This window comes from Pituophis catenifer, unplaced genomic scaffold (genome assembly GCF_029215685.1).
Source record: "Pituophis catenifer annectens isolate HBS135680 unplaced genomic scaffold, rPitCat1.0.hap2 SCAF_7, whole genome shotgun sequence".
Classification (NCBI taxonomy): Eukaryota; Metazoa; Chordata; class Lepidosauria; order Squamata; family Colubridae; genus Pituophis; species Pituophis catenifer.
The window spans coordinates 84,427,882-84,499,804 of NW_027256887.1; the positions used below are offsets into that span (position 1 = coordinate 84,427,882).

Consider the following 71,923-nt stretch of genomic DNA (forward strand, 5'->3'; position numbering starts at 1 on the left):
AATCCCACCCATAGCACTGGGAAATCCAGGGTCTTCTGCGCAGACATGGATCTTGTGACCAGGAAATAGAATTTGGATACAGGTGTCAATAAAAGAGATGCATAGGGGGAATTTTTTTTACATTTTTTACCCCTCAGGATCTTCTGGCCTATCTAGCCTAATTTGGAACTTTTTTCTAATGGTTCATCCTTCATGCCAAAAGTTAGATAGAAATGTGGTCCATCTAATCAGAAATCATTAACATTTTTTTCCAGTTTCATGCAAAAAGTGTCTAAAGGGTTTGCAAGTCATTAATAAACCTATATTGTTTTCTCCCTGATCAAAGTTTAGCCATCTCATCAACTTTGGAGATTTTGCTTCTTGAGGACAAAAATGGAGACTGATGCACAAACTCTCTTCCTTTTTATTAAGTACAATGACAGCAATATTGTTGTTGATGTGTAGTTTTCATAGCATTTCACAGCACGTGCATCTAGTAAATCTTTTTCAAAGGTTTAAGTGAACGGTGGTTGTCCTTTCAGACGCCGGTGACCAACATCCTGAGGTCAGGTGCCCAAAATAAAACTAAGGCAAAAACCCTTAACATTGTTCAATTGTCCTTCCTCCAAACAACAACAGAAAAAAGCACAACGTACAAAACACCTGTTTTAGTTTATACTATACAAAAATAATATAAACTATACTAAATAGTATAAAATATATTCTAGGTCAGTGATGGCTAACCTTTTTGCCGTCGTGTGCCAAAAGGGGAGAGCGCGGGGATGTCACGTGTGCGTGTGCTCACACCCATAATTCAATGTGCCCCGCCCCCCCGTGCATGCCCACGCGACCCCACTGAGCTCCCCCTGCTTTTGACACGTGATGGCCTGGTAGGCCCATTTTTCGCCCTCCTCGGACTCCAGAGGCTTTATTGGAGCCTAGGGAGGCCGAAAATGGCCTCCCCCCCCCCCGGAGGCCCTCAGGAGGCCGGAAACAGTCTGTTTGCTGACTTCCGGTGGGACCTAGAAAGCCTCTGGAGCCTGGGGAGAGCAAAAAATGGGCCTTCTCTCCCCCGGAGACCCTCCAGAGGCTGGAAACAGCCTGTTTCCCAGCTTCCGGTGGGCACGGAAGGCCCGAAAATCAGCTGGCTGGCCTGCGCATGCATGCCGGAGCTGAACTAGGGCAATGCTCACATGCCCACCAATATGGCTCCACGTGCCACCTGTGGCACGCGTGCCATAGGTTCGCCATCATGATTCTACATAAAAACACTGCCATTTCCAGAAATAGTCCTAGTAAGAAATTTGTTATTTGAGATAAGGAGGGGCAGGTGAGAGACAGATTTAGTTTCCAAAAGGAAATCACAACAATAGAATTAAATGATTAAGGTTAAGCAGGTTTAGGAGAGACTTCGCAAAGACTGAAAGCAATATTGTCTTTTAGAATGAAATCAATATGAAATTTGCTACCACTTTAGATTTGGAAATTTATCTCCAGATATGCATTCCTTCCAGTAAACCTATGTTGCTCCAACAAATCCATATGTGGACTTCAACTCCCAGAATTCCTCAGGCAGCTACACTGGCTGGGGAATTATGGGAGTGGGAAGTCCACACATTTTAATGCGGTTAAAGTTGGGAAACATTGCACTAAACCCTTTCTCCAAATTATTAACAGCATTTTCCTCCCTCCGCCCTCTTAAGTTAGTATTGCTGTCCAGTTAGTCCTCGATTTAGGACCACAATTGAGCTGAACATTTCTGTTGCTAAACGACAGTTAAGTTAATTTTGCATTTTTGGTGACGTTTCTTGCCACAGTTGTTAAGTGAATCACAGCAGTTGTTAAAATGAGTAAGATGGTTGTTAAGTGAATCTGGCTACCCCATCGATTTGCTGGTCAGGTCACAAAACATGATCATATGACACCCGGGTACTCCAATGTCATAAATATGAACCAGTTGCCAGGCATCCAAGTTTTGATCACATGACCATGGGGATGCTGCAATAGTCATACGTATGAAAAATGGTCATGCCACTTTTTTCCAGTGCTTTTATAACTTTGAATGTTCACTAAATGAATGGTTGTAAATCAAGGACTAACTACCTGTGCTACTGATGCAAATGTAAAACACAGAAATGAATCTGCCCAAGTTTGTTGCATAGCTTGCATTTTTTCCCATGCCGGCTTTGGAGATGGTAAACTCACCAGCCAGTGAGTTTTCCTTCATATTTTCACCCACTGAGAAAGAATGCCTTGTAGTCATCGTAACACCATTTCAAAATTGGGTGCCACAATGGAGTTAAAACTAGGCACACGTTAAAGTACAAACTGCATTTGGATATTGGGTCTCTTGCTAATGCAAACCTGACACATAGATTTGGTGCTCCATTGAGAATAAGGGCCAAAATAGAAAATATTCAGAATCTGTTTAATTCAGGGATACTTTTAAGTGGGAGTTCCTGCATTAAACATAAGAGTACTTTTAAGGTACTTTTAAAGACGTGGTGGCTCAGTGGCTAAGACGCTGAGCTTGTCGATCGAAAGGTCGGCAGTTCAGCAGTTCGAATCCCTAGTGCCGCGTAATGGGGTGAGCTCACGTTACTTGTCCCAGCTTCTGCCAACCTAGCAGTTTGGAAGCACGTTAAAAAATGCAAGTAGAAAAATAGGGACCACTTTTGGTGGGAAGGTAACAGCGTTCCGTGCGCCTTTGGTGTTTAGTCATGCCGGCCACATGACCACGGAGATGTCTTCGGACAGCGCTGGCTCTTCGGCTTTGGAGATGAGCACCGCCCCCTAGAGTTGGGAACGACTAGCACATATGTGCGAGGGGAACTTTTACCTTTACTTTTAAGGTGGGGTTAAAATAAAGCATAAGGCATTCATATCGACTACCTGGAAAACAAAGACATTCGTATTTTTTGTTACAGTGACTTTACATGCATTTAACCAATAAGGGTTTTTTTTATTATTATTATTTTATTTTTATATGCCGCCCTCCTCTGGAGACTCAGGGCGCCTTACAATGCGTTAAGCAATAGCCTTCATACTTTTGTATATTTTATACAAAGTCAGCTTATTGCCCCCACAAACCGGGTCCTCAATTTACCCACCTTAGAAAGGATGGAAGGCTGAGTCAACCTTGAGCCTGGTGAGAATTGAACTCGCAGTAATTGCAGGCAGCTGGATGTTACATGCTACCTTAGTAGGAGGCATTAGCCTCCTACGCCACTCAGGCTCCTGCACTTCCAACATTTTAAGAAACAGCAGTTTAAATGGATTGAGGCACCAGAATTCCCAGAATTCATCTCGCTGGTTGCATTAAGGCCAGGAAGATGTTGCATAAACTGGAATAATCTTGTCGCCCGGCGAATAAGAATACAACACCTGAACGCAGTCAGATCTGTGATAATCTTATTTTACCCTTACGTGCAACTTTGCATAGCTGACTAATCAAAACATCTGCCTGCCAGAACCAGTTCATAACCAGGTTATTTCCACCCAGCTCCTGTAGAAGGCCACACCCGCTTTATCTGAACTACCTTTAGGCTGACCTCATTCCCACAGCACAGGTGACGGACCGAGGGATTCCCAAAACGCCTGTCCACAACAATACAAGAAATCATAAGCGATAGGTCTGTGCGATGCTTCAGAGTCAATTCTGAAGTGTTTTGGAGCAGGTAAAGGACATCCATATAAATAAATCACTTTGAGCACATTGATAAATTAGCCAACCATTAATCTTAAATTGGCTTTGAAACTCAGGCACTGGCCAAGTTCTCGGGCCAGAGATCAAAATTATACGAACAGGAATAAAAAACAGATTGAGCAAATGAAAAGGGTTTCACCAGTAAGACCACACCTAGAATACTGCATCCAGTTTTGGTCACCACACTATAAAAAAGATGCTGAGACTCTAAAAAGAGTGCAGAGAAGAGCAACAAAGATGATTAGGGGACTGGAGGCTAAAACATACGAAGAACGGTTGCAGGAACTGGGCATGACTAGTCTGGTGAAGAGAAGGACCAGGGGAGACATGATAGCAATGTTCCAATATTTGAGGGGCTGCCACAGAGAGGAGGGGGTTCAAGCTACTTTCCAAAGCACCTGAAGGCCAGACAAGGAATAATGGATGGAAACTGAACAAGGAGAGATTCAACCTTTAGAAATAAGGAGAATTTTTTCTGACAGTGAGAACAATCAACCCATGGAAGAGAAGTTGCCTTCAGAAGTTGTGGGAGCTTCATCACTGGAAGCTTTCAAGAGACTGGACTGCCATCTGTCAGAAATGGTGTAGGGTCTCCTGCTTGGGCGGGGGGTTGGACTAGATGACCTCCAAGATCCCTCTGTTAATCTGTTAACAGTAGTGATAGTAATATGACACCTTTTTTAAAAAAAGAAAGCTTTGCAACTGAAAGTGACAAGTGTCAGTCACAGTAGTGACTGCAACATAAAAAGATCAACTTTTTTTTTTTTTAAATGGAGAAATAATAGATTGGGCCCAACTTCATTCTGCCCTATTAAATGTTTTAGTACCTTAAAAAGGGAAGAGGCCTCACATTATTCTATGGATGGAGATGAGAAGGTAAATATATCCAATCTGACACCCAAAATATATGAGATGGCTGAAATTCAGGGGTTGCAGAAAAACCCCTGAATATGTACAATGTATGTTGTACATAACACTGGTTATGTACATTGGTTATGTACTTCCAAGTTTGTTATTCTGTAATCCACTAATAGGCTTAGCCAAAATTCCTGCAGGGATGAGCTTTTGAGAAATGTTGAGATCACTAATATATGGCTTTATAACCACCTCCATTCCTCCATGTTTGTTCTGTCGCCTGATTTCACCTTTATTTTTTTTCCTAAAAATATAAAAATGAAGAAATGGGAAGCTGACAAAAGCAAAGCAGCAGCCTCCAGCATTATCTTTATTTAAAATAAAGGCTTCTAAGTGTTTCATCAGCTTCTAAAATATTGAGTAAGATGGGCCGGTGCCACTTAACTGATGCTCAATTTGTTTCTGGTTTCACAACTGTTACCGCGAATGACAAACTAGCTTCAAGGGCTGGATTCAATACAACACCCTCATAAAAAACTCCAATCAAGGCTAATGATAATTAAACTAAGCATATTTTGTAAATGCGGCCACATTTAACTGGTCTGATTAAATGTATTGGATGATGAAAACTACAATGTTAATATAACAGGTTAACAAAGAGTTGGAAGGGACCTTGCAGGTCATCTAGTCCAACCCCGTCCAGGCAGGAGAATCTGCCTCTACCTAGGATCGAACTCACAACCTCCTGATTGTGAGGCAAGAATCAAGAATCTTTGGGGCTGATCAGTTCCTTTTAGGAAGACGTGATTTTTAAAGGACAGACCAAACTGGGAGATAACTGAATAAGCCATTTTCTCTGAAAATTCGGAATCCGTGAAACCTCACAGGGAAACTTGCCTGGCATTATCTTAGCAGCCTCCTCTTTCCCACAATTGAAGAAAAATGAATCTTGTTATAAATATCTAAACCATACTTGGTTCTCTTAACTAAGTCTGGATATCTGCAAGCTGCATTCAGCTGGGGATTCGATTGCTCTGTTCATATTTCCCCCTAAATTTAATTAAAATTTAATTTAATTTAATTTAATTTAATTTAATTTATCATATTTCTATGCCGCCCAACTCCCTAGGGACCAGGTAGTCCTCGGCTTACGACCATAATCGAGCCCAAAATTTTGGTTACTAAGCGAGGCAATTGAGTTTTTCGCCTTTCTTGCCTCAGTTGCTAAGTGAATCGCTGCTGCTGTTTTTTTGTTTTGTTTTGTTTTTTTTAATTTGATTTATATGCCGCCCTTCTCCGGAGACTCAGGGCGGCTTACAGTGCGTTAAGCAATAGCCTTCATCCTTTTTGTATATTTATACAAAGTCAGCTTATTGCCCCCATAACTGGGTCCTCAATTTACCTACCTTAGAAAGGATGGAAGGCTGAGTCAACCTTGAGCCTTGGCGAGATTCGAACCTGCAGCAATTGCAGGCAGCTGGTCTTAATAACCAGCTTAATAACAGGGTGCCTTAGACCACTGTACTACCAAGGCTCTTAAAACAATAATGTGGTTGTTAAGTGAATCTGGCTTCCCCATTGACTTTGCTTCGCAGAAGGTGATGACATGACCCTGAGAGGCGGCAATCGTCATAAATATATGCCAGTTGCCAAACGGCCAAATTTTGATCATGTGACGGGGGGGGACGATGCTGCAACGGTCATGTGAAAAATGGTTATGTCAACTTTTTTCAAGGCTGTTGTAATTTCAAATGGTCACTCAATGAAAGGTGGTTAAATGGAAGATAACCTGTATGCCCAATTGTGGACCATCAACCTTGGCAACCTGCTGGGGAATTCTGGGAGTTGAAGTCCAGGCACCTTCAAGCTTGCCAAGGTTGAGAGAGACTGCTTTTAAGCTAGGGGTGGAGAACCATAGCCCTTTGATGACCTGCGGACTTCAAATCCCAGAATCCCATGCTGGCTCAGGAATCCTGGGATTTGAAGTCCACAGGTCATAAAAGGACCATAGTTCCTCCACCTTTAGCTTAACCCTTATCCTTACACCTCAAAGTTTTTTCTCCGTTTTATTTAGCAAAATAGGCCCAAGGGATTCAGCCACAAACACCGAATTGTTCACGTTGATCAAGCTCCGCCTGTTGTTTCCCAATGTTTGGGAACGTATGTGCAGTGGTGGGATTCAAATAATTTAACAACTGGTTCTCTGCCCTAATGACTGACTGGCTGGGTGGGCGTGGCCAGGGTGGGCATGGCCATGGGGTGTGACAGGCAGCACTCAGCCTCCTGCAGCCCCCTGGGATCCAAAATGGGCTGTCGTGGGGGCATTGCCCCCCGTACCCCATTTTGGGCCTAGTAGGCCTCCCTGCAGCCTCCTGGGAGCCAAAACGGGGCACGTGGAGACTCCTGGAAGGGGTAGGGAGGGGCCAGCCAGCAATTTAACAACCGGTTTTCCCGAACTGGCTGAATCCCATCACTGGTTATGTGCCTTGTGTGAACGTAAATCACATGGCTCTTTCTCCTTGTACCCTATGCCCCTTCCATATGATAGTCTTGGTGGATGCTGGACTACGGAAGGAGATGCACTTTTCCAATTTCTTGTATTTTAGAAGGATGGAAAGAATTGTGGTTGGAATATATATGTGTGTGTGTATATATATATATATATATATATATATATATATATATATATATATATACACATATATAGTATATATGGTCTTAGGGAACAGATACAGTTATTCCTTGAGTTGTGGGGTCTTGGTGCTCTCTGGGCTTGATGGTTGTCTTCCAGACGTTTCATTACCAACTTAGGTAACATCATCAGTGCTATAAAGGAGTGAGGTTTCCTCTCTGTTTATCTATCATCCATCCATCCATCCATCCATCCATCCATCCATCCATCATCTATCATCTATCTATCTATCTATCTATCTATCTATCTCTCTATCTCTCTATCTATCTATCTGGCTTGCCCTGCCAGTGTTGGTGGGAGAAAGAGGAAAGTTGTTCCCCAGAAGAAAACAAGATCCACCAACACCAACAGGAAAAATCACTTGTACATAAACGAAGAGCAAACCCCACTCCCTTCTAGCACTGATGATGTTACCTAATTGGGTAATGAAATGTCTCCATGAAAACCACTAATCTCAGACAGCACCAAGGACCCTCACAATTCAACCCTGAGCTACAAATATTCTTATCATTTAACAAGCATTTGAAGTTCTAACAATTGGCCCCCACCCTGCGGTCACGTGATCCCATTTTGGGCATTTGGGAACCAGCCTGCGTAATCTGGCCACTTGCCAGTCATGTGATCCAGATTTACTTTTTTTTTTTTTAAACTGGAAACCATTTACTTCGTTTCTGGCAAAAAAACACCACCACCCCACTCACTGGGTACAATGAGTACACTTAACCACCACGGTGCGATAACCCACTTAAAGACCAGCGTGGTTTGCACCTGCAATTCCAAGATCAATAACAGTTGTAAATTGAGGACTACCTATAGTTGGGGTTGTAAGATCATGACCCTCAAGATACTTTCACGCAAGGCGCAAATTATGCAATGATGCATAGTGCATGATGTCATTGTGTCTTCTGCCCAATGCCTGTGGAAGTGGTTTAGTTTGGGATTTGAGATGGATTAATTCTTGCCTCTGACTTACACGCCTCTTTTACACTTACCTTTGGTAGGAAACTCTACTTCTGTTTGTGGAAAGACCGTGGAGTCCTTGGTGCTCTGAGCTTGGTTGTTTACTTGCAGACATTTTGTTACCAGACTAGGTAATATTATCAGTGCTAGAAGGGAGTGGGGTTCACTCTCTGTTTATATACAGTATGTTAGAAGTTTATATTTAGTAAATTGTTCTGTCAATGTTGGAGGGAGGAAGTAAGCCTAATCAGAGAACTATTAAGGAGAAAACACCCCTCACCAACAAGGCAAGCTATTGCATTTAAAATTAGAGTAAAGTCCACTCCTTTCTACCGGTAGTACTGATGATGTAACCTAGATTGGTCATTAAACATCTGCAAGTAAACAACCAAGCTCAGAGAGAACCCAGGACTCCACAGTTCGACCCTGAGCTACAAATATTCTCTTCTTTTGGAAAAGAAGTCTTATCACATTTCAGGGATGCAATTTCAGAAGATGTGGGGGAGGGGACACCAAATGGGACTGAGGTGATCTAAATGTCAATTCGCAAAGCATCCCTGGCCTGCTCTCGAGCTGCCATAAGCAAGGGGGATGGGAAACCGACAAAGCAGCATGGCAGCCAAAAACAAAAGCACATTCCAGACGTTATCTTTCTCAAGGCTGTCTCCCAGGGTTACCCTCAGCGGCCAGAGGGGAGTGATCTCTACAACCCACGAAATTGCTCCATTGGCGAATGTGATTGATGACACACCCTGGGGGGAGGGGGGAAACCGGGTCATGATTGGGGCCATAAATTACGGGGGGTCAGAGTTGCCTTCATTTGGGAACGCGCAAGGCTCATGATTTAATTAGGGCATCCGTCGGAACCCTGACACTAAACTTCAGTGGAACATTATAGTCTGTCTGGAATGGTAAAAATGCTGTCCTGGATGAGATAAAATCCCTCAGTTCCTCCTTCCTATCCCTGGAGCAAGGAACATCATGCATAAAACCGAGCCCCAGAGAAGGAAAACAATGTTTATTTGCTACCACAGTTGACGTTCCAGCCTCCCATTTAGCTCTAAGGCTGGTCCTCAAAAGTACGGAAAAGTCTCAAACCTTCTGGAGGAAAAGCAAAACAAAACGAAAACAAGCCAGAAGACAATTAGAAGATTCTGCGTGCGCCAAGAGACTCGGAAGAAGAACTGTCAGGAGGATCTGTCGGTTTGTGTTTCACAAGCGTGGAGAAGTTGAAGAACCAGCTTTCCGGAATGTTCAGCACTTATTTTTCCACCGTGAGGAAAATAAGCCATGGGGGGAACTATATGGTTGGCACGTTCAGGAAACAACGCGATGGAAGGAAAAAGTGATGTTAAAAATGTTTTGTTCTAATAATTTAGTGTGAACGGTAGAAAAAACGAGTCGGGTTTAACCGAAGGACCCTTGACGGATAAAGGATTGACAGTATTTTGAATTTGTTTTACATGATTATACATTTCGTCTTGGACTTCTTTTTCTTCTTTTTGCCATTTTTGCTCATCTTCTCTTTGTGCTTCCGGATCTCCCGGACTAATGTGTAAAAAGCATCATCCACACCCTGCAGGGAGAAGAGGGAAAAACTTTGGTAGATTAGCATGTGGTGTGAATTCAGCCCATAAGGTAATTTATGATTCAATGTATTGTAAAAAAAACCCCAGAAAATGGGCCAGTTAAGGGTGCTATGTAAACCCCAAAATTACCTTATTTTTCAGAGTATAAGACGCACCTTAGTTTTTGGGGAGGAAAATAAGAAAAAAGCTGATTGGTGGGTGGATCGGGCTCCTGGAATACCCCCAATCAGCTGTTTCCAGAGATGAATTTTAGCAACAGGTTCGTTGGTTGTGAGCTCTGTGCCTTGCTTTTATTTCTGCCTCTGAAAGCCTCCAAAACAGAGCTTCAGAAAAAAAGCCTTTTTTTTCTGAAGCTCTGTTTGGAGGCTTTTTTTCTGAAACTTCTTTCAGAGGCTTTTTTTTTTTTTTGAAGCTCTGTTTCGGAGGCTTTTTTTCTGAAGGACTATCTGTACTCTGTTCAATCTCCTTTCTTTGGTATTGGTATGTAGATTAACCTCTTCCGATCTGTTGGTTATCGTGTCATTCTCCAGATTCGTTAACATAGTTTGGTTAGTACCTTTCCTGTTTCTTCTTTTGTTGCTTGCCATATTATTTTAGATAAAAGCCTTTCAGAGGCTTTTTTCCTGAAGCTTCTTTCAGCCTCTGAAATCTTCGTTTGTGAGGCTAGGCGGGGCTACATTCGGAGTATAAGATGCACCGAGATTTTCACCCTCTTTTTTGGGGGAAAAAGGTGCGTCTTATACTCTGAAAAATACGGTATATACAGTGTTTCCCCGAAAATACGATCTACCCCGAATGTAAGTCCTAGCCTGATTTTTACATGTGCGCCCAATATAAGCCCTATCCCCAAAATAAGCCCTAATTAAGACCCCGCCCACTCCAGGTTGCACGAGTAAAAATTAAGCTAGGGTGGGGATGGGGGGCGGTGTAGCTGCCCTACTACTTACCTTTGGACAGTTGCAGCCAGGCCTCGACACCTGCCTTGCCAGCCCATTTCTTCTGCAGCCAGCAAGGCTTTCCTGAAGGCTTCTGCAGCCAATAACAGAGCTCCAGATCAATCCGGAGCTCTGTTATCAGCTGCAGAGGCCTTCAGGAAAGCCTTGCCAGCATAGCCGGCTGCAGAAGAAGTTCCTGAAGGCCTCCGAAAAGTGCAACTGAGGTGAGTCAGTGGATGACACCCTCCCCCCCCGAAAATAAGGCCTGGTGCCTTTTTTTGATGGCAAAAAAAAAAAAAAAGGACAAGGTCTTATTTTTGGGAAAACATGGGTACAACAGCAACAAGAACCCAGGATGAAATGTAGAGTTTATTAGCATGCATTTCCTAACTATTTTATTTTCCAAAAGAGAGGAAAAACAGTACTATATATTTTTGTAAGATATAGAGAACCTAGGAGCAAAGGACCCCATAATTTAATGAATAAGCCACTGCTCAATAGTTCCAACTTTTATTCAATCACATAATATCCAGCAGTGAGACTCTTATATTCACAATCATGGAAAGACACACTGAAACCCACAACGGAAGAAGTAATGGAATTAGCAGGAATAGCAAAATTGTCTATTTTAATTAAAGAAAGGAATTTATCCAGCTTTCTTTCTATTTGGAAACCGGTTCTGGACTTTTTGCTCGAAACGGGGGGTGGGGGGGGATAAAGTGAAACTTTGATTTTAGATTTCAATGACATTTTATAATGCTTTTGTAATTATAGAAATGGCTTGAAATCTTGTGAAATGTAAAGCAAAGGCCTGTGAAGATCATATATATAAATATAAGATTATATATCTATATATCTATATCTATCTATATCTATATCTATAATCTATCTCTATCTCTACCTATCTATCTATCTATACACACTAATTGTTTGCATTTATAACAGTGATGAAAAAGTTAACTCTATGACCAATCTGCCTGGACAAGGACCCAATCAGGACTCATTTGCTCAAAGCAACGGACCAATTAGGAATAAGGAATCAGCACTGCAAAAATGCTTTATTAGAGAAAAGACAATTATCGACATTGATTGGTGACAGGAAACCTTGCATGGACTTTTTGCAATTTAAAAAAAATGATTTACGGTTTTGATTATTAGACAGGATAGATTATACAGTAGAAAGAAGAGTAGTCATGATGTAACTTTAGAAAAGCTGATTTATAATTGTATTTTTAACTGCTGTAAAGAAGATTGGAAATCACCTTATATCTTTCTTTATATCTCTTCTATTTTCTTTCTGCACTTTTAGCTTTTTCTTTTTTTTTCTCCTTTTCTTCTTTTGTAATTTTAATTTTATTCAATCTAGCAGTTTTTTTAATAATAGATAGAGATAGATAGGCAGGTAGGTAGGTAGGTAGATAGCTGGATGGATGGATGGATGGATGGATGGATAGATTGATAGATAGATAGATAGATAGATAGATAGATAGATAGATAGATAGACAGACAGACAGACAGACAGACAGACAGACAGATAGATAGATATAGGAAGATAGATAGATAGATAGATAGTGGGCCCAATTGGTAAAAGAAAGCTTAGGACTGTATAAATTGGAAACATGCAGAAGAGGCTTCATCCTGGAGTGGATAGACAATAACTAAAATGATGCTTATATTTATATCTATATCTATTTCTATTTACACTTACATACATACATACACACATTGAAATTATATGAGCAGCTCTACAAAAATGACCTATCTTAAACCATGAACAAAGAACCAATCAGGAACCAACACCACCAAGATAACCAATCAGGATCGAACCCCAATCAGGGATCAGCCCTCACCAACACGCACCAATTGGAAAGCAGCTTGGCTGAAGATCAATCAGAAGTCAAAACAGCTGATTATAAAACAGAATCCGATCTGCAGAGCAAGCTACTTGGTCTCTGAAGATGGCAACCACAGTTGCTGGTGAAATGTTAGGAAACTTTTTCTCTAGATGGTGGCGACTAGAACCTGAAGCCCAATACTGCCCTATAGATTCTGGCCATGAAAGCCTACATCAAAACAAATGATAATCTATATTTTCCCAACAATTGTTGTTTCGGTCACTTAGAATACAGCGCAGGGGTCTCTGGAAGAAATAGTCCTCAACTTACGTTCAGCACATCATTGTACACCATTAAGTTCCTTCAAGTGTGTTGGACTAACATCCAGTGGTGAAATCTAAATTTTTTTATACCGGTTTCTGTGAGCGTGGCTTGGTGGGCGTGGCTTGGTAGGCATGGCAGAAGGATATTGCAAAATCTCCATTCCCTCCCCACTCCAGGGGAAGGATACTGCAAAATCCCCATTCCCACCCCACTCTGGGGCCAGCCAGAGGTGGTATTTGCCGGTTCTCCGAACTACTCAAAATTTCTGCTACCGGTTGTCCGAACTGCTCAAAATTTCCACTACTGGTTCTCCAGAACCTGTCAGAATCTGCTGGATTTCACCTCTGCTAACCTCCCCAGATCATTTTGGAGTAGGCAATGAGAGACTCAGCCTGGCACCATTGGAGAGAACCAAAAAGCTCCACGTAGCAAAAATTAGAACAGAATTCAATCAGCTGCTAACTTACAATCATTCGGAAATTAAGAGGAATCATCAGAGAAAAGTTGGAAGTTGGATTTGATTCATTATTGGTTGATCACATTTTTTTTCCCTCTTGTCGAATGCTTTTAAGATTTTTGTTCCCCCCCCCCCCCGCTTAAACAAAAATGAAACTTACCCGGTTACATTAAAAGGCATTTTTTAATTTTCACGCACCCAGGTGTCTTTTCTTCGGTGCAGACTTTTGTCAATCGGTGCTGTTGAATCTCCCGCACCAAGGTATAGAAAGCATCTTCCACTCTCTGTGGTTGCAAGACACAACTCCTTTAGAGTCGGCTTTCGTTTAAGCAGCTGATAAAGCAAGGTCTTGCCCAGGAGCCAGGAGGAAGTGGCTACCAAGCTTTGGAGAAAAGTTAAGGGGGAGAGAGGTCTCTAGCCTTTCCTGGTGGAAATCTTGGGGTACCATCCTGCATTCACCATGGCTGATGGCAAAAGGGATCAACATTCAAAGAAAGCAACCTTCCATACGTTGCAATCCTCGAGATATGCTGGGTCCACAATACATCTAGAGAACATCAGTTTCTTGCAAGGTTTTAGTCCCAAAGGCGCTTTTTCAAAAGACAACTGGACTTTGTTTTTCCTTGAAGACATTTCGCTTCTCATCCATGAAGCTTCTTCCGTTTTGACTGAATGGTGGAGAATGAATGGGTTTATATTCCTTGCAGTCATCTGGTCGTTAGCACTCTCTCTGAGAGCCGCTGGGGGCCACTTGGAGGTTCATCTGTGTCCGGAGGGTCCCCTGAATAGTGCAAATGGGTGTGGAACGTTCTTGGAACTGCTGAAAGGATTGTGTAAAAAGGAGATAAGTGGTATCGTATCCCTTCCCCTTTTAATTTTAATGTAGATGGCCTCTTTGATCCCTCTTTCAAACCAGCGGTCCAGAATGTGGAATTTGTCGTCTTCAAAAGAGTGACCATTGTCTCGTCTTTCAAATGCAGATGGGACTGCTGAATCTTGTCCTGATGGGTTTGTTCTCCTTTGTTGTGCCAGGCATTTGTGAAGCGGTTGTTTTGTTTCTCCATTGTACAGATCTGCACACGTCTCACTGCGTTGTCCTGCATACATGCACACTTTAAACCCAAGAATACACAAGGCAGAAGCTTGACAAAACACCCAGATACAACCTGAGCAATGTGATATATACAGTGCAATGTAGTGAGACATTCAGTCTGAACTAAAGAAGCTTCTTGGATGAGAAGCGAAATGTCTTCAATGGGGTGGGGGGAGTTGTAGCTGTCTTTTGAAAAAGCACCTTTGGGACAGCCATGACCTGGATGACTGAGAATCTTCATAAACTACAGAGACTTTAGATTAGTCTCTCATGGTAAGCCATTGTGTGATTAATTTTGTGGGTGTTTGGAGTGGACTTAGAATGGTTTGTTAAACATGGTGTATGGTTTCAGCACAGTGTTGCTCTTTCAAGGACGAATGAATGAAGAGGATCCAACCAGATTTAATTCATTTGACTATACCCAATGTCTAAAAAAAAAGTGACAATTTAGGAGCTAAATCAAGTGGTCTTGAACCCTTTGGGAGCCATTTCAACATCCAATCATTAGACAAGGGTCTCTGGTCTATACTGAATATTCTGGGTGAAGGTGTACTTAATCTGGCTCAGCTTCACCTTAATATTTAGGGCTCCAGAATATACCTTCCTCCTCATCGCTTTAGAGAAAGTGGAAAATGTTCATAGAAATTTATTTCTCCTCTTGATATCGTCTGAAGAACACCTCAGAAGATCATTGAAAAGGCTGTGAGCAAAGCTCCTGTAGATGTCCCATGACCAAGATACATTTTCCATCAATATTGTCCTGGCTAAGTCACCTTGATTGAGCCCCTTTGATCACTATCACAATGCCTCGTGCATTCCCGATCATAACCCCCTTTTTAAGCCTCCCATAAAAAATGGGTGACATGATTAATTCTGTTGTCCATGCGCCCCCCTCAATTTAGAGAAGCTGGGATGCTCTTTGCCTCCATCCTAATTCCTGAAAAAACAGGAGCTGCCATTCTTTCACCCATACAGACAAATCAAGAACGAGATCCCTTCTTGACAGGGCCACCACCGTGGAGACAAAGCCAAGCAATCATTGGAGAACTGCCCACTGGGGCAAAATCCTTCACCACCACAAGGAGAAAGAAGAAGAGGTAGAAAAAGGCCTTTAAAGAGCCACCCATCACACAAAGACTCCGTCTTGGGTGTACATCAACCAGAGTCATGTTTCTCAAGTTGAGCCTCTGTGTAAGTATCTCAAATCTCATAAACAACAACAACAAAAAATTCTGACTTCCAAGAACTCACTCACTGCAGAATACATGGTGATGATGTGGGATTCTATCCTTCTTGCAGTGGCACTGCTAAAATTTGAAAGGCCAGGAGCTAGCCACAAAACACCTGTTGTGGTCCGCCAGCAGCCTGAGGAGCTGGAGGCAGAGTTGGACAGTGAGGAGGCTGGGGAGGAACATGGGCCAGTCCTGGAGGCTGGGGAAGGCTCGGACGAGAGCTCTGCATAGGAGGCAGAAATGGGGCCAGGGCCATCTGGGAATTATGCGTGGACTTCGGAGCCTCCAGAGTCAGACATCAGAGAGGCAGAGGAACAGGAGGAGCCTGTTCCTAGTGCGGGCATGCGCAGAGCTGCCAGAAGGCACGAACAGTTAAAACAAAAGGGACGACTCGGGAATAAGGCCTGGAGATGATTGGCCCCTCCCATAAGGCTTAAAATAGGAGCAAAGGCACGTGGGCCCTTTGCAGGAAAGCAATGTTGTTAATTCTGTTCCCAGTCGGCATCTCTGATTCTGGACTCGGTGTGGCTTTGCCAAGTAGGTCTTTGGCAGCATGTCAAGGGAGATAAAGATTGGTGATTATCCCGAAGGACTTCTCCCTAAGGACTTTTTGCAACTAATTGGAACTCAGCTGTGAATGAACGTAATTCACAGCTGTTGCAATAAAAGAGGTTTTTGGGACTACTCGTGTGTTTTAATGACTCAGGAAGCCTAGGTTACAACAACACCACTCTCTACTCTAGATTCACACAACTTGTTAACTCTACTTTCCCATTTCTAGGAGTGTCTACAGAGTTGCTCAGTCATCCAGGTCATACTTGTCCCAAAGGTGCTTTTTCAAGACTTTCTGGTTTTTCTTTGAGCTGAAGAAGCTTCTTGGACGAGAAGCGAAATGTCTTCAAAGAAAAACAAGAAAAGTCCAGTTGCTCCCTGAAAAAGCACCTCTGGGATTTTTCTAGGAGTGGTTCATTTGCACCCTCCAATTTTGAACTGGCTTGCTCGGCCTAGTTAGACCAGGGGTCAGCAACCTGCAGCTCTGGAGCCGCATGTGGCTCTTTCATCCCTCTGCTGCGGCTCCACCATTGATAGGGCTTTTGGTTAGGACAGGTAAGAGGAAAAAGGATGCTATGCTAGGAGGAGACTGTGGTGGGAGAACCGGACTTCCGGTCAGCAGAGAAAAAAGGACACCATGCTAGGAGGAGACTCTGTGGTGAGGGAACTGGACTTCCGGTCAGCTCCAGAATTGAATGGGGGGCTTTCACTTAGGATCTTTGTGACTCTTTGTGTGTTTAAGGCTGCCTATCCCTGAGTTAGACGAATGTAACCTGTCATCTCGATTGACAGACCATCTCGTCAACAGCTCTATCAAGCTCCATATTTAAGGAGATCTCAATGATTTCAGAACAATCTCCAGGGAGGTCCCATTCCCTAAGAAAATCCACCATTTCCTCTTTGCTTAGCTCCATCATCTGCTCCAAACTCAGAATCTTCTCCCAATGTGAACAAGCCCAGGATAGCAGATAGGTCTATCTCAGGGGTGTCAAATTGGATTTCTTGGAAGGCCGGATCAGCATTATAACTGTCCTCTGCGGGCCGGCCGGAGGGGGGTGGGAGGAGACGAGATGGACACCCTCCTGCAGCACCCTGCCAGCCAAAATGGGCTACAGGGAGCCACGGGCAGCCCCCACTCAGCCCATTTTCGCTAGCAGAAGCGCCACGGGCCAGTCCTTTGCTATTTTCAGGCCGGCCACGCGGGCTGGATCTAAGCACCCCGTGGGCCAGATCCGACCCCCGGGCCTTGAGTTTCACACCCCTGGTCTGTCTCAACTGAACTGAAAGATTACAGTCAGCGGTGGGCTGCTGAGGGGTTTGGGAGAACCTCTAGCTAAGATTCTATGCAGTTCGGAGAACCCCCAAATCCCACTCCTGGCTGGCCCCACCCACCCCGCATCTCCCAGGAGTCCCCACACATCCTGTTTTGGATGCAGTTAAGTGCAGGGCGCATGCGGAGGCTCGGGGAGGGTGGAAAAAATGGGCCTACTGGAGGTTTAGGAAACGGGCTCGTTTCCGGCCTCCAGAGAGCCTCTGGAGCCTGGGGAGCCTGTTTTTGCCCTCCTGGAGGCTCGAGGAAAGCCTCCGGAGCCTGGGGAGGACAAAAACGCCCCCCCCACCGTGGTGCAGGAGGCAGACTGCGACACGCCCACCATGGTCACGCCCACCCAGCAACTGGGCAGAGAACCCCTTGCTAAAATTTCTGAAGCCCACCCCTGATTACAGTTGATCTTTCTTAACCATGGCAACTTTTAAGATGTATGAACTTCAACTCCCAGAATTGAGAATTGCCAAGGTTGTGAAACACTGCTCTATTTTCACAACTAGCTAACATCTCCACGCCTCAAAATCTGCAGCAAAGGATCTCACTCTTCCTCCATGATGCCTTCTTCTTCCTCCTCAAATACCACCAAGTCTGCCATAAATTGTATGCAAAAGCACCACGATTGTTTCTTGCTTTTACTGCAACCGAGTTTTGGTACCTACCTATCCCCTTGAAAACTTTTTCCCAGAAAGGACCCCACTCCAATACACTCCACAACAGAGGGAGAAGGACTGGCAGAGGCAGAGTGAAGAGAGCGATCAGCCTAGAATGTGAGATGATCAGCCTAGAAGGTGGGCTATTCATGAATTGGGATGATCCCAATTCATGGGATGATCCCAATTCATGAATAGTGTTAGTAATCTTGCTTTTAAGTCGTATGTTTTAGGGCTTTTACCGCCTGCTAAGAATATTTCAAAATGCTAGAAAGTCAGAGAAAAATGTTCTTAGAAATCATTCCTCACTTTCCTGTCTTGAAAGATTTCTTTCAACGGAATATTTGTACATTACTAATAAAAGCCAGCTAAACCTTAAAGAGATATTAACGGATGCAGGATACTAGATCAGATGGTATTGTGTAGCTGTTCTTAGCTGAACCCCCAAAGCTAAGCAGAGTCAGACCTGGTTAAGACTTGGATGGGAGATATTTGAGAAATCTCAAGGTTAGATTTGGGAGTTGGGAGACCAAATCCAGACAGGTAAAACCACTTCTGTATTTCTGCCAAGTGATTTATAGAAACACTGACATAAAACTACAAGGAGTCAAGCTGTACTTAAGAAGGATGTGATTTTTTAAAAAGGTATCTTGAAGGTCTGAAGTTCAGAAAAGCTGGTCACCTGCCTTCATATACTAGTCCAGGGGTCAGCAACCCGTGGCTCTGGAGCCGCATGTGGCTCTTTCATCCCTCTGCTGCGGCTCCCTGTTGCTCAAAATATTACAACCGCCAATGTGTGATACTCGCCAGCACATGATTTATTGAGCTTTTCAACCCCCGGTAGGCCAACCATGGATAAATCCAAGAAAAGAAAAGTTTCAGAAGAAAACAGAATGTTTAATTCAACTACATATGCTAGTTTTGTGGCCGCTCAGGAAATAGTCAGATACGTGAAGGGTTTTGTGGCTCCTGGTGTTTTCTTTTCTGTGGGAAATGAGTCCAAATGGCTCTTTGAGTGTTTAAGGTTGCCAACCCCTGTACTAGTCAACCAAGTGAGCAATCTCACCCATACATAACAGGAATGGAATCCAAGCTCTGTTTGAATCTGATCAAAGAAACATTTGGTACAGCTCTTTAAAGGGCCTGAAGGAATTTAAGTACCTTATAAAGGCAGCGGGAGAGAAAATAAATCAATTTTAGAAGATCAAAGCAGGATAATTCTAACACCAAAATCATGGCACCCATTTAGAGGAAGCAAATTTTTAATAAACCAAGCCTCACCACCACGATGGAAGAACGATAATCATAAAAACTCAAAACATTCTTACGAACATCAAGATAATAAATATAGATATGCAGGTAGACCTCGACTTACATTCTTTTGTTCGAATTTACAACGGCACCAAAAAAGTGACTTATGACTCTTTTTTTTTTTTTTGCACTTATGACCATTGCTTCTTGCCCACAGTCATGTGGTCAAACTCTGGACACTTGGCAACTGACTCACACTTATGACAGCTGCAGTGTCCTGGGGTCACATGATCACCTTTGGCCATCTTCTGACCAGCAAAGTCAATGGGGAAGCCAGATTCGCTTAACAACCGTGCTGCTAACTTAAAAAAACTGCATTGCTTCACTTAACAACTCTGGTGAGAAAGGTTGTAAAATGGGGCAAAACTCACTGGACAACTGTCACAACATGGCAACATAAATTTTGGGCTGAATTGTGGTCGTAAATCGAAGTCTGCCTGTATATTCCAGGCTGATTTTGACACTACAGTCTGAAATTTTCAATTTAGATCACGCGAGGAAATGTAAGCTGAGGTAAAAGTTCCTTGGGAGAAGCCTGTGATTCTGTTCTCTGCACACATAACCATCCATGTTGATGGCACTACACAACATGAGATCTTGGCTTTGCTCAATTTAGATCCTTTTTTCCACCACAGAAACAAACCAGGAAAATATCTATGGTTTGCAAGTTCTATCCTCATGTGGAACAGAAGTCAAAATATCTCAGCCCAGCTCGTTCCTTTCAATTGAGTGTTTTTCAAACTTGACAACTTTTTAAGACCTACGAAATTCAATTTTCAGCATTCCCTGGTCTTCCGTGCTGGCTAGGGGATTCTGGGAGTTGAAGTCCACTTATTGCCAAGTTTGAAGCACATTCGTCTTAAAAATAGTCAAGGTTGAAAAACACTGGTTTAAACCATAGATTTTTTTTCTTTAAAGATGTAATCTTGAGCCCCCCAAATAGCAGTGCACACACTGGATTCTGCATCTGGATTTTGAGATTGGCTTGGAGATGAGAGAGGCTTCACTATGTCCAGAGATCACATTATGAAGCTGTTAAGAGGCGTGGAAGAATTCTGAGACGTTAGCCTGAACTCTTGTTCTTGAGTTTTCAACAAAGATTGTCTTCGACCGATTCAGACACTGCCCAAATCAATAGTCAAACAGAACGCATGCCAAATCTTGAAGGCAGATCCGATACTCTATAGTTGAATATGCTTACATGATTTTTCTTCAACTCCCAGTAAAACAGGCACGAGCAATTATGGCCCTTTACGACCTATGGACTTCAACTCCCAGAATTCCTGAGCCAGCCATGCCAAGTCAGCCATGGCTGACTTAGGAATTCTGGGAGTTGAAGTCCATAGGTCATAAAGAAACCATAGGTATTCAACCCTGCATTAGAAGAAATTAAAGATTCCTGTGTGAAGAACAGGTAATCTCAGAGTTTACAAAGAAGATAATTCAATTATACAACCAGTTAAAAAACAGTCACCTCTTTTATGTTTCTGACTCCATGGTTTTTTAATAACTAGCATTATTGGGGATGGACAGTGTATTTTGGCCAGATAATGGCCATTCTTTCTGCTATTGCATTGTTTTCCAACCTTGATAAAGTTGAATGGACTTCGACTCCCAGAATTCTCAGCAATAGCTATGCCGGCTGTGGAATTCTGGGAGTTGACGTCCATATACTTGGAAATTGCCAAGGTGGGAAACCCCTGTGCTACTGCATTGATGAATGTCAATCACAACGTTGACATAAATCAAACGAGCTGTCAGTTCCTTCCCACAAACAAAGTCAATGGAGAAAGTTGGGTTCGTTTAAGAACAATGTGACTTAATGACCATGGGGAAGAAGGCGGTAAAATTGGGTTCTCAAGGTCAGATAACACAAACATTGATTGACTTACCTTTGAGTATCCAAAGGTAAAAAGTGTTTCTGAACTACCTGAGAGAAAGCCTTTTCTGGCTACTAGGAAATTCTGCCATTCCCACCTGGAAAAGTCTCGGATTTTTACCCCGTCGCAGCCACCTGGACGTCATTACCTGTCGTGTTTTTGCAGAGGTTTCGATGAAAGGGATCCCGTAACTTCTTGCTAAATCCTGAGCCTGCTTGGTGTCTACAGTCCTGGAGGGCAAATCACATTTGTTGCCAACTAGCACCATGGGCACGTCTTCAGAATCCTTTACTCGCTTGATTTGCTCCCTGAGGGGGAAAAAAAAGAAAGAAAAAGAAGGAAGAAGCAAAAGTCTCTTTCTCTTTTTTATAGTAACAAGAAAACTATAGAACTGTAATGGTGAACGTATAATAAGTATGCCAGAGGTGGCACGCAGCGCCCTCTGATGGCACGAGCCGCTGCCCCAATTCAGCTCCACTGTGCATGCGCGCACACCTCCCGCCAGCCAGCTGGTCTTCGGGGGGCATGTGCGCATGTGTCGAGGGGCAGGGCATGTGCGGGGGCCCCACGAGCGCATGCGCGAGGGGGCGGGGCACATGAAGGGAGCTGCTTGTGCATGCATGGGGATCCATGTGTGGGGGCCACGTGCACATTGAATTTGGGGTGGGGGGCAGTTCGGCCGCGTGCTTTGGGCACTCGGTCCGGAAAAGGTTAGCCATCACTGCTATAGAAGGAAGTGAAGAAGTGTTTTTCAAAAAAAGAATAAAAGACAAAACTGAAGACACAAGGACAGTTTTTTCCCCTTGTGCCAACACTCTGTTCAACACCTAATTCTCACAGCTGATAAAATACAGTGACTACTAAGTTCTATCTAATGTGTATGTATATTAATAGAGCAACCAAGATGATTAGGGGACTGGAGGCTAAAACATATGAAGAACAGTTACAGGAACTGGGCACGGCTAGTCTAGTGATGAGAAGGACCAAGGGAGACATGATAGCAGTCTTCCAATATTTGAGGGGCTGCCACAGAGAGGAAGGGGTCAAGCTATTTTCGAAAGCACCTGAAGGCCAGACAAGGAATAATAGATGGAAACTGAATAAGGAGAGATTCAACCTAGAAAAGTAATGAGAAATTTTCTGATAGTGAGAACAATCAACCCATGGAGCAGAAGTTGCCTTCGGAAGTTGTGGGAGCTTCATCACTGGAGGCTTTCAAGAAGAGGCTGGACTGCCATCTGTCAGAAATGGTGTGGGGTCTCCTGCTTGGGCTGGGGTGATCTACAAGATCCCTTCCGACTCTGTTAACCTGTTAATCCATTGAGCGTGAGTGTGGTATTATTTATCCTTTTATTAAAACTTCTTGTGTGCCTAATCACACAGATAGAATTCTAGCCAACTTCTATCCTATTCAAGATCTTTGTTTCCATGCATTATGACCTAGGAAATTTTAAGTTGCCTGTAACTGCTTTTGGGGGGAAAGGGGGAGAAATTAATATTTTGCGACTGGCTAGAAGCTGTAGTATCTGGGGAATGATGCAAAGTCAGAAAGAGGCAGAATTTTCTCCCTTTTTCTCTTGGGCCTTCTGTGAAAGGGGAGTAAGGTTTCTCTTTTTCTTTTTTATAAATACAAATGATGTGAACTTATGGGATTTAGGCTACATTTTCTGTGCATTTCCCCAACTCAAAATAGCAGAAAACTCCCAGAATCTCCCATTGACAACTGTACTGAAAAAAAGTGGCTTATGACCGTTTTTCACTTAACAACCGTTAAGTGTGAAAAACGGTCATAAGCCACTTTTTTCAGTGCAGATGTAACATTCGATAGTCACTAAATGAACTGTTGTAAGTTGAGGAAACCCCCCCAAAAGAAGCCATTTTGAGTTCTCTGGGGGGCCTATGCAAAGATTTTGAGGCCTTCCTGAGACTTTCAAGATAAGTCTCTCAGCTTCCACCAAGTCAAATCGTTCTGACTTACCCCACAACAATAACCTGACATGTTCCCAGGCCTGTAATTTCCCTTGGACTCCAAGCATATAATTGGGGAACAACATGAGCGGAGCTGGTGAGAGAATGACAATTATATCGCCTTCTCATTATCTCTCTGAATGGGTTTCCAGAGAACTCGTGAATCCTAAGAACTCTCAGTTCTGGAGCCCAGATAAAAATAAACTTGAAAGAGGCTTTTGACAGAACAATTTGACAGAACAATTAAAGAGGGGTCAGTAGGGGTCAGTAGCAATCACTTAGCCATTCTCTAAAGCTTGGTAATGTTCCCGCAACACAAGTCACAAATATATCCCGTTTCTAGACTCAACTGTCCTAGTTATTTAAGGCAGTTCCTTGGTTGGGATGATTCTACAGAGAGAGAGAAGAAAAAGAAAACACGTGTAGATAGATAAGATAGATAGAAGATAGATAGATAGATAGATAGATAGATAGATAGATAGATAGTCAGGTTTCGACGTCATCTCAAATAAATTGCATTTCAAACAAAGTTTTTGAAGAAAACTCCCATTTATTAATTCCGACTCCATCGCAGCCAACACTGACTTCCAGACCCAAAACCCTCCCTTTCCGTTCCCCACTCCCCTGCACTCATTGGCCATCTTCCAAGTCACTCTACCCCTAATCTACTGCTCCAGCTCAAAGGAATTTCCCCCCTCCCATCCCATCTCCTAGGGGATATTATCTCCAGGGAAAATAAGTAGGTGAAAAGTCAAACGTCCCTTTCCAGACGTCTCCACTTCTCCTTCTTATGTCAGCACTAGAGTAAATGCAGCTTGAAGTGCTGACAGATAGATGGATGGATCGATGGATGGATGGATGGACAGACAAAAACAATTATGGATGGATGGACGGACTTATAGAGCAACAGAGCAATAGATAGACAGATGATAGATTGAGAGGCAATTATGGAAGGATGGATGGACAGATGGTCAGATAGAGCAATAGATAGACAGACAGAAGACAGACATGAAAGAGAGAATAGACAGATAACATAGATAACATAGATGATGGAGAGATAGATAAGACAGGTAAGTTAGATAGTTGAGAGATAACTAGATAGATTATCAATAATAAACAAAAAACATAGATGATGGTGAGATAGATGAGAGAGAGAGAGAGAGAGAGAAGATAGAAGACAGGCAGACAGACAGACGTAGGTAAGTAGGTAGGTAAGTGTGGGGGCTGCACACATAGCCAAAGTGAGGTGGCAATATATAAAATGAATCAATTTTGCATTACTCGAGGCTGCGGCTATAAAATTGGTGAGGAAGGAATCAAGGAACACAAACACAACTTTCCTTACGTGTTCCGGAACTGCCACCAAATCAGTGTCAATCAATGCTTAATGATCCTACAGATCAATGCTTCTCAATTTTGGCAACTTTTAAGATCCACGGATTTCAACTCCCACAATTCCCCAACCAGCGTTACATAAATAGATCTTCTCCAGGATGATCTGTGACATGAAAGCAGTATTCCAATATCTGAGGGGACGGTTACAAAGAGGGGGTCAAACTATTCTCCAAAGCACCTGAGGGTAGGGCAAGAAGCAATGGGTGGAAACTAATCACGGAGAGAAGCAACCGAGAACTAAGGAGAAATGTCCTGACAGTGAGAACAATTAATCAGTGGAACAACTTGCCTCCAGAAGTTGTGAATGCTCCAACACTGGAAGTTTTTAAGAAGGGACTGGACAACCATTTGTGTAAAATGGTTGTAAGGCAGTGATTGCTAACCTTTTTGCCGTTGTGTGCCAAAAGCGGGGGGAGCAGGTGTGCGCACGTGCCCACACCCATAATTCAATGCACCCCACTCCCCGTGCATGCGCACATAATCCCCCCCCCACTCCCGGCACGCGATGGCACAGTGGGCCTGGTAGGCCCATTTTTTTCGCCCTCCCCAGCCTCCAGAGGTTTTCTTGGAGCCTGGGGAGGGCGAAAATGGCCTTCCCCATCCCCTGGAGGGCCTCTGGAGGCCGGAAACGGCCCATTTCCAGACTTCCGGGGGGCCCAGAAGGCCCAAAAATCAGCTGGCCAGTGCATGCATGCATGCTAGAGCTGAGCTAGGGCAATGCTCTCGCGTGCCCACAAATATGGCTCCGTGTGCCACCTGTGGCACACGTGCCATCAGTTCGCCATCACGGGTATAGGATTTCCTGCTTGAGCAAGGGACTGGACTAGACCTCCAAGGTCCCTTCCAACTCTGTTATTCTGTCCCAAGATGGATGTTCCAATGTGGATCCATCACCATTGTAATCAAGTCCATTCACTTTGTTGCTTGTAGTCCTCCTACTAGCTTTTCCAGCTTGATGCTAGTCTGCAGTGTATTTATTGACTATTGATTTCTCTTCTCTTGACAGCTGATCTCAGACAATTGCCACCTGCCACTTCAGTTATCTTCTTAATCCATTTGAAGGCTGGTTGCTGTGCCTATTATTGTTAGCTTGATTAATTAGGTGCTGCCAACTCAGTGTTAATTTTTAGCAACAACACAAAGATAAATGTTCTCTAGAACAACGACCCCCACCTGCTCCTTCAGATTCTCTGTTGTGAGTTTCTTCATATTTAATTGTCACCCAATTTTTTTCACTGGCTGACTTGACGTTTACTGCTAGAGTACATTTGTACTCATATTTATGATGGTTGCATCATCTCAAGGTTATGTGATCCCTTTTAATAACCTTCTGACAAACAAAGTCAAGATGGAAGCCAGATTCACTTCACAATTATGGCAAGAAATCTTGTAAAATGGGGGCAAAATTCACGTAAAATCTCTGTTGACAATCTCGCTTGTCAACAGAGATTTTGGACTCCATTTTGGTCATAAATTGAGGACTACCTGTATGTTTTAATTAGCCATCCTTAGAGCCCAAAGAATGGATTGTACCACTTCAGTATAAAGACCTGGAATGTCACTTTGGAAGACATCTTAAATTAAAAGGCGGGGAAAAACTTTCCCTTCAAGTAGAAAGCTAGCAAATAGATTAGTCTGGAATTGCGATGGCGAACCTATGGCACACGTACCCAAAGTGGCACGTGAAGCCATGTAGCCCGGCACACGTGGCCTTGCCTGTTTGTCTTCTGGGTATCTGGCACCCATGAGTGCACGATGATCAGCTGTCCTTCACACGTGCGGCAGTACCAAAAACCAGTGTACGCATGTGCGCCGGCCAGCTGATTGTTGGGGGCAGGTAAGCGCCAGAACTTTGGCTTTTCCGGAGTGCGATCCCTTTGCATGCACGGCAGTGCTGAAAACCGGCTTGCGCATGCACGCCGGCGGACCAATTGGCGGGCACAGTTGCACACTAGAACCTGGAAGTTCGACTTTTCCGGAGTGCAGCCCTGACAAGCGCATGCGCGAGTGACATTTCCGCGCGACATTTTCAGCACTCGGGTGCCGAAAAGATTCACCATCACGGGTCTACACTTCTATTCCTGATGCACTACGTTTTGATTTTAGATGCAAAATATGGAGGACAGCTAAAAATGGGAGACATTAAAGAAAAAATTGCACATTTCCTATTGACAGCCTAAAAAAGCAGGGGCCACAGCCTGTTTGAAACTAAGCTACGTGAGTGATGGGCAAGTGGAGCTTCGTGTGTGAGCTTAAGTGTCTACCGCTCACACGAGTGGATTGTGCACGCATGTGCCTGCCACATACACAACCCCTGCACCGGGCCAGCAAGGTGGAAAATTTGGGGACCGCTGGCCTAAAGGGCCCAGTCATTCTCTCCCGCCCTCTCCATCTCAAGATGGGGAGGGTCTTTTTCATTGTGATACCCGCAGAGACCAGTCTTTAGCAAAAGCCACTCCGTGTCCCATCATCCCATTCTAAGGACAGGACAAGAAGTCATGGATGGAAGTTTATCAAAGACAGCACAGACTGAAGGAATAAAAGATTCCTGATCGTGAGAACAATCCAACGGTGGAATGGCTTGTCTTCAGACGCCATGGGTGTTTCATCCCTGGAGGTTTGTAAGAAGAAATTGCACAGCCCTTTGTCTTGGAATGCTATAGAGCAGGGGTGTCAAACACAAGGTTGGATGTGGTCAGATCAGGCCTGCAGGGCCGTCCTGGAAAATGTAAGGGGCCGTCCCGCATTGCTTCGGCCTGGTCTACCCAATGAAGCCTGGTTTACCCAATGCGGCTTCGGCCTGGTCTACCCAATGCGAAGAGGAAACATCGGCCCAGGGTGGCTTCGGCCTGGTCTACCCAGTGCAAAGAGGAAACATGGCCAGCAGTGGGAAGTGGCGTCAAGCTGGCCACATCCACCTAGTCGGCAACGCCCGCCTGCCCCTGCAAGGTCAACCACGGCCCTGATGCGGCCCTCAATGAAATTGAGTTTGACACAGGGGTGAAATCCAGCAGGTTCTGACAGGTTCTGGAGAACCGGTAGCGGAAATTTTGGGCAGTTCGGAGAACCGGCAAATACCACCTCTGGCTGGCCCCAGAGTGGGATGGTAATGGAGATTTTGCGGTATCCTTCCCCTGCCACGCCCACCAAGCCACACCATTTATTTATTTATTTATTTATTCAATTTATATGCCGCCCCTCTCCGAAGACCCAGGGCGGCTCACAATACACTCAAAAAATCACTATAAAAACACTTAAAAATTAAAAACATTAAAACCCATTCACACCATTCGTGGCCGGATCTCTCCAGATCACAAGAGCGAGATCAACGGCCCCAGGCCTGCCGGAAAAGCCAGGTCTTCATCGCTTTTCGGAAGGCCAATAGGGTGGGGGTGGTCCAGACCTCAACTGGTTCCAGAGAGCTGGGGCAGCCACAGAGAAGGCCCTCCCCTGCGGGCCCGCCAGCCGGCATTGTTTAGCTGACGGGACCCAGAGGAGACCAACTCTGTGGGATCTTACCGGTCGCTGGGAGCTATGCGGTAGAAGGCGGTCTCGAAGATAACCTGGACCTGAGCCAAGCCACGCCCACAGAACCGGTAGTAAAAAAAAATTGGATTTCACCACTGGTTTGAGACACCCCTGATATAGAGCATCCTGCTTGAGCAGAGGGGTTGGACTAGAAGACCTCCAAGGTCCCTTCCAACTCTCTATTATTCTGTATTTTTCCTGCAGAGCCAGAGAGGGACCAAATATCATGCATTAATGCAATCGGGTTTACCTGTAATGATGGATATCTTCAAACGATTTGGTGTTGTTTATGGCGAAGACACACAAAAACCCCTCGCCCGTTCTCATATACTGGTCGCGCATTGCACTGTATTCTTCTTGGCCAGCTGTGTCCAGAATATCCAAGAGGCAGGTTTCGCCATCAATGACCACTTGCTTCCTGTAAGAATCCTGAGAAAAGGAAAAGGAAGAGGGGGGAAAAAAATAATGTTATCAATATAGGAGAATGTGTGTAGCTCACGGTTGAAATGTGACATTAATATAAGTCAGTCCTTGAGATACAGCCGTAATGGTAGTATCCGAATTTTGATCCCATGACCATGGGGATGTGACAACGGTCCCAAGTGTGGAAAACGGTCCCTGCACAAGCAGTCCTCGAGTTACGACCACAATCGAGCCCAAAATTTATGTTGCTAAGTGAAATATTTGTTAAGTGAGTGGTGCCCCATTTTACGACTTTTCTTGCCACTGTTGTTAAGCGAATCACTGCATTTGTTAAGTCAGTAACCTGGTCGTTAAGTGAATCTGGCTCCCACTCCCCTTGATTTTGCTGATCAGAAGATGGCCAAAGGGGGGATCCCGTGATCCCGGGGACGCTGCAACGGTCATAAATGTGAGTCAGTTGCCAAGCATTTTGATCATGTGTGACCATGGGGATGTTGCAACGGTCCTAAGAAAAACGGTCGTAAGTCCCTTTTTCCAGTGTCGTTGTAACTTCGAACGGTCACTAAGTGAACTACTGTAAATTGAGGACTAGCTGCCCTCAGTTTTCTTCCCTCCGGTAAAAAGCTGCAAAAGTTCACGCACGTCTTAACAATTTTATCCAATTCGTGCACTATCAACCATTCTTTTTACCAACTGTTGGAAGGTATGTCACCGGATACTATTTCTGAGCCTGCAAATCAGAGGTGGAATTCAGCCGGTTCGGACCGATTCTGCCGAACTGGTAGTGGCAACCTGCCAGTGGGGGTGGGCCTGCCCACCCTCCCCGGCACTATGTCGTCCTAGCCACGTTTTCTAAGCCATGTGCATGCGTGCAAGCTCGCACGTAAGCAAAGTGCATGCACGGAAGGCCGCACTCTCACATTTTCGGTGCGCGGCAAACCGGTGATAAAATTACATGAAACCCACCTCTGCTGCAGTGGTGGGTTCCAACCAGTGTTACCACCGGTTCTCTTCATGCACACGCTTTGCGCATGATTGTCGCACGCATGCACGCTTCGCTCACACGCGCGCCACACTTGTGCTCTGTACAAGCGTGTTAGATTTCTGCCCAGCTGAGGTGCGGCAATCCACTCTGCCGCGCCTATCAGCTGGGCTAAAAACCAAGAAATAAAGGTAGGAATAAAGCGGGGGCGGGCGGGAGGGCCCAGCTCCCAGTCACAGAGAACCGGTTCAGTGACGTCACATCGTCACCACTACAGGCTCGGCCGAACCGGGCCGAACCAGGAGCAACCCACCACTGCTCTGCTGCCAATATACAATTCGAAGAGAAAAAAAATGGGCCAGGTAGAAAGTAAAAGAATCACTTTTGGGCCTGGTGGCTCAGCAGAATGATAGCATTGTGATTAACACCAGCTATCTGCAATTACTGCAAGTTCGAATCTCGCCAGGCTCAAGGTTGACTCAGCCTTCCATCCTTTCTAAGGTAGGTAAATTGAGGACCCAGTTTGTGGGGGCAATAAGATGACTTTGTATAAATATACAAAAGAATGAAGGCTATTGCATTGTAAGCTGCCCTGAGTCTCCGGAGCAGGGCGGCATATAAATCAAATTACAAAAAAAAGAAAAAGAACAACTTTGCAGAGGAATCCAATTCTGCAGCTGCTGTTCTGTACCTCCTTGGGCACGAGGGTGAAAAACAATCAGTCAGAGCTGAAGAAGCTTCTTGGATGAGAAGCGAAATGTCTTCAAAAAGACAAAAAAAAACAGAAAGTCCAGTTGCCTTTTGAAAAAAGAAAAAAATCACTTTTGGGACAACCATGACTTGGATGACTGAGAATCTCTACAGACAAGAGGCTGAAAAAAAGATCTAATTTAATTTTCTTTGCACCGAGGTCCGTTTGAGCCTCGTGAGTCCAGTTCCTCCAGGCAGTTAATTTGCTTAAATCTATATTTGAATTTCAAATCCTGGCCGCTCTGATCATTGATTTTCCCGCTGTTGCCTCCCAAGCTGCAAGGAGCGGGGGGGGGGGAGGTTTGTGGGTCTTTCTTCCCCCTGAAAGCATTTCGCTTACATAACTGGGGACAGAGCAGGGAATTACATAAAATGCAAGCAAGACCACAACAATCCTGCCGAATCTTCTTCCTCGTGACACACCTACGAGAATTCTTGTGTGTGTTTCCCCGGGGGCCTGACTGACCTCATCGCCTTCATTTAGAAAATTCCACGCTCGACAGTTCTAATCCTAAAAACGGAGTGACGTTCGCAGGCCAAGACCAAGAAGAAAACGGCAGCGGTGCAGACAGACCAAGCGTTCTTGCAAGGATGATTGAATAACGGAGAAATAAAAAGATGCGGAAAGACAAATAAATAAATACAGGCTGGGCTTTGCTCTGCGTCGAAGAAGCCTCCGCTGCAAAGATATAGCTGGGGAAGGCAGGGTGGATTTGATTTAAATCGAGTTGATTTAAATCACAATTTAAATCATGATTTAAATCACTAGTAAAAAGGCTTGATTTAAATCAACTCGATTTAAATCACAATTTTTAAAGAGCAACTGTCATCTCTGCTACTCCTTTGACCCACTGTTGACTCACCGATAGTCCCAGTGTTGCAGAATATACAGCCTCCTGCTACATAACTAAGCTCCATTTCATGCTGAATAAACTAAATTATTTATGTATCTTAAATAGAAAACTATCTTACAATAGATTTTTACCCCAAAAGTTTTTTATTAAAATAAATTCAATAAAAATAAAAAAAATCCGATTTAAATCAAAAAAATCCGATTTAAATAAAAAAAATCCGATTTTTTAAATTTTTTTTAAAAAATCATTGATTTTTATCCATCCTGGGGGAAGGTGTGTATTACAGGTAGCCCTTGACTTACAGTTACAATTGGAACCAGAATTTTGTTGCTAAGCAAAGCGGTTGTTAAGTAAGTCATGTCCAGTTATACAACCCTTTTTTGCTCCAGTTTCTAAGCGAATCGCTGCAATTGTCAATGAATAATGTGGTTGTTAAGCCAACCCAACTTCCCCATTGACTTTGCTCATCAGAAGCCAGTTGGGAAGGTCACAAATGGTGGGAAGGGAAGGACAGAGGGAGGGAGGGAAGAAGGAAGGAGGGAGGGAGGAAAAGAAGGAAGGAAGGAGGGAGGAAGGAAGGAAGGAAAGAAAGAAGGGAGGGAGGGAGGATGAAAAGAAGGAAGGGAGGGAGGAGGGAGGGAGGAAGGAAAGAAAGAATGAACAAAGGATGAAAAGAAGGAAGGGAGGAAGGAAAGAGGGAGGGAGGAAGGAGGAAAAGAAGGGAGGAAGGAGGGAGGAAGGAAAGAAAGAATGAACAAAGGATGAAAAGAAGGAAGGAAGGAAGGAGTGAGGGAGGAAAGGAAGGACGGAGGTAGGGAAAATGGAAGGAAAGAGAAAGAAAGAAAAAGAAAGAAAGGATGAAAAGAAGGAAGGGAGGAAGAAAGGAAGGGAGGGAGGGAAGAAGGAAGGAAGGAAGGAAGGAAGGAAGGAAGGAAGGAAGGAAGGAAGGAGCGATGAAGGAAAGGAAGGAAGAAAGGAGGGAGGGAGGGAGGGAGGGAGGGAGGGTGGAAGGAAGGAATCAATCAATCCGCCAAATGTATGGAATTCCCAGAATTCCCCAGCAAGCAAGGCCATCACTAAGAATTCTGGGCCCTAAAATTAGCCCATCTGGAGAATTAGCACATCTGCATGCTTACAACAGACTTTGTAATAAGCCACACCACTGCAAAGTTACTCACTCAAAATCCAGTTAAAGGAACAAACTCTGCATTTTTTTTCCCTGATGATGCAAGCAGGGCACCGAGTTCAGAACAATATCAACGTTTACTTTGCGCCGTGGTTTTATCGAAAAACATAAAGAGGGCACGGCAGGACAGAGCAAAGTTCCCGCCCAGATTAACTTTAAAGTCAGACCAGTTCACCAGACTGGGAGAGCAGCATTTTTAAGGAGATAGAAAGTTAGCAGAGGGGTTATTAAGAACCATGGTGGCGCAGTGGTTAGAATGCGGTACTTCAGGCTAACTCTGCCCACTGCCAGCAGTTCGATCCTGACCAGCTTAAGGTTGCCTCAGCCTTCCATCCTTCCGAGGTTGGTAAAATGAGGACCCAGATTGTTGGGGGGGGGGCAATAGGCTGACCCTGTAAACCGCTTAGAGAGGGCTGGAAAGCACTGTGAAGCGGTGTATAAGTCTAAGTGCTACTGCTAAGCTACCCTGTTTTCCCCCCAAAATAAGACCCAACCGGAAAATAAGTCCTAGCATGATTTTTCAGGATGCTCGTAATATAAGCCCTACCCCCAAAATAAGCCCCCGTTAAGATTGTCAACCAGATGGATGCATTTAGTGCCGTATTTCTCCAAAACTAAGGCCTAACCAGAAAATAAGCCCTAATGCATCTTTTGGAGCAAAAATTAATATAAGACCTGGTCTTATTTTTAGGGAAACATGGTAATACATTTATTGATTTGTCTGTTTATTGGAGTGGTGCAGTGGCCTAGAAGTGGAGCTCTTGCCTCACAATCAGGTGGCTGTGAGTTCGATGCTAGGTAGAGGCAGATATTTCTCTCTCTGGGCACAATGAGAATATATCTGCTGAACAAAACTCTGCATTGGCGACAGGAAAGGCATCCGGCCATTAAAACACTCTGCTAGCTCCATTCAGTTGCCCAGACACCAGCTTAAAAGAAGATGATGATTAATTTGTCTGTTTATTAGACTTGTTTGCCACCTATTTCGCCATGTTACAAAAGTGAAAGGCCTCGTCAACCATTATATGTTGTTCAAATGATCAAGATGGCATTGTGCCAACTTCCAGCTCAATGCTCCTTGAAAGATCAAAACATTTCTAATATTAGATAGCCCAACAGCCCTGGGGGGGGGGAGGGATTTTGTCACAAGATAAACATAGACAAGACTGTGGAATAAACTTGGAATTTCAGTGGAATTCCTCACGGAATCAGCTGATGAACTCAGAGGTTCTACAATATCACAACGACTCCTCTGTGTTCTTAAAATGTGGAATAGGTTCGTGGCTTGTTGTAAATTATGAGAGCATATTATGCAACTATGCAACCTCCACATTCTCAGCTGCTCTATACCAAACTAGCAATTAAGGTTCACTAAAGAGCTAGCCTGAATTACAGGAATACCTTGACTTACCACTATAATTGAGCTCAAAATTTCTGCTGTTCAGTGAGACGGTAGCTACCGTATTTTTCGGAGTATAAGACGCACCTTTTTCCCTCCTAAAAGGGGATGAAAATTTGGTTGCGTCTTATAAAGCGAATGTAGCCCCTCCCATCCACTGGTCCCCACTCTTTGGCCTCTGCCTCCCAGCAATTTACCTCCTTGCAGCAAGCAGCAAGAAGAAACAGCCCATTTCAACTTCAGCACAGCCTAATTAGCACAAGTTGACTGTCCCCGACTCTTAGCTGTTTCAAGCTGCAGGGATTGCCATTGCCTATCGCTGCACGGGCCTCTGCTGCTTGCTGCAAGGAGGTAAATTGCTGGGAGCAGATTTTTTTTTTTTCTTGTGCTAATCAAGCTATGCTGAAAACAAAAATGAAAGTAAAACAGGCTGTTTGCTGTAGCGAGGCAAAATTGCTGGGAGGCAGAGGCAGATTTCTTTTTCTTCTTTTCCTCACCAAAAAAAGTAGGAGCATCTTATAGTACGGTGCATCTTAGACTCTGAAAAAATACGGGTAAGTGAATTTTGCACCATTTTACCACCTTTCTTGCCACAGTTGTTAAGTGAATCCCTGGAAGTTGTTAAGTTAGTAGCAAGAGGGACTGAGCTAGAAAGTATGAGCTATAGACCAGGGGTCTCCAACCTTGGTAACTTTAAGACTTGTGGACTTCAACTCCCAGAATTCCTCAGCCAGCTGGCTGAGGAATTCTGGGAGTTGAAGTCCACAAGTCTTAAAGTTACCAAGGTTGGAGACCCCTGCTATAGACTATCCAACATCACTGACCAAAACAGTCTGATAACTACTTAGATGGTATAGGTAGTCCTCGACTTACAACAGTTCATTTAGTGACCGCTCAAAATTATAACGGCACTGAAAAAAGCGACTTAGGACCGCTTTTCGCGCTTACAACTTTTGCAGACTCCCCATAGTCACGTGATCAAAATTCAGACACATGACAACTGACTCCTATTTGTTAGTTACAGTGTCCCAAGGTTGTGTGATCCCCTTTTGCAAGCTTCTGACCAGCAAAGTCAATGAGGAAGCCAGATTCACTTAACAACCGAATTACTAACTTATTAACTGCAGCTACTCACTTAACAACAGAGGCAAGACAGGCAATAAAATGGGGGTAAAAACTCACTTAACAAATAGCTCACTTAACAATAGAAATTTTTGGGCTCAATTGTGGTCGTAAGCCGAGGACTACCTGGATTACTGATTTGACTTTCGTCGATGAAGTCCATGCAACGTTCCAACACAACTTTGACATCTGTATGTCTCCATGCTTGAAAAATAAGATTATCCATTTCCATTTCTAGATCTAGTACTACCACACGATTCTTTATCATTCGATTTTTTAAAAAAATTGTCTACCAAAATATAAAAGAGCCTGAGTGGCGCAGCAGACTAATGCTGACTAATGCTACTGTTAAAGGTAGTATTTAGCTTCCAGCTGCCTGCAATTACTGCGAGTTCAATTCTCACCAGGCTCAAGGTCGACTCAGCCTTCCATCCTTTCTAAGGTAGGTAAAATGAGGGCCCGGTTTGTGGGGGCAATAAGCTGACTTTGTATAAAATATACGAAAGTATGACAGCTATTGCTTAACGCATTGTAAGCCGCCCTGAGTCTCTGGAGAAGGGAGGCATATAAATCAAAATAAAAATAAATAAAGAAAATAAAATACAAAGAAAAATGAAAATGCGAGAGTGGCGAATATCTTTAGCTTGGGTGGAAGATAAGGGTGGAGGTTGGTTCTCTCAGCATGTGGGTTCGTAAAGTTTTGTTAGAATAAAGTAACAGAGTCAGAGTTCAGAAAATAACAGAGTCGGAAGGGACCTTGGAGGTCTTCTAGTCCAACCCCCTGTTTAGGTAGGAAACCCAACACCACTTCAGACAAATGGTTATCCAATCTCTTCTTCAAAACTTCCAGTGTTGGAGCATTCACAACTTCTGGAGGCAAGTGGTTCCACTGATTAATTGTTCTAAGTGTCAGGAAATTTCTCCTTAGAACTAAGGAGTTGCTTCTCTCCTTGATTAGTTTCCACCCATTGCTTCTTGTCCTGCTTTCAGGTGCTTTGGAGAATAGTTTGACTCCCTCTTCTTTGTGGCAGCCCCTGAGATATTGGAACCCTGCTATCAGGTCTCCCCTAATCCTTCTTTTCATTAAATTAGACATATCCAGTTCCTGCAACCGTTCTTCATATGTTTTAGCCTCCAGTCCCCTCATCATCTTTGTTACTCTTCTCTGCACTCTTTCTAGAGTCTCCTCATCTTTTTTACATCATGGCGACCAAAATTGGATGCAGAAAAGATGTGGTTGCCAGGCTAACATCTTCAGGAGAATTTAGGGGATGTCAGTGTCCGTATTCTTCTGCTTATAAGGGCTTCATGTGGTCAGTAGGTCCTGTAATAGGGAGGTCACCTCACCATCACAAGACCTATTGACCTACTGACGTACACAGGCGTCTGCAACCTTAAACACTCAAAAGAGCCATTTGGATTCGTTTCCCACATAAAAGAAAACACCGGGAGCCACAAAACCTGGGTGGGCGTGGCCAACTCAACATCACTCACTTCCACCAGTCACATGACACCCCCCCACACACAGCCACGCCTACCCAGCCGGTCATTAGGGCAAAGAACCGATTGTTAAAAAAACACCAGGAACCACAAAACCCTTTTCACATCTTTCTCTCTCCCCCTCCCTCCCCTCTCTCTCCCTCTCTCTCTATGTCTCTCTCTCTCCCACTCTCTCTGTATCTCTCTGTCTCTGCCCTGGCCGCTTCTCCATCCCCCGCCCTCGCCCTTACCTTCTCAGGCCAGGCGAGGAGTGACTGAGAGGGGAGGGCGAGGCCAGACAGTGGTGGGATCACCCGACAGGGAGCCACAGCAGAGGGCCCAAAGAGCCGCATGCAGCTCTGGAGCCGCAGGTTGCTGACACCCGTACAAGACCTACTGACCGCACAAAGCCTTTATAAACAGGAGAACACCGACACTGACATTTTGGAATTCAGAAATGCTGCTGAAGATGTTACCAAGCCTGGTAACGAAAAATTCAGAAACCAGCCCATAAGCTCGGAGAACGAACCTCCACCCTCAAAAATGAAAAGAATGGGAAAGTAGGGAAGGAAAAAAGGAGGAAGAAAAAATGTATGGGAAAAGGGAAAAGGAAAAAAAAGACTTCTGCCTTTTATTTTAGTGCAGCAGAATAAGCCAATAGCATACAGCCTCAGCTTTTTACTTTGGCATGATACTGTAGTTCTCCACTTACGACTGCAACTGAGCCCAAACTTCCTGTTGGTAAGCAAGACATTTGTTCAGTGAGTTTTGCCCCGACCTTTCTTGCCACAATTGTTAAGTGAATCACTACAATTGTTACGTTAGTTATACAATTGTTAAGTGAATTTGGTTTCCCCACTGACATTGCTTGTCAGAAAGTTGCAAAAATTGAGACCCTGGGACACTGCATCCATCATAAATATGAGTCAGTTGCCAAGCATCTGAATTTTGATCATGTGACTATGGGGATGCTGCAATGGTCATTACGTGTGAAACATGATTCTAAGTCACTTTTTTCAGTGCTGTTGTAACTATGAGCAGTCACTAAATGAACTGTTGGAAGTCTAGGGCTACCCGTACAATATGCTAGTCGTTTCTATAACCGCAAACCTATCTAATCAGCAAAACCTAAAATCAAAGTTTCATTTTTTTCCCCCATCTCGAGCACAAAGTCCAGAAGTGGTTTCCAAGCAGACAGCACAAAGTGCAGAAGCGGTTTCCAAACAAGACACCACACCATTCTTGATAGGATCTTATTTACCTCTATTGTAGGATCGTATTCGTCTACAAAATGGTTCTGGATGAGCTGAATTGTCAAGGCGCTCTTGCCTACGCCACCAGCCCCGACAACGACAAGCTTGTATTCCGTCATCTTCTGTAGGCCTAGGGAAGATCAAACGAAAAATACCCATAATAAATACAACATGGGAAGAATTGCAAAAAAATATAAGTCTGGTATCAAACCGATCAGTCTCAAACTAGTTGTAGAGTCCAGAGCAGCAAAGAGTCAACAAAGAATGGAGATATATTACCAAGCCCTTAGATCAAATTCGACAATTAATCAGTGGAACAACTTGCCTCCAGAAGTTGTGAATGCTCCAACACTGGAAATTTTTAAGAAGATGTTGGATAACCATTTGTCTGAAGTGTTTCCTGCCTAAGTAGGGGGTTGGACTAGAAGACCTCCAGGGTCCCATCCAACTCCGTTATTCTATTCTATTCTATTCTATTCTATTCTATTCTATTCTATTCTATTCTATTCTATTCTATTCTATCTCCCTTTTTGTCAGAAGAAAAAGAATAATCAGACAAAATAATTGATTGGGATAAAATATTGGGATTAGAAAAGTGCCTGTCTAGCAGACTAACCTGTAACACTGTCCATTCCAAGTGGTCTCCAATCCAAGTATTTATTTAATTTGAAAATGTACAGCAATGTGCATCTTTAACACGTAACTCTAGGCAACTGACAAACGTGTGGTGTCTATATGTGTTCATTCCCCATAAATAAAGCAAAATACAATTAAAATTATCAGTTACAGAACCAAGGCACTGCATAATAAAATCCCAATAAAAACACTGGCTCTAATAGCTATAGAGCAGGTGCCTGCAATCTTAAACACTCAAAGAGCCATTTGGACCCGTTTCCCACAGAAAAGAAAACACCGGGAGCCACAAAACCCTTCCTGTGCCTGACTATTTCTTGAGCAGCCACAAAACTAGCATATGGAGTTGAATTAAATGTTCTGTTTTCTTCTGAAACTTTTCTTTTCTTGGATTTATCCATGGTTGGCTTACAAAGCTCAATAAATAGCATGCTGGCGGGTGTCACACATTGGCGGTTGTGATGCATATTTTGAGTGACAGGGAGCCGCAGCAGAGGGGTGAAAGAGCCACATGCGGCTCCAGAGCTGCAAGTTGCTGACCCCTGCTATAGAGGAGAGTCAGGCCTTCGTTAAACTACTTTTGCTTTTACAATTTGATGATGTTACCTAGTTGGGTAATGAAACGTCTGCAAGAAAACAACCAAACTCAAGAGATCAGCAGGGACCCCACAGTTCAAGCCTGAACTGCAAATGCTTTTTTTCTATCGGTAATTTGACCATGAATGGTCAAATTATATGGGGCTCTACATAAGGCTCCCCTTGAAGAGCACCTGGAGGCTCCAGCTGGTCCAGAATGCGGCCACACGGGTGATTATGGAGGCGACTCGATGCTCCCATGTAACACCGTTCTTGCGCGAGCTGCACTGGCTCCCGGTGATCTTCCGGGTGCGATTCAAGGTGTTGGTACTGGGTACTTACGAGACCACCTTCTGCCTCCGATAGCCTCCCACCGACCAGTACGCTCCCACAGAGAGGGTCTCCTCAGGGTGCCGTCGGTTAGACAGTGTCGACTGGCGACCCTCAGGGGGAGAGCCTTCTCTGTGGGGGCACCTGCCCTCTGAAACGAGCTGCCCCCGGAGATTCGTCGGATTCCCGACCTTCGTACCTTTCGCCGCACCCTTAAAACATTATTATTCCATCAAGCAGGGCTGGCCTAAAATATTATTTTAATGGGTTATTTTATTTTAGATTATTGGCCAAACTATTTAATAATTTAAAATTGTTTTTAACTTTTATATTGTTGGTTTTTTATCTTGGCTGTACACCGCCCTGTGTCCTTCGGGAGAAGAGCGGCATAAAAATTTAATAAATAAGTAAATAAATAAGTAAATAAATAAATAAATAAATAAATAAAATGTTTTTCAATAATGAGTTTTTAATTCATATTGATGTCTCCTCAGACAAGTAACTGTGACGTACGTCAGGCTGAATCAGATTGGTGATGTGACCAAACCCAACCTTGAGTAAACCAGGATTATAACTAGGTTAGTCATATCCAAGCCTAATCTAATCTCAACAGCATTTTCCTAACATTAACAGGGCTTAGAAGCTAAATTCTGGTCGGTGTTTGAATAGAAGACCTCCAAAAAAGAACCAGAGATTCAGGCTAAATTGGGAAACGAAAAAGAAAACAATAGCACGCCCCTTTCTGTCTCTTTCCAAGAAAAACACATGGAAGCATTCAGGAAGTAAACCAAAAGTTGTGTTCAGCTCAAGAAGACTTTTAGCTAATGTCCCAGAAAAGCTATTTCCTCTTTGGAAGACTTTCAACAATATTCTCCATGTTGACTCCAGATGGGCAGAACAAATGGAGATGAGCAGTCTCTCAAACAAGCAGGCCCGATGAAGGAAGAGCTTCTGAATTGAGAAAAAGGTGTAGCTGGTGGCCAGGATCAGCTGTGTAATGTTCCGCTGGCCACAGCTGCACATGTTTTGAAGGAGGCCTGCAACTACATGCAAGACGAGCAGTGAAAATGTCCCCAACTAAGGCAGAAATGGGGAACAATGGCCCTTTTATGACTTGTGGACTTCAACTCCCAGAATTCCTGAACCAGCCATGCTGGCCCAGGAATTCTGGGAGTTGAAGTCCACGTCATAAAAGGCCCAGGTTTCCCACCCTGGCTCAGGAATTCTGGGAGTTGAAGTCCACAAGTCATAAAAGGCCCAGGTTCCCCACCCTGGCTCAGGAATCCTGGGAGTTGAAGTCCACAAGTCACAAAAGGCCCAGGTTCCCCACACTGGCTCAGGAATTCTGGGAGTTGAAGTCCACAAGTCATAAAAGGCCCAGGTTCCCCACCCCTGACTCAGGAATTCTGGGAGTTGAAGTCCACAAGTCACAAAAGGCCCAGGTTCTCCACCCCTGGCTCAGGAATTCTGGGAGTTGAAGTCCACAAGTCACAAAAGGCCCAGGTTCCCCACCCCTGACTCAGGAATTCTGGGAGTTGAAGTCCACAAGTCACAAAAGGCCCAGGTTCTCCACCCCTGGCTCAGGAATTCTGGGAGTTGAAGTCCACGAGTCACAAAAGGCTCAGGTTCCCCACCCCTGACTCAGGAATTCTGGGAGTTGAAGTCCACAAGTCATAAAAGGCCCAGGTTCTCTACCCCTGGCTCAGGAATTCTGGGAATTGAAGTCCACAAGTCATAAAAGGGCTATCATTCCTCAACCCTGAACTAAGGGTCAAAAATAAAGGTTGCTGCTTTCCAGTGGTGTCAGACTTTGAGGGGCGGTGCTCACCTCCATTTCCTAGTCGAGGGAGCCAGTCTTGTCCGAAGACACTTTCCATGGTCATGTGGCCAGCACGACTATACGCTGAGGCGCAAGGAACACTGTTACCTTCCCACTGAAGTGGTACCTATTTATCTACTCGCATTTGCATGCTTTCGAACTGCTTGGTGGGCAGGAGCTGAGGCAGGAACAGGAGCTCACTCCATCGTGCGGTGCTCGAGTCTGGAACCTGTACTGTCAACTTTCCAGCTGACAACTTTCTAACCTCTCAACTAAGAGAGACACAACTACAAAACAACCACAGCCACAGCCTGGTCAGAATTCTGCTAAAATCTCCTCTTCTACAGCCAGACCGAAGCTGACCACAAATTCTGGGTCAGCAGGCTGAAATCTTCACCATGCAACCTGAGCTGGACAATTGGGGTTGTCCACATACTGAACCCCAAACTGATGGGGAGGACCTAACCCAGGGGTTTCATGCAGATGTAAAACAGGAATGATGACTGATCACTGAAGACAGAGGTCTAAAGTGTGGGGTTTCCTGCCTGGGCAGGGGGTTAGACTAGAAGACCTCCAAGGTCCCTTCCAACTCGGTTATTCTATTCTATGCTAACAATGCAGCATAGTGTGCCCCATTTGCCACCACTGTGGCTGATCCCAAAACATACCATAATTGAATCTACATTGATAATTTCTAAGAGACCAAAGAACACAAGGATACACATACACACACCCAACAAATCGCCCTACCAAAAATCACTGAGAAGTGTGACCAAGGCTGTTTTTATACTACAGGTAATCCTCGACTTACAACCATTCATTTAGTGACCGTTTAAAGTTACAACGGAACTAAAAAAAAAATAAGTGGCATTACCATTTTTCACACTTACCATCACTGCAGCATCCCCATGATCAAAATCCAGACCCTTAGCAACTGGCATGTATTTATGACGGTGGCAGTGTCCTGGGGTTACATGATTCCCCTTTTGCAACCTTCTCACAAGTAAAGTCAACGGGGAAGCCAGATTCACTTAGCGACTATGTCTGAAGAAATGCAGTGATTCACTTAAGAACAAGAAAAGTCATAAAATGGGACAAAACTCACTTAACAATTGTCTCGCTTAGCAATGGAAATTTTGGGCTCAATTGTGGCTGTAAATCGAGGACTACCTGCATTTTGCAAACCCAGGTAGTTGGGTGCAATCAGAAAACTGCTGTTTAATTACCGGTTGTTCTTGATTTACGATCACAATTGAGTCCAAAATTTATGTTGCTAAGTGAAACATTCGTTAAGCGAATTTGCCCTGTTTTACGACTTTTTCTCGCCAGCATTGTTGAATCAAGTGAATCATTGCATCGGTTCAGTTCGTAACACCGTTGTTAAGTGAATCTGGATTCCTCATTGACTTTGCTTGTCAGAAGGTCGCAAAACGGGATCACATGAGCCCCCCCCAGGACACTGCAACCGTCATAAGTACATGCCGAGTGTCTGAATTTTGATGATGTGACAATGGGAAGCTGCAATGGCTGAAAAACGGTCAGTGGCGTCGTAACTTTGAAGAGTCACTAAATGAACTGTTGTAAGTCGAGGACCACCTGTAGGAGTTAGCACACTGGGTAAACGCAGCACATTCGGGCAGCAGCGAGCAAAATAAAACCTTCTGCCCAAGAAGGTTTTGAGCACGAAAACATTTATGGGGTTTAAGCATGAAGAGAGGAACGAAGAAAACAAGGAAACGACAGGATGGAGTATTCGCACATCTGCCGTTAAGATGGTTTTTCCTTCCTGTGCGGAGCTGGCCAATAACTGGACAGAGAGCCTCTACACAACTGTGCAGTCCATGCCTCTGGTGACAGCAGATGGCAGCAGTGACAACAGCCACCATAAGAGAGAAGAGAGACACCCACTCACACCCACGTCCCGCACTCCTTTCAGTTTGAGCCTTTTCCATCTGCATCTGCTGTCTTCACTGTTTATGTTGAGGGAGGACACAGGATGGACTTGATATATATATTTTTTAAATTATGCAATCTAGCATATCAATTAAGTGTTTGTTTCTCCGGTGGGACCGGTCTACCCAATTATGGGACGGAGCAATACTGCTTCAGTTTTCGCCTTTCGAAGCCCCAATCCAGGGGGCCTTTCGTAGGCCGTGGCTTTCGCGACAAAACTATTTTTGTGTTAAATTTATGTTTTACCGACAAAAGAAATAAAGGGAGTCTAGTACAGAACTATTTCAAGCTAAAGGTAAACATAAATTTAACACTAGCATATCATATATCATATAGTTACGCAGTGGCTCAGTGGCTAAGACGCCGAGCTTGTCGATCGAAAGGTCGGCAGTTCAGCGGTTCGAATCCCTAGTGCCGCGTAACAGGGTGAGCTCCCGTTACTTGTCCCAGCTTCTGCCAACCTAGCAGTTCGAAAAGCACGTAAAAAATGCAAGTAGAAAAATAGGGACCACCTTTGGTGGGAAGGGAACAGCGTTCCGTGCGCCTTTGGCGTTTAGTCATGCCGATGACCACGGAGACATCTTCGGACAGCGCTGGCTCTTTGGCTTTGGAGATGAGCACTGCCCCCTAGAGTCAGGAACGACTACCACATATGTGCGAGGGGAACCTTTACCTTTATCTTATAGCATATCAATATTTCAATCGCCTTTGGCTCTCCATCCCACTTTTCCACCATGGTAAAATTTGTTTTTTTATAAGGCAGCTTTAAAGGTCTCGCCTCTAAATCCCAGGCCAGATTATCTTGGGTTCCCACCACTGATGCAGACTGGACCCATCAAGAGAAAAAGACACTAGGTGAAAACTTGTGCGGCATGGAGTTAAGGTCCACTCTAGGTCCTGGGACAGACGCTGATGACAGCCACACATTCAGGGTTTACAAAAGCTTTTACTAGGTCTTGGGACAGAAGTCGCCAGACCCAATGATGATGGGTCACAAAAGGGCCTGGGGGTAGAAGCGGTTGGGGCATCATTAGGTGGCAAAAAAAGGACACAGGCAACATTTAAGAGAATATAGGTAGTCCTCGATTTACGACCGCAATCCAGTCCAACATTTCCGTTGGTAAACAAGACGGTTGTTAAGTGAGTTTTGCCCCATGTTACGGCCTTTTCTTGCCACGCTTAAGCGAATCGCTGCTGTTGTTCAGCTAGTCACACGGTTGTTAAGCGAATCCATTGTCAAAAGGTGGCAAAAAAGCGATTTTTACCTGATCCCCAGGGGACACCGCAGCCGTCGTAAATAGAGGTCCAGATGCCCAGCAGCGCCCTAATTCGGATCGCCGCACCCCAATGGGGACGCTGCAACGGTTGTAGTTAAGCGTGAGAAACAGCCCTGTTTTACCGTTCGCCTCAAACGTCACTAAACGAACAGTTGTAAGCCGAGGACTTTCAGAATAACCAAGAATTGGGACTTTCGAGGTCTTCTAGTCCAACCCCGTTAACATTTCAGACCAAAAGCTTGCCAAAATCTCTTCCTTAATGTGATGGAGCACAAGAAAGTCTGGAAGGCAAGAGGCCAACACGGTTTATTGTGCTCAGCTGCTGTCAAAAGACATTTTTTTGGGGTGAAAAGTAGCCCTAGCTGGGTCGGACCCCCTCCACACCTTTATATCCGGCCTTAAAAAAATGTAATTAATCATTTAATTTAATTTAATTTTTTTAAAAAGCCTCCACTAGATCCCGGGGTGGTGGTGGTGATGGAAAGGAAGGTGTGTTGCAGATGTACCCTAAATGGGACTCATTACGCACAGTCACTCAAGCCCTCGTCATTTCCCGACTTGACTACTGCAATGCTCTCTACATGGGGCTCCCCTTGAAGTGCACCCGGAAGCTCCAACTGGTCCAGAATGTGGTCGCGCAAATAATTATGGGAGCAACATGGCGCTCACATGTAACACCTCTTCTACGTGAGCTGCACTGGCTTCCGGTGGCCTTCCGAGTGCGCTTCAAGGTGTTGGTTCTTACCTTTAAAGTGCACCATGGTTTAGGACCTGAGTACTTACGAGACCACCTGCCGCAACCGATAACCTCCCACCAACCAATACGCTCTCACAGAGTAGGCCTACTCATAGTACCATCATTAAAACAATGTTGTCTAGTAGTTCCAAGGGAGAGAGCCTTCTCTGTGGGGGCACCTACTCTTTGGAACAAAATACCCCCTGGAATACGAATAATCCCAGATCTTCCCACTTTCCGACGTGCCCTGAAGACCTTTCTGTTTCAACAAGCAGGGCTAGCATAAACATCTAAATTCTATGCCAAGGTCTTAGCAGATACACCAAGTTGACTCAATTTATTATTTACTGTTTATATATATATATATATGTATATATGTTTATATGTATATGTATTATACATATAAACCTACGAATATATATATATATATATATATATATATATATATATATATATATATATATATATATATATATATATATATATATATATGCATATTCTTTCTAGCCAGGTTTTACTTAGGTAAACTAAGATGTTCTACAGCCCTGGTTCTGTGAAATCTCATTCACAAGTTTCTGGGCTTTTTATTTCTAGCTGACAAACAGCAACTCTGTGTTGCTTTTATTTCTAGCTGACAGAGTTGCTGTTTGTCAGCTAGAAATAAAAAGCCCAGAAACTTGTGAATGAGATTTCACAGAACCAGGGATGTAGAACATCTTAGCTTACGTAGGTAAAACCTGGCTAGAAAGAATATGCACATAAAAGCCTACGAAAGCTACGAAAGACATATAGATAGATAGATAGATAGATAGATGATAGATAGATAGATAGATAGATAGAGAGATAGAGATAGAGATAGAGATAAATATATAAATATATATATATATATATGAAATCTTAATCTGTTCACCGCCCTGAGTCCTTCGGGAGAAGGGCGGTATAGAAATTCAATAAATAAATAAATCCTGGACCGGGGAGGATGGGGGGGGGGGGGAGAGAGAGAGAGAGAGCTGGGCGCCTGGAGGGGACCAAAGGCCCCCCAGTTTTGCAGGAGTTTGCATTAAGTTCCCGCAGGGAAGCCGGCTGGGCTTTCCACGGGGGAGCCCCACCAAGAGGAAGCGCGGTAAAAAAAAAAAAAAAGCAGCCAAGCGGAGAGCCAAAGACGGCTGGGTCGCTCGGTTCAGTTCCCTTTTATTCCCCCTTTATCCGAAGCCACTCGATCCCTTAGAGAGACACCCCCCCCCACACTCTCCTCGCGCCCCCCCCCACCCAAATTCCCGGGCCTCGCGCGCGCGCACTCGCCTCTCTGCAGCTCGCCCGGCGGCTTCTCTCCTCTCCTCTCCGCTCCTCCGGGATTGAAATGGACGGAGCCGGGATCTCGCTGCTTTGCTCTTTGCTGCCGCTGCCGAGCGCCGAGCGGGCGAGGGCGCGGCTCTCGCTCTCTCTCTATTTTTTTTTTTTTTTTGCAAGCAACTATCGAGGTTTTCGGCTTTCCATTGGACGACCTGGATGGGGGGGGGGGTGGAAAAAAAAAAGTGGGGGCGGGCAAGACAGCCGTGGGCGGGGCCGCCCCACGGAGGAGGGAGGAGGAGGGAGGCTGGGACTGGCGCGAGAGGTTGTCCACCGCGGCGGGGTTGGGGAGGTTTTGCAAAAAGATTTGCAAGGGAAAAGGCGCAGAGCCCAGCTGGAAAGGGGTTTGCAAAAGGTTTGCAAAAATAATAATGATGATGATGATGATGATGATGATAAAAACGCAGCGCCCAGCCCGGGAGGATTTTGCAAAAGGATTTAAAAAAAAAAAATGGGGGGGGGGAAGGCGCAGCGCCCAAGCCAGGAAGGTTTTTGCAAAAAAAAAGAAAGAAGGCGCAGCCAGGAAGGGTTTTGCAAAAGGATTTTATAAAGAAAAAAGGCGCAGCGCCCAGCCTGGGAGGTTTTGCAAAAGGATTTTGATAAAGAAAAAAGAAAGAAGGCGCAGCCAGGAAGGGTTTTGCAAAAGGATTTTATAAAGAAAAAAGGCGCAGCGCCCAGCCTGGGAGGTTTTGCAAAAGGATTTTGATAAAGAAAAGAAAAAAGGCGCAGCGCTCAGGTTTTGCAAAAAAAAAAAAAAACCGGCCCAGCTCCCAGCCGGGAAGGTTTTGCAAAAAGATTTGCAAAAAAAGAAGAAAAGGAAAAAAGGCGCAGAGTCCAGCTGGAAAGGGTTTTGCAAAAGGTTTGCAAATAATGATGATGATGATGATGATGATGATGATGATGATGATGATGATAAAAACGCAGCGCCCAGCCCGGGAGTATTTTGCAAAAGGATTTTATAAAGAAAAAAAAGAAAAGAAAAAAGGTGCAGGGCCCAGCCTGGGAGGTTTTGCAAAAGGATTTTATAAAAAAAAAAAGAAAAAAGGCGCAGCGGCCAGCCGGGAAGGTTTTGGGGGGCAAAAACGCAGCGCCCAGCTGGGGCTGGCCACGGCCGGGAGAAGGGAAGGGAGCCTCTCATGGTGCCTTTATCCTCCTGTGCAAGATTCTGCGGAGTTAAAAGATCCAAACGCTTGGTTTGCGCTCCTTTGAAAATGCGCAGGAGCCTTAGCCGGGTGCAGCTGAGCCAAACGCTCAGTAACAGTAACAGAGTTGGAAGGGATCTTGGAGGTCATCTAGTCCAACCCCCTGCTCACTCAGGGGACCTATACTAGGGATTCAAACCAGGGTCTTAGCCACTGAGCCACCTGGCCAGGTGGAAACGATCTGGAGTGGGTGAATCGGGGTGGCAGATCAAGCAGATCTTCCCACGGAAGGGCCCTGCCTAATCCTGGGAAAGAAGCTGGAGAGGGATTTTGCATCTGGGCAGTGGGAGGAGGAGGGAATGCCCTGGGTAGTTGCGTAAGATCAGAAGGAGAGACGTGGTGCTGAGAAAAAGACACTAAATGGGCCTTGTGGAAGAAAAGGCTGGTCCGAAAGGTAAGGCTAGGCAGGTTTCAAAGCAGAGCCAGCCATGGGAAATTTAACAGATTAACAGTTGGAAGGGACCTTATAGGTCCGTGATGGCGAACCTATGGCACGCGTGCCACATGTGGTACACAAAGCCATATCGGTGGGCAGATTTTCGGGCCTTCCGGGCCCACTGGAAGGCTATTTCCGGCCTCTGGAGGGCCTGGCGGGGGGAGGGCATTTTCGCCCTCCCCAGGCTCCTAGAAAGGCTCTGGAGGCTGGGGAGAGCGAAGAATGGGCCTTCCAGTCCCACCGGAAGTCGGCAAACGGGCCATTTCCGGCCTCCGGGGGGCTGGGGAAGGCTGTTTTTGCTGTCCCCAGGCTCCAAGTAAGCCTCTGGAGCTTGGGGAGGGCAAAAAACGGGCCTACTGGGCCCACCATGCCATCGCGACCTAGTCCAAGCCCCCGCCCAAGCAGGAGACCCTACACCATTTCTGACAAATGGCAGTCTAATCTCTTCTTGAAAGCCTCCAGTGATGAAGCTCCCACAACTTCCGAAGGCAACTTCTGTTCCATGGGTTGATGGTTCTCATTGTCAGAAAGTTCCTCCTCGTTTTTAGTTTTAATCTCTCCTTGGTCAGTTTCCATCCATTATTCCTTGTCTGGCCTTTGGGTGCTTTGGAAAACAGCTTGACCCCCTCCTCTCTGTGGCAGCCCCTCAAGTAAAAGAGCCTTGGTAGTACAGGGGTTTAAGGCACCCTGTTATTAAGCTTATTAAGACCAGCTGCCTGCAATTACTGCAGGGTTCGAATCTCGCCAAGGCTCAAGGTTGACTCAGCCTTCCATCCTTTCTAAGGTAGGTGAAATGAGGACCCAGTTTGTGGGGGCAATAAGCTGACTTTGTATAAATATACAAAAGGATGAAGGCTATTGCTGAGCACATTGTAAGCCGCCCTGAGTCTTCGGAGAAGGGCGGCATATAAATCAAATAAAAAAAAAAAAAAAGATGCGGGATCGAAAGCGTTTCCGGAACAAACAAACACGCAAGGCAATCCTTCACCATTTGGCTCAGTGAGGTCACGTTTGTTAAAACGGGTTAAGAAGGACAGATGCGGTCAGTTCTCGGGTGAATTTTTCAGCTTGGCTTGGATCAAGGGTCTCCAACCTTGGCAACTTTAAGACTTGTGGACTTCAACTCCCAGAATTCCTCAGCCAGCAAAGTATGGCTGAGGAATTCTGCTCCCCAGCAAAGCTGAGGAATTCTGGGAGTTGAAGTCCACAAGTCTTAAAAGTTGCCAAGGTTGGAGACTCCTGGCGTAGACGATAGAAGAATAAACTCGCCCTTCTGCGTTCTTTTCACCCAAAATTTTAAAAAAAATATCTCTGGAATATCCAACCCCAGCCATCAGCTTCACGTGGTGGCTCAGTGGCTAAGACGCTGAGCTTGTCGATCAGATAGTTTGGCGGTTCAAATCCCTAGTATAGGTCTGTGTGAGCAGTGGGTCGCCTCTTCGGGGAAGAGGTTGTAAAAAATGCTTTCAAAAGGCTCTGACGATCCCAGCTGAGTTGCCTGACTGGCAGAGGCTTTTTTTCTTTTAAAAGCCTCTGCCGATCAGGCAACTCAGCTTGGATCATCAGAGGCTTTTAAAAGCATTTTTTCTACAACCTCTGAAGGGGTAGAAAAACTGCTTTTATAAACCTTTGACGATCCCAGCTGAGCAGCGCGATCATCAGAGGCTTTTTTTTTACTTTTAAAAGCATTTTTTGGCCAAAGAGGTTGTAGAAAAAATGCTTTTAAAAACTAAAAAAAAAAAAAAAAGCCTCTGATGATTGCATGGCTCAGCTGGGCATGGGGGGGGCAGGGATTTTTGCTACCGGTAACCACCTGGATGTTGGTCATCATTTTGACAGGTGAGAGTCCAGGCACCAAGCCAAGGAGTACATTCCCACTCAATAATCTGGCAATTTGAGTTACTCCGTTGAGAAACAACAACCCATAACTTCCAAGGTCAAATCAAAAGGTTTGATTTGGGCAACGTTTTGCTAAGGGTTGCTAAAACGTTTGGGAAGATCCGATGAAACGTCGTTCGCATGCATTGATTGGAAGATACAGGTAGGAGAGGGGAAAAAACCCCTTAAGTGAATTTGGATAAACGACAGGATTTTGTGAATTTCTCTGGATTATAATCGCACCTCCCTATTCTGGTTGCATCTTACCTGATTCTTGGTGCTTAGGAAAGCAGGGGAAAAACGCAGTTAGATCAGCAAAGAGTACCATAGTAACAGAGCATCACTGGCTACGTAAGAGTTTCAGAACTTCTATGCATAAATATAAGATGAGGTGATATTGAACTAAGAACCATTTTGGGATAGGAAGCAGGAAACTAGTCAGAACCGAAGAAGCTTCTTGGATGAGAAGCAAAACATCTTCAAGGAAAAACCCAAGAAAGTTTGATAGGCTTTTGAAAAAGCACTTTTGGGGGAACCTTAATTTGGGATGACTGAGAATCTGCATAGACAACCAAGGAACTACCAGTTAGGCACAAAGCTAGCTGGGAGACCTTGGGCCAGCCATTCTTTCTCAGCCCTAGGAAGAACGCAATGGCAAGTCATTTCTGAAAAACCTTGCCAAGAAAACATCAAACAACATGTACTCACAGCCGGTTTGCTCTAGTGGTGGAAGCGTTGGATTATAAAGGTAGTCCTCAATTTATGACCATAATGGAGTCCACTCCCTTAGGATCGTAGGTTGCGATGGTTGCAAAACAGATCCTCACTTGACGGAACCAATTTTACAATCTTTATTTTGTGGTGGTCGTTTACGTAAATATTGCAATAGTTCAACAAAGCCCTTTTTTCCTATATGGCGTTTTTGCCTAAAACTGGAAATGAACCTTGTTTTTTTGGCAAAAATGATGCAGGATGCTGCAGACAGACATAAATGGAGGCCAGTAGCCGTTACCTCAAAAACGTGTTACGTAAATAGTTTTTGTGAGGGTCCGTTGTGACTTTGAATGGTAACAACGGATTAATCAACCTATCGTAAATTGAGAACTGCTGGTGACGCGCTGATTACAATGCAGTATTGCAGGCAAACTCTGCCCACAGTCTGGAGTTCGATCCTGACCGGTCAAGGTTGACTCAGCCTTCCGCCCTTCCCAGGTCGGTAAAATGGGGACCCAAATTCTTGGGGGCAATAGGTGTGGCCCGCCAGCGGCCTGCGCGGATCGTGGCTGATCCCAACGACAAGGAGGCTGGTGTGTCGCGCCAGCAGCCTGCGCAGCCAGCGCTCACGTCGGACAGCGAGGAGGCTGAAGAGGATGTAGTGCCAGAGGCAGAGACTCAACCAGGGCCTTCAGAACCTCCAGAGGCTCCTTCAAGTGGAGAGAGCGAAGTGGAGGAGCCTCTCCTCAATGCTCAAGCACGCAGGGCTGCCAAAAGGCAGGAGTGGCTACTCAGGAGGAGGAGGAGGTCTCCTCGAGAGTAAGGCCTGAGGATAATTGGCCACTCCTTTAGCCTATTTAAGTCACATGCCGTTAGTAAGTTTCTTGCTGGAAACAACTTGTAATTATCGTCAGAGCATTTTTGGAAAAGTCTTATCATATCTTGTTTTCTGGGCTGGTTGCCAACCTTTGCCGGACTTTGGTTTATTCTTGCTACTTAATAAATTTGATAAGGACTATTGGTGTGTGTCAATATCCTCGGGAATCCGGAGCTGGGGCAGAACACTCTGTAAACCACTTAGGGAGGGTTGTAAAAGCACTGTGAAGCAGTATATAAGTCTAAGTGCTGTTGCTAAGTGCTAAATCAGGAAGCCATGGATTATAGTCCACAAAACCATTTGTGTGACTCTCTTTCCCACTCCCACCACCCCCAGAAGAAGTAGGAGGCAATAGCAAACCACTTCACAAAATAGTGCCAAGAACACTGCAAGGACTCCTCCACACAAACCACGACTCAAGACTTAAGACTTGAAGCAAAATAAATAAATAAAAAAAACAACAAATCGTACATCTTCAATCAGGAAAAAAAAAGAGCAAAGATAGAGCAAAACCGTATCTGTCCCAGCAGAACAATCTCGGTTCTGCTCACCTTTTCAATGAAAAGAACAAATATTCTAGATTCTGTGCATTTTCTTTTCTTTTCGCAGAAAATCTCTGAGGCATGATCATTCATTACGTGCACCAGTAGTGGGTTTCAAATTTTTTTACTAACCGGTTCTGTGGAAGTGGCTTGGTAGGCGTGGCTTGGTGGGCAAGGCAGGGGAAGGATACTGTAAAATCTCCATTCCCACCCTACTCCAGGGGAAGGATACTGCAAAATCCCCATTTCCTTCCGATCAGCTGGGAATTGGGAGGCAGAAAATAAATGGGGGCGGGCCAGTCAGAATTTTTACTACCGGTTCTCCAAACTACTCAAAATTTCCGCTACCGGTTCGCCAGAACTGGTCAGAACCTGCTGAAACCCACCTCTGACATGCACACATGCAAACACACACACACACGGAACTAAATATAACCGCTTTCCGTTTTCTTTTTTTTCACCCACCTGCTAATTTATAGAAGGCTCCATCTCCCCCCCAAAAATTGCATTGTGCAAGTTTTTTTTCCCCTCTAGTTTAGTCCGACTTTGCACAAGCCACGTGGGTGTAACACGGTTAGTTGAAAAATCTAAAAGTTGTGCCAGGCTGGGAAAAGAATAGCTCTTGTCTTTTGAGCCATGATCCGAGTTTATTTGCACAAATACTTCTATTATTCTGCGCGATACATTATAAAGCCATCTTTCACGAACGCATAAAATATGTATTTATAGCAGAGCTATTGTTGCAAGGGAATCTTAAGTTTTGAGGCTGGGCTGGATATTACTTCCTTACCAGTGGTGAAATCTAAAATTTGTTACTACCGGTTCTATGGGCGTGGCTTGGAGAGGTAATGTGACTGGGTGGGCGTGGCCTTTTTTTTTTTTTAACTTTTAAAACCATTTTTTCTACAACCTCTTCAGCGAAGAGGTTGTAAAAAATGCTTTCAAAAGGCTCTGACGATCCCAGCTGAGTAGCCTGATCGGCAGAGGCGTTTTTTCTTTTAAAAGCCTCTGCCAATCAGGCAACTCAGCTTGGATCGTCAGAGGCATTTAAAAGAAAAAAAGCCTCTGACGATCAGGCAACTCAGCTGGGATCGTCAGAGGCATTTAAAAGAAAAAAAAAGCCTCTGCTGATTAGGCAACTCAGCTGGGATCGTCAGAGGCTTTTAAAAGAAAAAAAGCCTCTGCCAATCAGGCAACTCAGCTGGGATCGTCAGAGACATTTAAAAGAAAAAAAAAGCCTCTGCTGATTAGGCAACTCAGCTGGGATCGTCAGAGGCTTTTAAAAGAAAAAGAGCCTCTGACGATCAGGCAACTTGGCTGGGATCATCAGAGGCTTTTAAAAGCATTTGACGATCCCAGCTGAGCTGCGCGATCATCAGAGGCTTTTAACTATTAAAAGCATTTTTTCCGCTGAAGAGGTTGTAGAAAAAATGCTTTTATATTTTTTTTTAAAACGTCTCTGATGATTGTGCGGCTCAGCTGGGCAGGGGGGGGGGCAGGGATTTTTGCTACTGGTTCTCCGAACCACCCACCTCTATCACTACCGGATCAGGTGATCCGGTCCGAAGCGGGAGCATTTCACCCCTGATCCTTACCATCTATAGAAATATATAAATCTATATTATTTTCTATCCATCCACACATCTCCAGCCTTCTACTGGATTTCTTTAAACGGGTATGTATCAGGAGTGGGGTTTCACTTTACCACCTTTTTGCTGCACATTTAAATCCAGTGGTGGATTTTAAACATTTTTACTACCGGTTCTGTGGGTGTGGCTTGGTGGGTGTGGCTTGGTGGGCATGGAAGGGGAAGGATACTGTAAAATCTCCATTCCCACAGTGGTGGGTCCCAACAGCGTTACCACCGGTTCTCTTCGTGCACGCGCTTTACGCCGTGCACATGCTCATTTCGCACTTCACGCAAGCGTGTAAGGTATCTGCCCATCTGAGGTGCAGCAATCCATTCTGCCGCGCCTATCAGCTGGGCTAAAAAAAGAAGAAATAAAGGTAGGAATAACGCGGGGGCAAGCGGGAGGGCCCAGCTCCTGGAAAAAGAGAACCGGTTCAGTAAGGTTACATCGTCACCGCTACTGGCTCAGCCAAACCGAATCAGGAGCAACCCACTACTGATTCTCACCCCATGCCAGGGGAAGGAAACTGTAAAATCTCCATTCCCACCTCCCTCCAGGGGAAATCCCCATTTCCTCCCAATCAGCTGAGACTTGGGAGAGTTGGCAGAGGCAGAGAAGAGTTGGGGGCGGGGCTAGTCAGAATTTTTACTACCGGTTCTCCGAACTACGCAAAATTTCCGCTACCGGTTCTCCAGAATTGGTCAGAACCTGCTGAAGCCCACCTCTGATATGTATATGTGTAGATCAGCACAGATGCACACCTACGTATAATAATTGTATGTTTCAATGAAGTATGGTAACTAGCAGCAAGATTGTTATTTAACAATACTTATCATTTAAATCAGGGTGTCCAACCTTGGCCACTTTTAAGATTTGTGGACTTCAACTCCCAGAATTCCTCAATCAGCCAATGCTGGCTGGGGAATTCTGGGAGTTGAAGTCTACACCTCATAAACATTTCCAAGTTGGAAAAATCACTGTCTTTAGAGAGAGATGACTCTTTGAAGGACCCGCAATTTCATAAGACTCATTCAAAGACTTACCAAGCAAGAAGAGCGTGCCAGCTTTCCAATCTCGAGTTTGTGGGCACCGTTCCCCCCCGCCCCCATTGAGAGCAAGTGCTTGGCTTTACCTCTCCCCCCCCGCCATCTCTTTTAATAAATACCAAATCGAATATTTTCCTTTCTGCAAAGTGATTCATTTCCTCTCCCCTTCCTTTGAAATGCACTTTAGCCTACAATTGACAATAAATCTCTCCGTGCTTCATGTCACTCATCTCCATGGTTAAGCCTGCTATGAGTAAACAGCTTGCTTACGTCTTTCTACCCTCCAATCTGGAGTTCCTATCTTCCTCCGACAGCATTTTAGCCTCATTTCCTTTACACCTTGTAGAAAGTTAGCGCCCATCCCCACCCAGAAGAATGAAATATCTTAGGAAATATTTAAAAAGGCAGAATATTATATTTCCCCTAAAAGAGAAACAGAAATCTTAAGGGAGACAGAAACTCAGAGCCACAATTCCTGCCCCCAAGCAGATACTACAGTAGTGGCAGTGGTGGGACTCAAAATTGATTACTATCGGTTCTGTGGGCGTGGCTTTGTGGGCATGACTTTGTGGGTGTGGCAGGGGAAGGATACTGTAAAATTCCTATCTCCTCCCAATCAGCTGGGACTCGGGAGGCAGAGAATAGATGCGGGCGGAGCCAGTCAGAGTTGGTATTTACTGGTTCTCCAAACTACTCAAAATTTCCACTACCGGTTCTCCAGAACTGGTCAGAACCTGCTGAATACCACTTCTGAGTAATGGCAAAATTGTGGAAACCTTTTGGGAAAGACGTATTTTTGAGGCTTGATGGCTAATAACGCCACTTTTGAGGGGGGAGTTTCAAGGTAATCCTATTCCACTGTTGGAATGGCCTGGGAATAGCCCAGACCTTAACCCAATGTAAAATCTATGGAGCCGACTAAAGAAACTTATTAGTCAGAAGCGACCCAGCAATAAAACCCAGTTAATAGAAGCCATCATTCAATCTTGGTTTCACATTAGAACAGCTGCAGAACTTAAAAGACTTGGTTCACTCCATGGGAAGACGTTGTAAAGCCGTAATTCATGCTAAAGGTTACCCAACAGTTTGGTTTGTTCTAATCCGGGTTAGTTTCCCTCAATTAATTTATTGACTTTAGGATTCATTGTATGTAGTCTGCCTAGGAAAAAGGTCAACTCAGAAAGCCAAGGAAGGACGTTGTGTGAATACAAATCATGTTGTCTTCGACTGTACAACAGCACTAGCAGTGGAATTCTGGGAGTTGAAGTCCACAAATCTTAAAGTTGCCAAAGTTGAGAAACACCGGTCTATGCCCTTATATGTTCTGCTGATGTGTGGCTTGCCGTGTGCTCCTAAGGTTTGTAGATCCTGGTTGATGATAGCTTAGCAGGTTGTGCAGATATGATATAACAAACCAAGATTAAACAAAAATGGATGCGTGAACAATCTTGAAGGTGTCTAGGCATGGGGCCGTTGATCCAATTGATGTCAACCAGTAGTGGGTTTCAAAATTTTTTACTACCGGTTCTGTGGGTGTGGCTTGGTGGGTGTGGTGTGGTTTGGTGGGCGTGGCTTGGTGGGTGTGGCAGGGGAAGGATACTGTAAAATCTCCATTCCCTCCCCAATCCAGGGGAAGGTTACTGCAAAATCCCCATTTCCTCCTGATCAGCTGGAACTCGGGAGGCAGAGAATAGATGGGGGCGAGGCCAGTCATAATTTTTACTACCGGTTCTCCAAACTACTCAAAATTTCCGCTACCGGTTCTCCAGAACTGGTCAGAACCTGCTGAAACCCACCTCTGATGTCAACCCTGAAGTTGGCCAAACTGTGGCCATTTTGTTTTGTAGTTTTTCTCTAGAGAGTTTCTTCTCCTCACAGCTTCAGGGCTGACACAGCCTGGAGCGAAGGGGCCAGGGAGGGGGATGTAGAGATAGCTGGGGTGCTGTAGCCAAAATAAAATTCTTTCCCCTGGAAATCAAGGACGTTGGTGCAGGTGTTCGAAAGGTGAAGACTTGAGGTCACCTAGCAACCGGCCTACATGCTGATTGGACCATGTGACTGGTGACTCTGGGGGAGGAAGTTACAAAGTTTCACTTTTAATTGAGTGAAAAACCGACGGGAACTTAGAGTCGGTTTTTCACCAAGAAAATGCCAATTTGATATGTCCCAATAAAATGGTCTTTGAGGAATATGCCTGCCTCAGCGTTCTTATTGAATGGGACGCATTACTTGGAACCTTGACAGGTAGCTGTGGATCTTCTTCGATCCCTCTTTGGATTATTTTTTTTTTCCTGCTTTTGAGCGGCGAAGGGAAAATGCAGAGATCTCACTTCCAGTGTTGTGGGCATGGATCAAAGAGAGGAAGCATAACTCATCCGGGCTTCCTTCTTCTCTACACTTAACTTCCCATTCTTTGATGCATCCAGCACTTCTACTCAATAAGAGCTGAGTCATCATGGGGACAATTTGACAATTTTCTCTGTGGACTGCAAAAGGAAAAAAAAAAGGAAAGTAAGTATTTATTTTTCTGCTGAGAGGTTCTACGGATGCCAACTTGACCCACGTAGTAGCAATATTCCTGGGCTCTTTTTTTTTCCCCCCAGCAGAATGAAATTGCAAACTGCGAATCCATTGAATCTTTTTTTCCAGCCGATGCAGCTTTGATGTAGAGCACAGTCGATTCGAAAGGATAAAAAACAATGCTTGGCCCTAGTAAGAAATGGCTGTAAGTATTCTTACATCTTACATCCCTGTAAGCAGTGGTGGGTTCCTCCCGGTTCCGCCCGGTTCCGCCGAGTCAGTAGCGGTGACAATATGACGTCACCGAACTGGTTCTGCCCCCCCGCCTCCTCCCGCATTATTCTTACCTTTTATTTGGCCCCACCCTCAATTTATTGCTGCCTCCTAAATCCCAGCTGATCGTCTAGAAGGAAAAAAAATGTTTAAACTCTTGCCGCGAGGCTTCAAAGGGCCGCCCTACAGCGGATCAGTGTTAAAAGGCAGTGTGGTAGTAGACCGGTGTCTCCAAAAACAAATGAGTAGACCGGTGCCTGCAAAAATAAATGGGTAGACCAGTTCCTCCAAAAACAAATGAGTAGACCGGTGCCTCCAAAAACAAATGGGTAGACCAGTACCTCCAAAAACAAATGAGTAGATCAGTACAGCTCTGTAAGCAGTTAAAAGCCTGGTAGACCAGTACCTCTGCTGAATCCTAAAGAATTGTCACATGACCATCAAGCCACACCCACAAAATAAGCCACGCCCACAGAACCGGTAGTGAAAAAATTTAGAACCCACCCCTGCCTGTAAGTTGCTGCAAGTATTCAATGAACTATTACTTAAAGCTAAAATTCCGGACTCATGGATGGAATGAGTGATTAAGTGAGTAACACGGTTATTAAGTGAATCTGGCTTCCCCACTGACGTTGCTTGTCAGAAGGTCGCCAAAGGTGATCACATGACCCCAGGGACACTACAACCGTCATAAATATGAGTCAGTTGCCAAGCATCCAAGTTTTGATCATGTGACGGTGGGGAACTTGCAACAGTCATGTGTGAAAATGGTCATAAGTCACTTTTTTCAGGGATGTAACTTTGAATGGTCACTAAATGAATGGTTATAAGTCAAGGACTACTTGTATATACCACTGGGGCTACATTCCTGAACCAGGTGAAATGTCTTTTTTGATTTATTCATTAATGTAATTTTTTTTTTAAATTTGATTTATATGCCGCCCTTCTCCGGAGACTTAGGGCGGCTTACAATGCATTAAGCAATAGCCTTCATCCTTTTGTATATTTATACAAAGTCAGCTTATTGCCCCCACAACTGGGTCCTCAATTTACCTACCTTAGAAAGGATGGAAGGCTGAGTCAACCTTGAGCCTTGGAGAGATTCGAACCAGCAGTAATTGCAGGCAGCTGTGTTAATAACAGGGTGCTTAGACCATTGGCTTAGACCAATTTGCATGCTGCCTAACTCTCTTTGAAATCTAAATATCCTTTCCTCCAAACTCTTTCAAACTAGCCCAAGTTTGTTTTAGTTTTATTTAGTTTTAACTTCTGCCAGCTGTATTCAAGAACGTTGGATATGATGGAGGAATCGTGAAGAGTCAGCTTTCTAAGCTCTAACCGCAAGGAACCTGGTTTGACGAAAAAGGAACTTGGCTGTGCCTGAAACCACAGTGTTAATTCATGATGTGACAGTTGGACTTAACCCAACAAAGTTTCTGGGCCTTTTTTCTGCTGACAAACTGCAACTCTGTGTTGCTCTCTGGGAGACTCAGATAGCTATTTCTGCCTCTTAAGGTGTCTTCAGTGAGCCACACCCACTTCTCAGATATCCTCCCTGTAAAGGTAAAATGTATCTTTTTTATATATATGATATTTTTGTAATCAGGGTTTTTTTTTTCTTTTTTTTCTTATGTAGATAAAGTTGTTAAATGGCCATGGTGGGATGAAATCTCCAATCATCACTTTATATATATATATATATATATATATATATATATTTATATATATATATGTATATGTATATGTATATGTATATGTATATGTATATGTATATGTATATGTATATGTATATGTATATGTATATGTATAAATGTCAAATCAATGTGTGAACAGCGTGGCACCTGGGCACCATACATTCCAATACAAATGAAACTGATCAAATTAAACATAATTATTACATTCAATCAACTTATGTATTTCTAATAACAATACACATCTAGGTTAGGTTGCAGTCTATCATTATTCAATTAGTCCACATTTTCTCATTATTACTTTCATTTTATAAAATAAAAATGTATACGTTAATATTCCCCTTACGTTTCTCCCACTTACTCTAGCTTTTAATCATGTCGCCCTTCATTAAGAAGCTTTTTCTTTCTTTCCTGTCTAACTTTTAATCATGTCACCTGCCTAAAGAGAGAAAAAAAAAAGAATAGAGAGGTGGGGGAGAGAAGCAACTCAGAACAACAGCAACGAAAAGGAATCATCCATCCATCATCTCTTGCTCGCTTCATACTTAGAGAGCCTTGGTGGCACAGCAAGAGCCTTGGTGGCGCAGCAGACTAAAGTGCTGTTAAGTAGCACCAGCTGCCTGCAATTAGTGCAAGTTCAAATCTCACCAGGCTCAAGGTTGACTCACCCTTCCATCCTTTCGAGGTAGGTAAAATGAGGACCCAGATTGTGGGGGCAATAAGCTGACTTTGTATAAAAAAGAACACCACTTATGGGGGGCCCGAAAGCCCTACTAAGCAGGTATATACAAAAGTATGAAGGCTATTGCTTAACGCACTGTAAGCTGCCCTGAGTCTCCGGAGAAGGGCGGCATATAAACCAAACCAATAAATAAATACATACATACATACATATATACATACATACATACATACATACATACAAACATACTTCAATTGCTATGCTTTAAAAGAAAAAGAGGAAAAAGGAAAAGCGAATCAGAACAATAAACAAGAAAATTATCTATCCATCGTCTCTTGCCCGCTTCAATACTTTAATTGCTATGCTTTTTTTTTTAACTTGCCTCCCAAATTCCTCTCTTAAATCCCCGCCTATGTCTATTTCTTGGATGCCCAATCTAGGTGGTCCTCCCACCTCTACCCTCTTCCACTGCTTAGTTTCTAAAATTTCTACCCACGCCCCTCCCTTCATTTCAAACATATCTTCCAAATCCCTTAATATGTCCCCCCCCGATATAATTCATCAATCGCTATTACTTTCATTATTATCTCCTCTTTGTGTTCTTCCTTCTTCATTTGACTCCTCCCTTTCCTGGGCGTCTTGGTCTGTACTCATCATCCCTTGTATGGTACTTTCCATTTTTTCATAAATACTCTTTTTGAAGAGCAATTGATCTCCAGCAAAATAACAGAGTTGGAAGGAATCTTGGAGGTCTTCTACCCCAATTCCCTATACAGGCAGGAGACTGTATGCCAGCGATCCTCAACTTGGCAGACCAGTGGGGGGGGGGGGACGGATGAGGGGATGGTTCTACTCGAGCGACAGGTGTGTTAACGGGTGCAGGTGCCCGCCTAAATGGAGCTTTATGTGAGATTCCTCGGAGAGTGGGCGGCATAGAAATAATAATAATAATAATAATAATAATAATAATAATAATAATAATAATAACCACCTTGTTGAAAAACTTGGCAAGCTCTGACATGTGATTGCCAACTAATGAAACACAAAATCCTTTGCTTCTTGTGCTTTCTCGGAAGTTTGATCTGCAAAAATCAGATGAAGTTTTTCCACCGGATGGGTATATAAACTGTGTCGGATGTTCTTGTCCCTAGAATCAACCACTATGGAAAACATGCGGAAAACAGGCTCTTATAGAACTTGGCAGCCGTCCCTTAAATATTTAGATGTCAATTGGTAAAACTTCACTCGGGAAATTCGTGGAAGGAGAGAGAGGCAAGCTGTTTTAAAATCTCTCCGTTCCTATTGAACGTAATTTCAATTCCATCATTAATAACACATGCCACAACAAGGGAATTATCCATCTGTCCTGGAGATAATTAAGTTTGAGCTCTCAAAAGCTTTTTTTCCCCCTCCCAAATATTTAACACAGGACACTGAGAACATCGGAAAGGAACAATCAGCGTACACATCTGGTCAAACTTTGCAACAGAAGTTCTGTGGGCTTAAAGCTCTCTCTTGCTGCTCTCACTTTATCCATATTAGCGTTACCAAAATGTTCTGCCAACTGAATGCTGTGACAGCTTTATGTTTTGCTGTCGGTGCCGAAAACAGAGATGGCAAGAGCAGAAACAGAGGAAGAATGAATGGAACAAGTCAACTGGGAGATGTTATTTATATCCTGCCTTTATTAGTTTTTTTTATAAATTACTCAAAGCAGCAAATACCGTATTTTTTGGAGTATAAGACGCACCTTTTTCCCCCCTAAAAGGGGGTGAAAATTTAGGTGTGTCTTATACATCAAATGTAGCCCCACCCAGCCACTGGCCCCCACCCTTTGGCCTCTGCCTCCCACCAGTTTACCTCCTTGCAGCAAGCAGCAAGAAGAAACAGCTCGTTTCAGCTTCAGCACAGCCTAATTAGCACAAGTTGATTGTCCCCGACTCTCAGCTGTTTCAAGCTGCAGGGATTGCCATTGCCTATTGCTGCACAGGCCTCTGCTGCTTGCTGCAAGGAGCTAAATTGCTGGGAGCAGATTTTTTTTTCTTGTGCTAATCAAGCTATGCTGAAAACAAAAATGAAAGTAAAGCAGGCTGTTTGTTGTAGCAAGGCAAAATTGCTGGGAGGCAGAGGCAGATTTCTTTTTCTTCTTTTCCTCACCAAAAAAGGTAGGAACGTCTTATAGTCCGGTGCGTCTTATACTCTGAAAAATATGGGTAAGTAAATTTTGCACCATTTTATCACAGGGAAGGGAGGATTGATGTATTAAATGTTTGTCTTAAAAAATTAAAAAAAATTACTCAAAAAAAAAAAAGCAAGCATTTGGAGACACCAAATGTAAAGAGGAATATAACTATCCAAAAATTCAGAAAAAAAAAAAGAAACAGCTCATTTCAGCTTCAGCACAGCCTAATTAGCACAAGTTAATTGGATCGGCCTCCCGACTCTCAGCTGTTTTGCGGGGTCCTCTGCTGCTTGCTGCAAGGAGGTAAATTGCTGGGAGCAGATATTTTTTTCTTGTGCTAATCAAGCTATGCTGAAAACGAAAATGAAAGTAAAGCAGGCTATTTGCTATTTGCTGCAACGAGGCAAAATTGCTAGGAGGCAGATTTCTTTTTCTTGTGCTAATCAAGCTATGCTGAAAACGAAAATGAAAGTAAAGCAGGCTATTTGCTATTTGCTGCAACAGGCAAAATTGCTGGGAGGCAGATTTCTTTTTCTTGTTTTTCTCACCCAAAAAAGTAGGTGCGTCTTATAGTCCAAAAAATACAGTACCTATTATATAAATATATATATATTTGACAAAGAAACTTGCCTTCCTCATTCCCCTAAACCAGGGGTGGAGAACTTGGGCCTTTTATGACTTGTGGACTTCAACTCCCAGAATTCCTGAGTCAGGGTGGGGAACCATGGGCCTTTTATGACTTGCAACTCCCAGAATTCCTGATTCGGGGTGGGGAACCATGGGCCTTTTATGATGTGGACTTCAACTCCCAGAATTCCTGAGCCAGGGGTGGGGAACCATGGGCCTTTTATGACTTGTGGACTTCAACTCCCAGAATTCCTAATTCAGGGGTGGGGAACCATGACCCTTTTTTATGATGTGGACTTCAACTCCCAGAATTCCTGAGTCAGAGTGTGGAACCATGGGCCTTTCATGATGTGGACTTCAGCTCCCAGAATTCCTGAGCCAGGGGTGGGGAACCTGGGCCTTTTATGACTTGTGGACTTCAACTCCCAGAATTCCTGAGCCAGGGGTGGGGAAGCATAGCTGGCTCAGGAATTCTGGGAATTGAAGTCCACAAGTCACAAAAGGTTCACAGTTCCCAACCCTGCCCTAAGCCATGAGTAATCAGTTTTGGCTTATCGTGTTGAGGAAGCACAGCTCCAGAGTTTGCGAGGTCAATTGAGGGCGTATTGGGTGGTGTACAGCCACTCAGCTGCACTCTGTGCAATAAATCTGTTGATCAAATCGCTGATGTTAATTCTGAGTAATTAGTATTTCCCTGTTAATATGATGAAATCCTTTGGGAGAAAAAAGCTCTGAAGACTTATGGACCGAGACAAATAAAACAGGTCTCAAAGCAGCATCCCCACAAAATTCTAAACTGCAATTGTTTAATTACACTCTGTTGCTCCTGTGAGTTTGCAGAACAGCCTAAAACTCCGGCTTACAAATCTATTTGTGTAAATATTAATTACTATAAGGCATACAAACGATATAAAATATTAAAAAGATTAAAATATGTACAAATGAAACAGATCATGCCCAGAAACTGGCAACCTTAATTGCATTCTGTCACACTGCCATGAGATCAAGTATACAATGATTGAGACACACACAATCATATGTGTCGTTGTCTGCATGCCATCATAATCACAACCAACAGAAGACACCGGATAGTCCCATTTGTTCAGGGTGTCTCTGGATCTTGTTCTACCCATTACTCACAAATGAAATTGTGCTATAGTTTAGGAACCAGTGACTACGTTCACACTGTGAGAAGAAATATCCTTCTGGGTTCAGCTCCAAGTGGGGAAAAAGACACTGGAAACATGGAGACTGCTTGGAAAGATGGTTTAATGGTGGACAGGATCACATGGTTTGAGTTCCTGAACAGAAAAGGGGATGCGACATAGTGAGTCCCCGGGTTTTATGCCCTCTCTGGCTTTGAACTTCCTGGGGGGCCCAGAAAGAGTATCCTGATTGGTTGTCAGACTCCCAGGGGGTGGGAGTCTTAGCTAGCCTTGCTCGCTGATGTAATCTTCCCAGGTGCCATGTGGTGAGTTTCTGTTGCTAGATGGGTCCTATTGTGTTAGTTTCTGTTGCTAGATGGGTCCTATTGTATTGCAGATGATGGTCTACTGACAAAGATGGGAGGGAATTGAGTTTCTGCCTCTAGCCCCGTATGGCGAACCTATGGCACATGTGCCACAGGTGGCACGCGGAGCCATATTGATGGGCACGCGAGTGTTGCCCTAGCTCAGCTCCAGCACGCATGCACGCACCGGCCAACTAATTTTCACGCCTTCCGGTCCCATTGGAAGTCAGGAAACTGGCTGTTTCTGGCCTCCGGAAGGCCTCCAGGAGGATGGGGAAGGCTGTTTTTGCCCTCCTCAGGCTCCTAGAAAGTCTCTGGAGCCTGGGGAGGGGGGAAAACGGACCTACCAGGCCCACCAGGCCATCACGTGCCAAAAGCAGGGGGAAGTGTGTGGGGGGGTCACGTGCGCATGCATGGGAGGGCAGAGGGCATTGAATTATGGATGTGGGCACACTCACCCAAGACCCACGACGCTCCCCCCGCTTTTGGCACGCAACGGCAAAAAGGTTAGCCATCACTGCTCTAGCCCATTGACAAAGGGGGGTGGGCAGGAAGGTGGGAGCTGCTGTGTCTTTAAAACATGCTTCTCCATTTCTCATCCAGGGAAACATAATATTCTGCCTTTTTAATATTTCCTAAAATATTTCATTCTCTTCTAGGAAAGGGTTGGGTGCTAACTTCCTACAACACAACACACCAAACCATCGCAAACAACCCACCTTTTTAACTATTGTGCTGTCCACTTTGTGTCCTGCTTCCTTCTCCTAAACTTCAACCCCCGTTTTCTTTCCCTGGGTACCCCAAAGTTTAAATCCAGGGACACGCATCAAACCAGGATCGGATTAACAGAATAACAAGAGTTTGGAAGGGACTTTGGAGGTCTTCTAATCCAATCCCTTGCTCGAGCAGAAGACTCTATATATATAACATGTCAGACAAATTCTGTAGAGATTTTCTCAGCCATCCAGGTCATGGTTGTCCCAAAAAGTGCCTTTTCAGGAGGCAACTGGACTTTTCTTGGTTTTTGGTTTTTGTTTTTTTTTGAAGATGTTTTGCTGAAAGTTCTTCAGCTCTGACAGGATAGCGGGGAATGGAAGGATTTATATTATACAAGATGCTGCCAGCATTTAAATTAATCCTCTATAGTGCAGGGATCTGCAACCTTAAATACTCAAAGAGCCATTTGGACCCGTTTCCCACAAAAAAGAAAATACCGGGCGCCACAAAAACTGGGTGGGCGTGGCCAACTCGACATCACTCACTTCCACCAGTCACATGACCCCCCCCTTAGCCACACCTACCCAGCCAGTCATTAGAGTAGAGCAGTGATGGCTAACCTTTTTGTCGTCACGTGCCAAAAGCGGGGGGGGGGGGAGTACGGGGGGATCGTGTGCGTGCATGCCCACACCCATAATTCAATGCCCCCCTGCGCCCTGCGCATATGAGCGCAACCCCCCCCCGGCACTACTCCTGTACTACCCCCGCTTTTGACATGCAACGGCAAAAAGGTTAGGCCCGTTTTTCGCCCTCCCCAGGCTCCAGAGGCTTTATTGGAGCATGGGGAGGGCGAAAACAGCCTTTCCCACCCTCGCCGGAGGCTAGAAACGGCCTGAAAATCAGCCGGCTGGCATGCGCGCTGGAGCTGAGCTATGCTCGCGTGCCCACAGATATGGCTCTGCGTGCCACCTGTGGGACATATGCCATAGATTTGCCATCATGGGGGTAGAGAAACACCGGGAACCACAAAATCCTTTTGACATATCTGTCTCCCCTCCCTCCCTCTCTGTATTTCTCTAGGTCTCTCTCTCTCTCCCACTCTCTCTGTATCTCTCTGTCTCTGCCCTGGCCGGTTCTTACCTTCTCAGGCCAGGCGAGGAGTGACTGGGAGGGGAGGGCCAGCCAGTGGTGGAATCACCTGACAGGGAGCCATAGTAGAGGGTCCAAAGAGCCGCATGTGGCCCCGGAGCCGGAGGTTGCTGACCCCTGCTCTAGTGGATCCAATCTACCTGACAATAGCAACTGAAATGGGAAGTAATGCCATAGTGGTGAATGAGAAATCTAAAGTTGTCCACCATTTTAATTTGCTCAGATATCTTGACCTGGCCTTAGAACAGGGGTGTGTACAGCTATTTTGGGCCCATAGTCTGAATTTCCCTTTGATTGACATTGAGTTTCATTTCTAATTTCACGCTGATAAAATGAACTCAATATAATTGTTTTTTTAATTTGATTTATATGCCGCCCTTCTCCGGAGACTCAGGGCGGCTTACAATGCACTAAGCAATAGCCTTCATCCTTTTTGTATATTTATGCAAAGTCAGCTTATTGCCCCCACAAACTGGGTCCTCATTTAACCTACCTTAGAAAGGATGGAAGGCTGAGTCAACCTTGAGCCTGGTAAGATTCGAACCTGCAGTAATTGCAGGCAGCTGTGTTAATAACAGGGTGCTTTAAACCACTGTACTACCAAGGCTCCTAATTAATGTAACTATTCCCTTCAAGGAGCCTGGTGGCGCAGTGGACTAAGTGCTGTTAAAGTAGCACTTAGCTGCCAGCTGCCTGCAATTACTGCAAGTTCAAATCTCACCAGGCTCAAGGTTGACTCAGCCTTCCATCCTTTTGAGGTAGGTAAAATGAGGACCTGGATTGTGGGGGCAATAAACTGACTTTGTATAAAAAAGAATACCGCTTAGGGGGGCCCAAAAATCCCTACTAAGCAGGTATATACAAAAGTATGAAGGCTATTGCTTAATGCATTGTAAGCCGTCCTGAGTCTCCGGAGAAGGGCGGCATATAAATCGAACTAATAAATAAATAAATAAATAAATAAATAAATAAATAAATAAATAAATAAATAAATAAAAATAAATAAATAAATAAATAAATAAATAAATAAATAAAGTAATCCTTCTTTCTGTTACTAGTAGTCCTTGGCTAGTAACCACGCACACTGTGACTGTTTCAAAGTTATGACGGTGTTGAAAAATGAGATTTATAGCTGGTCCTTGGAAGTGGCAACTGTGGCAACACTCCTGCAGATGATGTAATTTGCATTTGCAACCTTCACAGCTGGCTTCCGATTCCTTTAGATCCCCCCCACTATCTTGTCAGAGCTGAAGAAGCTCCTTGGATGAGAAGCGAAACGTCAAACAAAGAAAAACAAGAAAGTTCAGTGAAACTTTTGAAAAAGGACCTTTGGGGACATTGCCAAACAAATGGATGTCTTTAAAAAAAAAAAAAAAAAAAAAGCCTCCAGCGCTGGATTCATAGCCCTCTTTACAAAGCAAGTGGGGCGCTTTTGCGGACGATGGGGACAATGCCCCCCCCTTTGACACGTGTGATCAGTCCAGTCATACCCCACCCTCCTTTTGTGCTCGCTGACCCGGGGTTCCGCGTGGCGTGTGAACCCATCATCATCCCCACCCCGACTCTTCCAAGTCGCAGAGCGCAGCAAAAAATAATAATAAAATAAAATAAATCCGATTAAACTTCGCAGCTTTTCCAAAAGCGCCCCATCCCCCCCGCCCCAGCCAGCTTGCAAACATGGTCGTCGGAATGGGGGTGGTGGTGGAGGAGGATTTGCAATCCGGCCCCCCTGGCCGCCTTTCCCGCATTCCGAGCCAGCCCGCCAAGCCAGCCACGCCCGGGAGCCGGAACGAGCCTCCGGAGGGCTCTTTAAATAGGGTCTATAAATACGAAGGGGCAGGGTGGCCGCCCATTGGCTGCGGCTCCCGAGGGCTTGGCGCAAAGGCGTCTCTTCATTGGACCAGGAGAACGAGGGCTCCACCCCTTTCTCTCTCTCGCTCTCTCTCTCTCCCCGCTTTTCAAGCTGTTGAAGCCGCGGTGTGGATCGCGTTGGCTTTTCCGCGCAAGATTTGGAGGGTTGCGCTTGAAGAGGGGGTGGGGCAGCCGGGCGCCCTGGGATGCGCAAAGCTATTGGGCGCTCTGGCGGTGGCTCTTTTCTTTCTTTCTTTCTTTCTTTCTTTCTTTCTTTCTTTCTTTCTTTCTTTCTTTCTTTCTTTCTCTTTCTTTCTTTCTCTCTTTCTTTCTCTCTCTCTCTCATTCTCTCTCTTTCTTTCTTTTTCTCTTTCTCTCTCTCTCATTCTTTCTCTCTCTTTCTCTTTTTCTCTTTCTCTTTCTCTTTCTCTCTCTCTCTTTCTCTTTCTCTCATTCTTTCTTTCTGTCTCTCTTTTTCTGTCTCTCTTTCTCTCTCTTTCTCTCTTCTCTCTCTCTTTATTTCTCTCTTTCTTTCTCTCTCTCATTCTCTTTCTTTTTCTCTTTCTTTCTCTCTGTCTCTGTCTCTGTGTCTCTCTCTTTCTGTCTTTATTTCTCTTTATTTCTCTTTCTTTCTCTCTCTCTCTTTCGCTGTCTCTCTCATTCTCTTTCTTTCTTTTTCTCTTTCTCTCTCTTTCATTCTTTCTCTCTCTCTCTCTCTTTCTCTCATTCTTTCTGTCTCTCTTTTTCTGTCTCTCTTTCTTCTTCTCTCTTTCTCTTTCTTTCTTTTTCTCTTTCTTTCTCTTTCTTTCTTTCTTTCTTTCTTTCTTTCTTTCTTTCTTTCTTTCTTTCTTTCTTTCTTTCTTTCTTTCTTTCTTTCTTTCTTTCTTTCTTTCTGGTGGTGGGGTTCTTCTGCTGTGATCCAAAGATCCCCTCCATTTTGTTGTACCAGCTACGGGTCAGCAGAACTCAAAGTGAAAAACTTTGCCTTTTAGTGCAGTGCGGTGTGGATGTTTGTGTTAAAGTAGCGTTTCTCTCTAGCTTAGCAGCTCTGAGATGTGAAATAAAGTCACTTAAAAAGTGTCCAATGACCCGGATTTCTCCCCCCCACCCCACATACACTTAACGAGTACAGGTAGTCCTCGACTTATGACAGTCCACTTAGTGACCAAAGTTGCAACAACACTGAAAAAAAGTGACTTAAGACCATGGTTCACACTAATGATTGTTGCAGTATCCCATGATTTACATTCAGATCCTTGACAACTGACTCATATTTATGACGGTTGCAGCGTCCCGATCCTAGGCGGTCCCCTATTTGTGACCTTCCGACAAGCAAAATCAATGGGGGGGGGAGCCAGATTCACTTAACAACTCTGTTACTAATTGAAGAACTCCCGTGATTCGCTTAACAAATCTGGCGAGGTAAGTCGTAAAACGGAGCAAACTCACTTCAACAAACGTCTGAGCCCAAAACGTCTGTTGTTAAGCGAGCTATTTGTTAAGTGAGTTTTGTCCCCGTTTTACGACTTTCCTTGCCACGTTTTAGTTAAGCGAACCGCTGCAGTTGTTAAAATTAGCAACCCGGTCGTTAAATGAATCTGGCTTCCACCCCATTGGCTTTGCTGGTCAGAAGGTCGCAAAAGGGGATCACGCGACCCCGGGACACTGCGACCGCCATAAATATGAGTCGGTTGGATGCAAATCCCGTGACCATGGGATTTGGTGCTGCAATGGTCGTAAGTGTGAAAAACGGTCCTAACGACCGCCTTCTGCTGCCGATAGCCTCCCACCGATCAGTACGCTCCCACAGAGAGGGACTCCTCAGGGTGCCGTCAGCCAGGCAATGTCGGCTGGCGACCCCCAGGGGGAGGGCCTTCTCTGTGGCAGCACCTGCCCTCTGGAACGATTTACCCCTGGAGATACGAAGGATATCGGATCTCCGGGTCTTTCGCCGTGCCCTGAAAACTTTTCTTTTCCATCAAGCAGGGCTGGCATGAACCCCGCCCCCTTTTTTAGTCTTTTTTAGTTTTCTAGTTTTAAATTGTCATGGGGTTTTAAATTGAATTGCTTTAAATTGGGCCAGTTATATAATTCTTTTAACAATTTTAAATTTTGTATCTGCATGTGAGTCCACTAGGAGAAGGGCGGTATACAAATTGAAAGAAAGAAAGAAAGAAAGAAAGAAAGAAAGAAAGAAAGAAAGAAAGAAAGAAAGAAGTAAGTAAGTCACTTTTTTTCAGTGCTGTTGTAACTTCGAAACGGTCACAAAGTGAATGTTGTAAGTCAAGGACTACCTCTACTCACACTTTTGGCTTGCCCATTTCCACACAAGCAGCGCTGCTAAAGGGATTTAGAGAGAGGGAGATTGCTTTGAAGTTCTGTTTGGATTTAGTTTGTCAAGTGAGTTTTGCTTTATTTTACCCCAAAAGATAACCCAGTTTAAAATTAAGCAATGATTGCATCTGGTATGAATGCAACCCCAAGTTCCTAACTGCCAAGATTACCAGTGTTTTGTTCAGGGACAGCCGGAGGATGAAACCTGTCAGTTTCAGATAATATCCCAAATTCTGTTGTACAACAGGTCACGCTAAGCCAGTGTTTCTCAACCTTGGTAGCTTGAAGATGGGTGGACTTCAACTCCCAGAATCCCCCAGCCAGCAGCGCTGGCTGGGGGATTCTGGGAGTTGAAGTCCACCCATCTTCAAGCTTCCAAGGTTGAGAAACACTGCGCTAAGCCATGATTTTGCCATCATCTCCCCAACATTGTTTAACAGGCAACAGGCTGAGGCAGAAACAATCTTTCCCACAGCATCCTCTTGTGTTCCTTTTAGCGGGAGATGCCAAAAGTTTAATCTACTGAATGCAAAATATTTTGAATTCTTTCTTGGCTGTGGGATGGAGTTTTCCCAGTTCCTAATTCTCCGGCTCTGAGATCTGTTGACATGGCAGTTTTTGTCGTTCCCAGCTGTGAATGATGGGACTTGTAATCCAACATCACTGGAGAGCATCGAGGTTGGGAAGGTTCTTTCATTGCAAATGAACTTTAGGATTATTGAAGGGTTTATCGCGAGTCCCACATTTCTGCGCCCTCCTCTTCCTCCTGTCTCTCCTTCTCCTTTTCTTCCTCTTCCTTTTTTTCTCCTTCTCCTCCTTCTCCTCTTCCTCTTTACCATTTTCATCGTAGCTGCCTCCTCTTCCCCTCCTCCTCCTCTTTCTTCTCTTCCTCTTTCCTTTAGCTCCTCTTAATCTCTCCTCCTCTTCACCGTAGTCTCCTTCTCTTCTTTCCTTTCTCTTTTTCTTCCTTCTCCTTTTTGTCTTCATCTTAGTCCTCTTCCTCTTCTCCTTTTCCTCCTTCTCCTCCTCTTTCTTTTCTTCTCTCCTTCTCCTCTTTCCTTTGGCTCCTCCTTCTTTACTGTAGTCTCCTTCTCTCTTTTCCTTTCTCTTTTTCCTCCTCCTCTTTTTGTCTTCATTTTAGTCCTCTTCTCCTTTTCCTTCTTCTCCTCCTCTTTCCTTTCTTCTCTCCTTCTCCTCTTTTCTTTGGCTCCTCCTCCTTTACTGTAGTCTCCTTCTCTCTTTCCCTTTCTCTTTTTCCTCCTCCTCTTTTTGTCTTCATCTTAGTCCTCTTCCTCTTCTCCTTTTCCTCCTTCTCCTCCTCTTTTCTTTGGCTCTTCTTACAATTCCTCCTCCTCCTCCATTTTCTTCTGCTTCTCCCTCTCTTTGTCTCCTCCTGCTCCTTCTCCTGCTCCTTTCTTTCTCCTTCTCTTTCTTTCCTTCTTCTCCTTCCCCCCTCTTCCTTCTCCTCCCCCCTCCCTCCCTCCTTGTCCTCCCATCTCCCGTCTCTATTTTGTACAACCCAAGGCAGCATACATAATTTTAGAATAACAGAGTTGCAAGGGACCTTGGAGGTCTTCTAGTCCAACCCCCTGCTTAGGCAGGAAACCCTACACCCCTTCAGACAAATGGTTATCCAACCTCTTCTTAAAAACTTCCAGTGTTGGAGCATCC

General features: G+C 44.5%; 1 protein-coding gene across 2 annotated transcripts; it reads right to left on the reverse strand.

Moving 5' to 3' along the window:
• Positions 1-9,195: 9,195 nt before the first annotated feature.
• Positions 9,196-46,409, reverse strand: KRAS (KRAS proto-oncogene, GTPase). Of its 2 annotated transcripts, XM_070946645.1 has the most exons (6): positions 46,343-46,409; positions 37,725-37,846; positions 28,519-28,697; positions 21,526-21,685; positions 13,493-13,616; positions 9,679-9,768 (listed from the first exon to the last, which is right to left on the reverse strand). In XM_070946645.1, the coding sequence occupies exons 2-5, from the start codon at positions 37,833-37,835 to the stop codon at positions 13,497-13,499; spliced, it is 570 nt and encodes a 189-aa protein (XP_070802746.1). In that variant the 5' UTR covers positions 37,836-37,846; positions 46,343-46,409; the 3' UTR covers positions 9,679-9,768; positions 13,493-13,496. The 2 variants fall into 2 exon arrangements, with proteins under 2 accessions (XP_070802747.1, XP_070802746.1); XM_070946646.1 differs by lacking the exon at positions 13,493-13,616 and having other exon boundaries at positions 9,196-9,768.
• Positions 46,410-71,923: the final 25,514 nt, after the last annotated feature.

Bases quoted from the DNA above. Each gene is read 5' to 3' on its own strand.
- KRAS (XM_070946645.1), bottom strand. From the start codon at position 37,835: ATGACGGAATACAAGCTTGTCGTTGTCGGGGCTGGTGGCGTAGGCAAG. The intron at 21,686-28,518 runs GTAAACCCGATT...TTTCCCCCTCAG, and splicing joins GAAGATATCCATCATTACAG to GGAGCAAATCAAGCGAGTAA. The intron at 13,617-21,525 runs GTAATGACGTCC...TTGCAACCACAG, and splicing joins CCTCTGCAAAAACACGACAG to AGAGTGGAAGATGCTTTCTA.